Here is a 72,089-nt window from a genome sequence, read left to right as displayed (position 1 = left end):
CCTCACCCAACAGGCAGTGAGTGTCGGGTGTCAAAGAAGCCAAGCCTGCCTGGGCCATCATCGCGTGTCTCAATTGTAGGTAGCGAAAGAAACAGTGCCTAGGAACATCAAACTCCCTCTGTAAGTCTTGAATATATTTCAGTACCCCAGCTCTGAACAATTGTGCTATAAAATATACACCATGGGCCTCCCACATCTCCGCGCCCTCTAGACGAAACAGTTCCGAAAAGTTGCGATTATGCCAAATCGGAGTCTGAGGAAGGTAACCCGTGATCTGCAACATCCCCTTGACACAGCGCCACACCATGCGAATCAAGGCGAGTGTGGGTAACCGAGTCCCCATATTGGAGAACCCCGCTTCAAGGTGTACAAGGACAGGGTGAGGCGAGTCAGTAGGGACCCAATAAGAACGAATGGATCCAAAAGACCCCAGCCCCCCATATGCTGAACCTGGAAGGCTAGAAAATATACTCTGGGTTGGGGACTGCCAAGCCACCACTATCCTTGCCCATCTGAAGGGTAGCCAATTTAATCCTAGCCACTTTTTAGCACCAGATCAGTTCTCGGAGCTGTGAGTCAATCCTATAGAACCATTTCCTGGGTATCCAGATAGGGGAGTTGTGCAAGACATAAAGAAGTTGAGGAGCCCACACCATCTTAATTAGATTGACTCGCCCAGCCACCGACAAGGGAACATTGCAGCAGAGGTACGAGGTTCAGTGTGATATACAGGGTAGGATCAGGAGACACCTGGATCCCCAAATATTTGAAGCAGTCAACCACTCGCACTGTGGATGCACAGTCCGGAAGAGGCTGAGTTATGGGATCAAGGGGCATTAAAACTGATTTATCCCAATTTATGGAAAATCCCAACAGGGACCCAAAATAGTCAATAAGGGACATTACCGCCCGCAAGGATTCCCCTGTATCACCTAGGTAGAGCAGTGTGTCATCCGCATAGAGTGAGATAACGTCTGCATGGGAGCCCCTTCTGAACCCCACTATGTCAGGGGAGGACCGAATCCGCGCCGCTAAGGTCTCCAGTGCCATGGCAAACAGCAATGGAGATAGTGGGCAGCCCTGTCTAGTCCCCCTGTGCAAACAGAAGGGTCCAGAAAGCTCCCCTTTCCCCCTCAGTCTGGCCGTGGGGGCAGCGTACAGTACCCGCACCCAGTTCAGAAAGTTCTCTCCCACACCAATGCGTTTGAGAACTTCCCATAGGTGCACCCATTCAACACTATCGAATGCCTTAGCGGCATCTAGCGAAAAGACTGCCCGGTTCCCAGGGTTGTCTACTGGGATCTGAAGGTTCAGAAATAGTCGGCGGAGATTAAGTGCCGTTGATTTGGTCAGGATAAACCCCGATTGATCCCTATGGACAACCCCCTGGACAACAGAGGACAGCCTAGTGGCCAGTATCTTAGCTAGAATTTTAACATCCGTTGTGAGTAGAGATATGGGCCTTTAGGAATCCGCCAAAAGCGGATCCTTGCCGGGCTTCAGCAGGAAAACAACTATAGCTTCGGACATAGAGGCAGGAAGGTGGCTGTTAGGGATACAAGAGGTAGCCTGATGGCAGAGGAAGGCCCCACGTGTGCCAGAGGGCGGTGCTTAGACGGGAACCCCCAAGGTAAATGACACAGGCTAACCTGAGGTGCGGAATCTAAGTATCCACCGGTTTTCACCAGAGCCTCTAGTGGTGAGGATGGATTTTGCTGCGTGTGGATACCAGGTCGCAGTCCTCAGGGTCACCCCACCAAGGGAGAAGCCGGTCAAGATCCGAAGGCAGATAAGCAGACAAGGGAGATCCGAGAGAATGGTCAAACAAGCCGGGAGTCAGGACGGGCAGCAGGTCAACAAGGTCAGGAACAAGCCAAAGGTCAAAATGGATATCAAACAGGTAACAGGAAGCAGGCTTCAGGAACACAGGAAGAGCTGCAGACAAGTCAGCAAAGACACAGTGCTTCTGAGCTGTTTAAATAAGGCAGCCTCTTTGCCAATTACTGCAATTAGTCTGCTCTAGGTTAACCCTTTAGATTGCAGATTCATGACAGCACATCAGTGTGCTCAGGAAGCATTCCTAACATTACCCCCCCCCCTTAAGGGCAACCTCCGGGTGCCCAACAAACTGCTTTTCTGAGGATGGGCAAGAAAAAACGCCTGGATCAGGTCTGCGGCATGAATGTTACTCTCAGGTTCCCAGTAATTCTCTTCCGGCCCATAACCCTTCTATTTAATAAGGAACTGAAGCTGGTTACCTCTTTTCCGGCAATCAAGTACAGCCTCAACTTGGTTTGGCTCTGTATGCCAAAGGTTTAAAAAAAATGTAGTTTAAATGATTGTATTTTTGTCTATTAGAGTCTTAAAAAGAACGGTTTTTGACAAGATAATTGCATTTGGTAACCAATCGCCTGAAACATTTGTTTGGGTCAAAATGACTCTATTTTGGTCTTCAAGTGTCTAAAAAGCCTTTATTAGTCAAAATAACTGCATTTGGTCACCAAAGGTCTGAAAAACTTTTTTAGCCAAAATGACTGCATTTCTGTCTTTTAGAGTCTTAAAAAGCCGGTTTTAGACAAGATAATTGCATTTCGTAACCAGTGATCTGAAAACATTTTTTTGGTCAAAATGACTCTATTTTGGTCTCCAAGTGTCTAAAAAACCCTTTTTAGTCAAAATAACTATAATTGGTCACCAAAGGTCTGAAATAAAAAATTAGTCAAAATGACTGTATTTTCGTCTATTAGAGTCTTAAAAAGCCGGTTTTTGACAAGATAATTGCATTTGGTAACCAATCGCCTGAAACATTTGTTTGGGTCAAAATGACTATTTTGGTCTCCAAGTGTTTAAAAAGCCTATTTTAGTCAAAATAAATGCATTTGTTCACCAAAGGTCTGAAAACCTTTTTTTAGCCAAAATGACTGTATTTTTGTCTTTTAGAGTCTTAAAAAGCCGGTTTTAGACAAGATAATTGCATTTCGTATGCAGTGATCTGAAAACATTTTTTTGGTCAAAATGATTCTATTTTGGTCTCCAAGTGTCTAAAAAGCATTTTTTTACTCAAAATAACTGCATTTGGTCACCAAAGGTCTGAAAAACTTTTTTAGCCCAAATGACTGTATTTTTGTCTTTTAGAGTCTTAAAACACTGCTTTTAGACAAGATAAACGACATTTGGTAACCAATGGCCTGAAAAAATGTTTTTGGTCAAAATGACTCTATTTAGGTCTCCAAGTGTCTAAAAAGCCATTTTTAGTCAAAATAACTACGTTTGGTCACACAAAGTCTGAAAAACTTTTTTTAAACCAAAATGACTGTATTTTTGTCTTTTAGTCTTAAAAAGCCGGTTTTAGACAAGTTAATTGCATTTCGTTACCAGTGATCTGAAAACATTTTTCTGGTCAAAATGACTCTATTTTGGTCTCCAAGTGTCTAAAAAGACCCTTTTGGTCAAAATATCTGTATTTGGTCACCAAAGGTTTTAAAAAAAATGTAGTTTAAATGATTGTATTTTCGTCTATTAGAGTCTTAAAAAGAACTGTTTTTGACAAGATAATTGCATTTGGTAACCAATCGCCTGAAACATTTGTTTGGGTCAAAATGACTCTATTTTGGTCTTCAAGTGTCTAAAAAGCCTTTATTAGTCAAAATAACTGCATTTGGTCACCAAAGGTCTGAAAAACTTTTTTAGCCAAAATGACTGCATTTCTGTCTTTTAGAGTCTTAAAAAGCCGGTTTTAGACAAGATAATTGCATTTCGTAACCAGTGATCTGAAAACATTTTTTTGGTCAAAATGACTCTATTTTGGTCTCCAAGTGTCTAAAAAGCCCTTTTTAGTCAAAATAACTATAATTGGTCACCAAAGGTCTGAAATAAAAAATTAGTCAAAATGACTGTATTTTCGTCTATTAGAGTCTTAAAAAGCCGGTTTTTGACAAGATAATTGCATTTGGTAACCAATCGCCTGAAACATTTGTTTGGGTCAAAATGTCTATTTTGGTCTCCAAGTGCCAATTTTAGTCAAAATAAATGCATTTGTTCACCAAAGGTCTGAAAACCTTTTTTTAGCCAAAATGACTGTATTTTTGTCTTTTAGAGTCTTAAAAAGCCGGTTTTAGACAAGATAATTGCATTTCGTATGCAGTGATCTGAAAACATTTTTTTTTGTCAAAATGATTCTATTTTGGTCTCCAAGTGTCTAAAAAGCATTTTTTTACTCAAAATAACTGCATTTGGTCACCAAAGGTCTGAAAAACTTTTTTAGCCCAAATGACTGTATTTTTGTCTTTTAGAGTCTTAAAACACTGCTTTTAAACAAGATAAACTACATTTGGTAACCAATGGCCTGAAAAAATGTTTTTGGTCAAAATGACCCTATTTAGGTCTCCAAGTGTCCAAAAAGCCCTTTTTAGGCAAAATAACTACGTTTGGTCGACAAACGGGCTGAAAAACTTTTTTAGCCAAAATGACTGTATTTTTGTCTTTTAGAGTCTTAAAAAGACGGTTTTAGACAAGATAATTGCATTTTGTTACCAGTGATCTGAAAACATTTTTTTGGTCAAAATGACTCTATTTTGGTCTCCATGTGTCTAAAAATCCCTTTTTAGTCAAAATAAGTGCATTTGGTCACCGAAGGTCTGAAAAAAAATTTTAAGTCAAAATGATTGTATTTTCGTCTATTAGAGTCTTAAAAAGCCGGTTTTGGACAAGATAATTGCATTTCGTAACCAGTGATCTGAAAACATCTTTTTGGTCAAAATAACTCTATTTTGGTCTCCAATTGTCTAAAAAGCCTTTTTTAGTCAAAATAACTGCATTTGGTCACCAAAGGTCTGAAAAACTTTTTTAGCCAAAATGACTGTATTTTTGTCTTTTTAGAGTCTTAAAAAGCCAGTTTTAGACAAGATAATTGCATTTCGTAACCAGTGATCTGAAAACATCTTTTTGGTCAAAATAACTCTATTTTTGTCTCCAAGTGTCTAAAAAGCCTTTTTTAGTCAAAATAACTGCATTTGGTCACCAAAGGTCTGAAAAACTTTTTTAGCCCAAATGACTGTATTTTTGTCTTTTAGAGTCTTAAAACACTGCTTTTAGACAAGATAAACGACATTTGGTAACCAATGGCCTGAAAAAATGTTTTTGGTCAAAATGACTCTATTTAGGTCTCCAAGTGTCTAAAAAGCCATTTTAGTCAACATAACTACGTTTGGTCACACAAAGTCTGAAAAACTTTTTTTAAACCAAAATGACTGTATTTTTGTCTTTTAGTCTTAAAAAGCCGGTTTTAGACAAGTTAATTGCATTTCGTTACCAGTGATCTGAAAACATTTTTCTGGTCAAAATGACTCTATTTTGGTCTCCAAGTGTCTAAAAAGACCCTTTTGGTCAAAATATCTGTATTTGGTCACCAAAGGTTTTAAAAAAAATGTAGTTTAAATGATTGTATTTTCGTCTATTAGAGTCTTAAAAAGAACGGTTTTTGACAAGATAATTGCATTTGGTAACCAATCGCCTGAAACATTTGTTTGGGTCAAAATGACTCTATTTTGGTCTTCAAGTGTCTAAAAAGCCTTTATTAGTCAAAATAACTGCATTTGGTCACCAAAGGTCTGAAAAACTTTTTTAGCCAAAATGACTGCATTTCTGTCTTTTAGAGTCTTAAAAAGCCGGTTTTAGACAAGATAATTGCATTTCGTAACCAGTGATCTGAAAACATTTTTTTGGTCAAAATGACTCTATTTTGGTCTCCAAGTGTCTAAAAAGCCCTTTTTAGTCAAAATAACTATAATTGGTCACCAAAGGTCTGAAATAAAAAATTAGTCAAAATGACTGTATTTTCGTCTATTAGAGTCTTAACCACTTGCCGACCGCCGCACGACTATCTACGTGGGCGGTCAGCCCCTCACAGGCAAAGTGACGTAGGTCTACGTCGCTCGCCTGTGAGGGTTTAGGGAGCGAGCGCGCGCCGCCGGAGGCGCGCTCCCGCTCCCGCGTGGTCACGGACCCCCCCGCGCGCGTGACCGGCGGACCCGATCGCCGCCGGCCACTCTGCGATCGGCGGGGGAGAGGGAGATAGTCAGGCAGCTTGTGTAAACAAGCTGCCTGTCATTCTCCTCTCTGTATGAGAGCTGATCACATGGATCTACTATGTAGATCCATTGATCACTCTGCATACAGTTGAAGCCACAGCCAATCACAGTTAGAATCACGCCCCTAGGGACACACACAGCCCCTCCCTCTCAAATAAAGTTAACCCCTTCACTACCAGTGCATTTTTACAGTAACAGTGCATATGTATAGCACTGATTACTGTAGAAATGTCACTGGTAACCCCAAAAGTGTCAAAAATGTCAGTCAAGGGTCCGATCTGTCCGCCGCAATGTCGCAGTACCGCAAAAAAAATCGCAGATCGCCGCCATTACGCGTTAAAAAAAAAACAACAAAAATGACAAAAATCTTTCCCTTTGTTAGTAAACGCAATAACTTTTGCGCAAACCAATCAAAATACGCTTTTTGCGATTTTTTTTACCAAACATAGGTAGCATAAAACAAATTGGCCGAAAATATTAAAAAATTTTGATTTTTACATTTTTTTTTGGGGGAATTTCATATAAAAAAAAGGGAAAAATATTGCTATTTTTGCAAAATTTACGCTCTTTTTTTGTTTATAGCGCGTGATCAAAAAATCGCACAGGTGATCAAATACCACCAAAAGAAAGCTCTGTTTGTGGGAAAAAAAGGACGCCAAATTCGTTTCGGTACAGCGTCGCACGACCGCGCAATTGTCCATTAAAGTCACGCAGTGCCGAATCGCAAAATGCCCTCTGGTCGTTTAGCAGCCAAATCCTCCGGGGCTTAAGTGGTTAAAAAGCCGGTTTTTGACAAGATAATTGCATTTGGTAACCAATCGCCTGAAACATTTGTTTGGGTCAAAATGTCTATTTTGGTCTCCAAGTGTTTAAAAAGCCTATTTTAGTCAAAATAAATGCATTTGTTCACCAAAGGTCTGAAAACCTTTTTTTAGCCAAAATGACTGTATTTTTGTCTTTTAGAGTCTTAAAAAGCCGGTTTTAGACAAGATAATTGCATTTCGTATGCAGTGATCTGAAAACATTTTTTTGGTCAAAATGATTCTATTTTGGTCTCCAAGTGTCTAAAAAGCATTTTTTTACTCAAAATAACTGCATTTGGTCACCAAAGGTCTGAAAAACTTTTTTAGCCCAAATGACTGTATTTTTGTCTTTTAGAGTCTTAAAACACTGCTTTTAGACAAGATAAACTACATTTGGTAACCAATGGCCTGAAAAAATGTTTTTGGTCAAAATGACCCTATTTAGGTCTCCAAGTGTCCAAAAAGCCCTTTTTAGGCAAAATAACTACGTTTGGTCGACAAACGGGCTGAAAAACTTTTTTAGCCAAAATGACTGTATTTTTGTCTTTTAGAGTCTTAAAAAGACGGTTTTAGACAAGATAATTGCATTTTGTTACCAGTGATCTGAAAACATTTTTTTGGTCAAAATGACTCTATTTTGGTCTCCATGTGTCTAAAAATCCCTTTTTAGTCAAAATAAGTGCATTTGGTCACCGAAGGTCTGAAAAAAAAATTTAAGTCAAAATGATTGTATTTTCGTCTATTAGAGTCTTAAAAAGCCGGTTTTGGACAAGATAATTGCATTTCGTAACCAGTGATCTGAAAACATCTTTTTGGTCAAAATAACTCTATTTTGGTCTCCAATTGTCTAAAAAGCCTTTTTTAGTCAAAATAACTGCATTTGGTCACCAAAGGTCTGAAAAACTTTTTTAGCCAAAATGACTGTATTTTTGTCTTTTTAGAGTCTTAAAAAGCCAGTTTTAGACAAGATAATTGCATTTCGTAACCAGTGATCTGAAAACATCTTTTTGGTCAAAATGACTCTATTTTGGTCTCCAAGTGTCTAAAAAGCCTTTTTTAGTCAAAATAACTACGTTTGGTCACCAAAGGTTTGAAAAACTTTTTTTAGCCAAAATGACTGTATTTTTGTCTTTTAGAGTCTTAAAAAGCCGGTTTTAGACAAGATAATTGCATTTCGTTACCAGTGATCTGAAAACATTTTTTTGGTCAAAATGACTCTATTTTGGTCTCCAAGTGTCTAAAAAGCCCATTTTAGTCAAAATAACTGTATTTGGTCACCAAAGGTCTGAAAAAAAATGTAGTCAAAATGATTGTATTTTCGTCTATTAGAGTCTTAAAAAGCCGGTTTTGGACAAGATAATTGCATTTGGTAACCAATCGCCTGAAACATTTGTTTGGGTCAAAATGACTATTTTGGTCTCCAAGTGTCTAAAAAGCCTATTTTAGTCAAAATAAATGTCAAAAAGGCTTTTTAGACAATTGGAGACCAAAATAGAGTTATTTTGACCAAAAAGATGTTTTCAGATCACTGGTTACGAAATGCAATTATCTTGTCCAAAACCGGCTTTTTAAGACTCTAATAGACGAAAATACAATCATTTTGACTTAAAATTTTTTTTCAGACCTTCGGTGACCAAATGCACTTATTTTGACTAAAAAGGGATTTTTAGACACATGGAGACCAAAAAAGAGTCATTTTGACCAAAAAAATGTTTTCAGATCACTGGTAACAAAATGCAATTATCTTGTCTAAAACCGTCTTTTTAAGACTCTAAAAGACAAAAATACAGTCATTTTGGCTAAAAAAGTTTTTCAGCCCGTTTGTCGACCAAACGTAGTTATTTTGCCTAAAAAGGGCTTTTTGGACACTTGGAGACCTAAATAGGGTCATTTTGACCAAAAACATTTTTTCAGGCCATTGGTTACCAAATGTAGTTTATCTTGTTTAAAAGCAGTGTTTTAAGACTCTAAAAGACAAAAATACAGTCATTTGGGCTAAAAAAGTTTTTCAGACCTTTGGTGACCAAATGCAGTTATTTTGAGTAAAAAAATGCTTTTTAGACACTTGGAGACCAAAATAGAATCATTTTGACCAAAAAAATGTTTTCAGATCACTGCATACGAAATGCAATTATCTTGTCTAAAACCGGCTTTTTAAGACTCTAAAAGACAAAAATACAGTCATTTTGGCTAAAAAAAGGTTTTCAGACCTTTGGTGAACAAATGCATTTATTTTGACTAAAATTGGCTTTTTAAACACTTGGAGACCAAAATAGACATTTTGACCCAAACAAATGTTTCAGGCGATTGGTTACCAAATGCAATTATCTTGTCAAAAACCGGCTTTTTAAGACTCTAATAGACGAAAATACAGTCATTTTGACTAATTTTTTATTTCAGACCTTTGGTGACCAATTATAGTTATTTTGACTAAAAAGGGCTTTTTAGACACTTGGAGACCAAAATAGAGTCATTTTGACCAAAAAAATGTTTTCAGATCACTGGTTACGAAATGCAATTATCTTGTCTAAAACCGGCTTTTTAAGACTCTAAAAGACAGAAATGCAGTCATTTTGGCTAAAAAAGTTTTTCAGACCTTTGGTGACCAAATGCAGTTATTTTGACTAATAAAGGCTTTTTAGACACTTGAAGACCAAAATAGAGTCATTTTGACCCAAACAAATGTTTCAGGCGATTGGTTACCAAATGCAATTATCTTGTCAAAAACCGTTCTTTTTAAGACTCTAATAGACGAAAATACAATCATTTAAACTACATTTTTTTTAAAACCTTTGGTGACCAAATACAGATATTTTGACCAAAAGGGTCTTTTTAGACACTTGGAGACCAAAATAGAGTCATTTTGACCAGAAAAATGTTTTCAGATCACTGGTAACGAAATGCAATTAACTTGTCTAAAACCGGCTTTTTAAGACTAAAAGACAAAAATACAGTCATTTTGGTTTAAAAAAAGTTTTTCAGACTTTGTGTGACCAAACGTAGTTATTTTGACTAAAATGGCTTTTTAGACACTTGGAGACCTAAATAGAGTCATTTTGACCAAAAACATTTTTTCAGGCCATTGGTTACCAAATGTCGTTTATCTTGTCTAAAAGCAGTGTTTTAAGACTCTAAAAGACAAAAATACAGTCATTTGGGCTAAAAAAGTTTTTCAGACCTTTGGTGACCAAATGCAGTTATTTTGACTAAAAAAGGCTTTTTAGACACTTGGAGACAAAAATAGAGTTATTTTGACCAAAAAGATGTTTTCAGATCACTGGTTACGAAATGCAATTATCTTGTCCAAAACCGGCTTTTTAAGACTCTAATAGACGAAAATACAATCATTTTGACTTAAATTTTTTTTTCAGACCTTCGGTGACCAAATGCACTTATTTTGACTAAAAAGGGATTTTTAGACACATGGAGACCAAAATAGAGTCATTTTGACCAAAAAAATGTTTTCAGATCACTGGTAACAAAATGCAATTATCTTGTCTAAAACCGTCTTTTTAAGACTCTAAAAGACAAAAATACAGTCATTTTGGCTAAAAAAGTTTTACAGCCCGTTTGTCGACCAAACGTAGTTATTTTGCCTAAAAAGGGCTTTTTGGACACTTGGAGACCTAAATAGGGTCATTTTGACCAAAAACATTTTTTCAGGCCATTGGTTACCAAATGTAGTTTATCTTGTCTAAAAGCAGTGTTTTAAGACTCTAAAAGACAAAAATACAGTCATTTGGGCTAAAAAAGTTTTTCAGACCTTTGGTGACCAAATGCAGTTATTTTGAGTAAAAAAATGCTTTTTAGACACTTGGAGACCAAAATAGAATCATTTTGACCAAAAAAATGTTTTCAGATCACTGCATACGAAATGCAATTATCTTGTCTAAAACCGGCTTTTTAAGACTCTAAAAGACAAAAATACAGTCATTTTGGCTAAAAAAAGGTTTTCAGACCTTTGGTGAACAAATGCATTTATTTTGACTAAAATAGGCTTTTTAAACACTTGGAGACCAAAATAGACATTTTGACCCAAACAAATGTTTCAGGCGATTGGTTACCAAATGCAATTATCTTGTCAAAAACCGGCTTTTTAAGACTCTAATAGACGAAAATACAGTCATTTTGACTAATTTTTTATTTCAGACCTTTGGTGACCAATTATAGTTATTTTGACTAAAAAGGGCTTTTTAGACACTTGGAGACCAAAATAGAGTCATTTTGACCAAAAAAATGTTTTCAGATCACTGGTTACGAAATGCAATTATCTTGTCTAAAACCGGCTTTTTAAGACTCTAAAAGACAGAAATGCAGTCATTTTGGCTAAAAAAGTTTTTCAGACCTTTGGTGACCAAATGCAGTTATTTTGACTAATAAAGGCTTTTTAGACACTTGAAGACCAAAATAGAGTCATTTTGACCCAAACAAATGTTTCAGGCGATTGGTTACCAAATGCAATTATCTTGTCAAAAACAGTTCTTTTTAAGACTCTAATAGACGAAAATACAATCATTTAAACTACATTTTTTTTAAAACCTTTGGTGACCAAATACAGATATTTTGACCAAAAGGGTCTTTTTAGACACTTGGAGACCAAAATAGAGTCATTTTGACCAGAAAAATGTTTTCAGATCACTGGTAACGAAATGCAATTAACTTGTCTAAAACCGGCTTTTTAAGACTAAAAGACAAATATACAGTCATTTTGGTTTAAAAAAAGTTTTTCAGACTTTGTGTGACCAAACGTAGTTATTTTGACTAAAATGGCTTTTTAAACACTTGGAGACCTAAATAGAGTCATTTTGACCAAAAACATTTTTTCAGGCCATTGGTTACCAAATGTCGTTTATCTTGTCTAAAAGCAGTGGTTTAAGACTCTAAAAGACAAAAATACAGTTATTTGGGCTAAAAAAGTTTTTCAGACCTTTGGTGACCAAATGCAGTTATTTTGAGTAAAAAAAATGCTTTTTAGACACTTGGAGACCAAAATAGAATCATTTTGACCAAAAAAATGTTTTCAGATCACATGCACACGAAATGCAATTATCTTGTCTAAAACCGGCTTTTTAAGACTCTAAAAGACAAAAATACAGTCATTTTGGCTAAAAAAAAGGTTTTCCGACCTTTGGTGAACAAATGCATTTATTTTGACTAAAATAGGCTTTTTAAACACTTGGAGACCAAAATAGTCATTTTGACCCAAACAAATGTTTCAGGCGATTGGTTACCAAATGCAATTATCTTGTCAAAAACCGGCTTTTTAAGACTCTAATAGACGAAAATACAGTCATTTTGACTAATTTTTTATTTCAGACCTTTGGTGACCAATTATAGTTATTTTGACTAAAAAGGGCTTTTTAGACACTTGGAGACCAAAATAGAGTCATTTTGACCAAAAAAATGTTTTCAGATCACTGGTTACGAAATGCAATTATCTTGTCTAAAACCGGCTTTTTAAGACTCTAAAAGACAGAAATGCAGTCATTTTGGCTAAAAAAGTTTTTCAGACCTTTGGTGACCAAATGCAGTTATTTTGACTAATAAAGGCTTTTTAGACACTTGAAGACCAAAATAGAGTCATTTTGACCCAAACAAATGTTTCAGGCGATTGGTTACCAAATGCAATTATCTTGTCAAAAACCGTTCTTTTTAAGACTCTAATAGACGAAAATACAATCATTTAAACTACATTTTTTTTAAAACCTTTGGTGACCAAATACAGATATTTTGACCAAAAGGGTCTTTTTAGACACTTGGAGACCAAAATAGAGTCATTTTGACCAGAAAAATGTTTTCAGATCACTGGTAACGAAATGCAATTAACTTGTCTAAAACCGGCTTTTTAAGACTAAAAGACAAAAATACAGTCATTTTGGTTTAAAAAAAGTTTTTCAGACTTTGTGTGACCAAACGTAGTTATTTTGACTAAAAATGGCTTTTTAGACACTTGGAGACCTAAATAGAGTCATTTTGACCAAAAACATTTTTTCAGGCCATTGGTTACCAAATGTCGTTTATCTTGTCTAAAAGCAGTGTTTTAAGACTCTAAAAGACAAAAATACAGTCATTTGGGCTAAAAAAGGTTTTCAGACCTTTGGTGACCAAATGCAGTTATTTTGAGTAAAAAAATGCTTTTTAGACACTTGGAGACCAAAATAGAATCATTTTGACCAAAAAAATGTTTTCAGATCACTGCATACGAAATGCAATTATCTTGTCTAAAACCGGCTTTTTAAGACTCTAAAAGACAAAAATACAGTCATTTTGGCTAAAAAAAGGTTTTCAGACCTTTGGTGAACAAATGCATTTATTTTGACTAAAATAGGCTTTTTAAACACTTGGAGACCAAAATAGTCATTTTGACCCAAACAAATGTTTCAGGCGATTGGTTACCAAATGCAATTATCTTGTCAAAAACCGGCTTTTTAAGACTCTAATAGACGAAAATACAGTCATTTTGACTAATTTTTTATTTCAGACCTTTGGTGACCAATTATAGTTATTTTGACTAAAAAGGGCTTTTTAGACACTTGGAGACCAAAATAGAGTCATTTTGACCAAAAAAATGTTTTCAGATCACTGGTTACGAAATGCAATTATCTTGTCTAAAACCGGCTTTTTAAGACTCTAAAAGACAGAAATGCAGTCATTTTGGCTAAAAAAGTTTTTCAGACCTTTGGTGACCAAATGCAGTTATTTTGACTAATAAAGGCTTTTTAGACACTTGAAGACCAAAATAGAGTCATTTTGACCCAAACAAATGTTTCAGGCGATTGGTTACCAAATGCAATTATCTTGTCAAAAACCGTTCTTTTTAAGACTCTAATAGACAAAAATACAATCATTTAAACTACATTTTTTTTAAACCTTTGGCATACAGAGCCAAACCAAGTTGAGGCTGTACTTGATTGCCGGAAAAGAGGTAACCAGCTTCAGTTCCTTATTAAATAGAAGGGTTATGGGCCGGAAGAGAATTCCTGGGAACCTGAGAGTAACATTCATGCCGCAGACCTGATCCAGGCGTTTTTTCTTGCCCATCCTCAGAAAAGCAGTTTGTTGGGCACCCGGAGGTTGCCCTTAAGGGGGGGGGGGGGTAATGTTAGGAATGCTTCCTGAGCACACTGATGTGCTGTCATGAATCTGCAATCTAAAGGGTTAACCTAGAGCAGACTAATTGCAGTAATTGGCAAAGAGGCTGCCTTATTTAAACAGCTCAGAAGCACTGTGTCTTTGCTGACTTGTCTGCAGCTCTTCCTGTGTTCCTGAAGCCTGCTTCCTGTTACCTGTTTGATATCCATTTTGACCTTTGGCTTGTTCCTGACCTTGTTGACCTGCTGCCCGTCCTGACTCCCGGCTTGTTTGACCATTCTCTCGGATCTCCCTTGTCTGCTTATCTGCCTTCGGATCTTGACCGGCTTCTCCCTTGGTGGGGTGACCCTGAGGACTGCGACCTGGTATCCACACGCAGCAAAATCCATCCTCACCACTAGAGGCTCTGGTGAAAACCGGTGGATACTTAGATTCCGCACCTCAGGTTAGCCTGTGTCATTTACCTTGGGGGTTCCCGTCTAAGCACCGCCCTCTGGCACACGTGGGGCCTTCCTCTGCCATCAGGCTACCTCTTGTATCCCTAACAGCCACCTTCCTGCCTCTATGTCCGAAGCTATAGTTGTTTTCCTGCTGAAGCCCGGCAAGGATCCGCTTTTGGCGGATTCCTAAAGGCCCATATCTCTACTCACAACGGATGTTAAAATTCTAGCTAAGATACTGGCCACTAGGCTGTCCTCTGTTGTCCAGGGGGTTGTCCATAGGGATCAATCGGGGTTTATCCTGACCAAATCAACGGCACTTAATCTCCGCCGACTATTTCTGAACCTTCAGATCCCAGTAGACAACCCTGGGAACCGGGCAGTCTTTTCGCTAGATGCCGCTAAGGCATTCGATAGTGTTGAATGGGTGCACCTATGGGAAGTTCTCAAACGCATTGGTGTGGGAGAGAACTTTCTGAACTGGGTGCGGGTACTGTACGCTGCCCCCACGGCCAGACTGAGGGGGAAAGGGGAGCTTTCTGGACCCTTCTGTTTGCACAGGGGGACTAGACAGGGCTGCCCACTATCTCCATTGCTGTTTGCCATGGCACTGGAGACCTTAGCGGCGCGGATTCGGTCCTCCCCTGACATAGTGGGGTTCAGAAGGGGCTCCCATGCAGACGTTATCTCACTCTATGCGGATGACACACTGCTCTACCTAGGTGATACAGGGGAATCCTTGCGGGCGGTAATGTCCCTTATTGACTATTTTGGGTCCCTGTTGGGATTTTCCATAAATTGGGATAAATCAGTTTTAATGCCCCTTGATCCCATAACTCAGCCTCTTCCGGACTGTGCATCCACAGTGCGAGTGGTTGACTGCTTCAAATATTTGGGGATCCAGGTGTCTCCTGATCCTACCCAGTATATCACACTGAACCTCGTACCTCTGCTGCAATGTTCCCTTGTCGGTGGCTGGGCGAGTCAATCTAATTAAGATGGTGTGGGCTCCTCAACTTCTTTATGTCTTGCACAACTCCCCTATCTGGATACCCAGGAAATGGTTCTATAGGATTGACTCACAGCTCCGAGAACTGATCTGGTGCTAAAAAGTGGCTAGGATTAAATTGGCTACCCTTCAGATGGGCAAGGATAGTGGTGGCTTGGCAGTCCCCAACCCAGAGTATATTTTCTAGCCTTCCAGGTTCAGCATATGGGGGGCTGGGGTCTTTTGGATCCATTCGTTCTTATTGGGTCCCTACTGACTCGCCTCACCCTGTCCTTGTACACCTTGAAGCGGGGTTCTCCAATATGGGGACTCGGTTACCCACACTCGCCTTGATTCGCATGGTGTGGCGCTGTGTCAAGGGGATGTTGCAGATCACGGGTTACCTTCCTCAGACTCCGATTTGGCATAATCGCAACTTTTCGGAACTGTTTCGTCTAGAGGGCGCGGAGATGTGGGAGGCCCATGGTGTATATTTTATAGCACAATTGTTCAGAGCTGGGGTACTGAAATATATTCAAGACTTACAGAGGGAGTTTGATGTTCCTAGGCACTGTTTCTTTCGCTACCTACAATTGAGACACGCGATGATGGCCCAGGCAGGCTTGGCTTCTTTGACACCCGACACTCACTGCCTGTTGGGTGAGGTGTTTCGGTCTCGGACAAGAAGGGTATGATCTCACAGGTTTATGTCCTTCTGTTGGGATCCGTGCAGGACCCCTCTTCCCTCCCTGCTCGTGCGGGGTGGGAGGGGGGATCTTGGACCCATAGATGGGCAGACGTGGGATCTTTGCCTCTCATCAATCATCGATTTTGGATCGCCTCCAGGGTGCCGAGCAGGGGCCAGTGGATAACACAGGTCAATGCCTCTTTAATCAGGGAAAAGCCATACCAGCATCGAAATGCTTTGACTAAAAAGGGATTTTTAGACACATGGAGACCAAAATAGAGTCATTTTGACCAAAAAAATGTTTTCAGATCACTGGTAACGAAATGCAATTATCTTGTCTAAAACCGGCTTTTTAAGACTCTAAAAGACAAAAATACAGTCATTTTGGCTAAAAAAGTTTTTCAGACCTTTGGTTACCAAATGCAGTTATTTTGACTAAAAAAGGCTTTTTAGACACTTGGAGACCAAAATAGAGTCATTTTGACCCAAACAATTGTTTCAGGCGATTGGTTACCAAATGCAATTATCTTGTCCAAAACCGGCTTTTTAAGACTTTAATAGACGAAAATACAATTATTTTGACTACATTTTTTTTTCAGACCTTCGCTTACCAAATGCAGTTATTTTGACTAAAAAGGGATTTTTAGACACATGGAGACCAAAATAGAGTCATTTTGACCAAAAAAATGTTTTCAGATCACTGGTAACGAAATGCAATTATCTTGTCTAAAACCGGCTTTTTAAGACTCTAAAAGACAAAAATACAGTCATTTTGGCTAAAAAAGTTTTTCAGACCTTTGGTGACCAAACACAGTTATTTTGACTAAAAAAGGCTTTTTAGACACTTGGAGACCAAAATAGAGTCATTTTGACCCAAACAAATGTTTCAGGCGATTGGTTACCAAATGCAATTATCTTGTCCAAAACCGGCTTTTTAAGACTCTAATAGACGAAAATACAGTCATTTTGACTAATTTTTTATTTCAGACCTTTGGTGACCAAATATAGTTATTTTGACTAAAAAGGGCTTTTTAGACACTTGGAGACCAAAATAGAGTCATTTTGACCAAAAAAATGTTTTCAGATCACTGGTTACGAAATGCAATTATCTTGTCTAAAACCGGCTTTTTAAGACTCTAAAAGACAAAAATACAGTCATTTTGGCTAAAAAAGTTTTTCAGAACTTTGGTGACCAAATGCAGTTATTTTGACTAAAAAAGGCTTTTTAGACACTTGGAGACCTTTTCCCGGAAACTCTCTCCCGCGGAGAAAAACTATGATGTCGGGGAGCGGGAACTCCTGGCTATCAAAGCCACTCTCGAAGAGTGGAGATATCTACTAGAAGGAGCATCACACCCGATTCTTATATTTACCGATCATAAGAACCTTGAGTACTTAAGATCTGCAAAGCGACTTAGACCCCGCCAGGCCCGATGGGCACTCTTCTTCTCCAGATTCTCGTTCCATATCACCTATCGGCCCGGGTCGAAAAATGTCAAACCGGATTCCCTGTCCCGGATGTTTGATAATACTAAAGAAGAGTTGGTACCTGACACTATCCTGTCAGAGAAAAACTTCCTGCTCACTAGCCTGAAATCCCATCTTGAGCAAGCCTCTGCCAAAATTTCCGGTCCACCTGGGATACCCCTGTCACGCAAGGATGGTTTGTTGTGGGCTAAGGACAAAATATTTGTCCCGGAGGGAGTCAGAGTTTCGGGTCTAGCTGCCTGCCATGACCACCCTCTGGCTGGCCATTTTGGTGTTCATAGGACCCTTGACCTCATGCAATGCACCTTCTGGTGGCCTGAGATGGGAAAAGACTGCAGAAGTTATGTGTCTTCCTGTGTTTCTTGCTCCAGAAGTAAAACTACCAGAAGTAAGGCGTGGGGTCTCCTCAGACCACTCCCAATCCCTGACTGGCCCTGGCAAACTATCGCCATGGACTTTATCCTGGAACTTCCACCTTCGGCCGGGTGCTCTGCCATTTTTGTGGTTGTAGACCGGCTTACTAAGATGGCCCACTTTCTACCCCTCAAAGGTACCCCCTCTGCAAAAGAAACTGCAGAAGTCTTCATTAGGGAGATCGTGCGACTCCACAGGGTACCCACGAACATTATCTCAGACAGAGGGGTACAGTTCACGTCCCGCTTTTGGAGGGCCTTGTGTAAGCTACTAAAAATTGAATTATCTATGTCCTCAGCTTACCACCCGCAGACGAACGGGCAAACAGAGAGGACAAACCAGACCCTGGAACAATATCTCCGGTGCTTTACCACCTTCGTCCAGGACGACTGGGTAGCATTACTACCATTTGCGGAATTTGCCTTTAATAATTCACGACATTCCGTTACCGGGCAATCTCCCTTCTTTGCCAATTATGGTTTTCATCCTTTCTTTCTGCCCGACGTCCCATCCGATTCCAGGTCACCATTGACTTCTTCACGAGTAATAACAAACTTATGGAGGACACCTTGGCCAAGGCTCAGATAGCGTCCAAAAGAATCTTTGATGGGAAAAAGAGGGGAGAACTGTTCTCCAACCAGGTGACCAGGTCTTTTTATCCACAGCTAACCTGCGCTTGGCCTGCCCATCCAAGAAGTTGGCTTCCAGGTTTATCGGCCCATTCCCCGTTAAAATAAGACTCAATGCCGTGTCCTATGAGTTATCCTTACCTGATACCCTATGGATCCATCCTGTGTTCCATGTCACTCTTTTTTAAAACCCACGGTTCCCGACGCCTTCCCCGGCAGAAGCCCTGGACCTCCGGAACCAGTGATGGTGGATGGCGACATGGAGTACGAAATTGAGGCTGTACTTGATTGCCGGAAAAGAGGTAACCAGCTTCAGTTCCTTATTAAATAGAAGGGTTATGGGCCGGAAGAGAATTCCTGGGAACCTGAGAGTAACATTCATGCCGCAGACCTGATCCAGGCGTTTTTTCTTTCCCATCCTCAGAAAAGCAGTTTGTTGGGCACCCGGAGGTTGCTCTTAAGGGGGGGGGGGTAATGTTAGGAATGCTTCCTGAGCACACTGATGTGCTGTCATGAATCTGCAATCTAAAGGGTTAACCTAGAGCAGACTAATTGCAGTAATTGGCAAAGAGGCTGCCTTATTTAAACAGCTCAGAAGCACTGTGTCTTTGCTGACTTGTCTGCAGCTCTTCCTGTGTTCCTGAAGCCTGCTTCCTGTTACCTGTTTGATATCCATTTTGAACTTTGGCTTGTTCCTGACCTTGTTGACCTGCTGCCCATCCTGACCCCCGGCTTGTTTGACCATTCTCTCGGATCTCCCTTGTCTGCTTATCTGCCTTCGGATCTTGACCGGCTTCTCCATTGGTGGGGTGACCCTGAGGACTGCGACCTGGTATCCACACGCAGCAAAATCCATCCTCACCACTAGAGGCTCTGGTGAAAACCGGTGGATACTTAGATTCCGCACCTCAGGTTAGCCTGTGTCACTTACCTTGGGGGTTCCCGTCTAAGCACCGCCCTCTGGCACACGTGGGGCCTTCCTCTGCCATCAGGCTACCTCTTGTATCCCTAACAGCCACCTTCCTGCCTCTATGTCCGAAGCTATAGTTGTTTTCCTGCTGAAGCCCGGCAAGGATCCGCTTTTGGCGGATTCCTAAAGGCCCATATCTCTACTCACAACGGATGTTAAAATTCTAGCTAAGATACTGGCCACTAGGCTGTCCTCTGTTGTCCAGGGGGTTGTCCATAGGGATCAATCGGGGTTTATCCTGACCAAATCGACGGCACTTAATCTCCGCCGACTATTTCTGAACCTTCAGATCCCAGTAGACAACCCTGGGAACCGGGCAGTCTTTTCGCTAGATGCCGCTAAGGCATTCGATAGTGTTGAATGGGTGCACCTATGGGAAGTTCTCAAACGCATTGGTGTGGGAGAGAACTTTCTGAACTGGGTGCGGGTACTGTACGCTGCCCCCACGGCCAGACTGAGGGTGAAAGGGGAGCTTTCTGGACCCTTCTGTTTGCACAGGGGGACTAGACAGGGCTGCCCACTATCTCCATTGCTGTTTGCCATGGCAATGGAGACCTTAGCGGCGCAGATTCGGTCCTCCCCTGACATAGTGGGGTTCAGAAGGGGCTCCCATGCAGACGTTATCTCACTCTATGCGGAGGACACACTGCTCTACCTAGGTGATACAGGGGAATCCTTGCGGGCGGTAATGTCCCTTATTGACTATTTTGGGTCCCTGTCGGGATTTTCCATAAATTGGGATAAATCAGTTTTAATGCCCGTTGATCCCATAACTCAGCCTCTTCCGGACTGTGCATCCACAGTGCGAGTGGTTGACTGCTTCAAATATTTGGGGATCCAGGTGTCTCCTGATCCTACCCAGTATATCACACTGAACCTCGTACCTCTGCTGCAAAGTTCCCTTGTCGGTGGCTGGGCGAGTCAATCTAATTAAGATGGTGTGGGCTCCTCAACTTCTTTATGTCTTGCACAACTCCCCAATCTGGATACCCAGGAAATGGTTCTATAGTAACTGCATTTGGTGACCAAAGGTCTGAAAAACTTTTTTTAGCCAAAAATGACTGTATTTTTGTCTTTTAGAGCCTTAAAAAGCTGGTTTTAGACAAGATTTTAGACATTTGGCTCCAATGGCCTGAAAAATTTTTTTTGGTCTAAATGACTCTATTTTTGTCTCCAAGTGTCTAAAAACCTTTTGTTAGTCAAAATAACGGCATTTGGTCACCAAAGGTCTGAAAAAATTTTTTTGTAAAAATGACTTGTCTTTTAGAGCCTTAAAAAGCCGTTTTTAGACTTGATTTGTCTAAAACAGGCCATTTGGGCTCCAATGGCCTGAAAAAAGTTTTTGGTCAAAATGACTCTATTTTGGTCTCCAAGTGTCTAAAAAGCCTTTTTAAGTCAGAGTCTGCAGAGTCGGAGAAACATGTTGGACCTGGGTGACCCCACTACTCTAGGATATGGTTCATAATTTTATTGATCACATATTTTCTATATTGACTGTCTTTTGATGCCCTTGCATCTGTGTCTTTTTTAACAATTTTGTACACATGTATTAATAAAATCATTATATATTAAATTGGTCTTCTATTTATCTATTCATGCCAAGTAACTCCTGCCTACAAAGTCCCAGGTTGGGTGTTTCCTCAGAATACATAGTTCCCTGTGGGGCTCATTTAGGGTCTGGTGTATTGGAACACCAATACCACTTGATACACTTTTTTCTCATATGTCCTTAGGGATGTGGCAGGACCTTTCTAGGGTCGGCACCTAACATTTTCTACTTACTTCTGCATCCTGTGAATGCCTAATGTACCTTTAGCCACAGAATACTACGTTCTTAGCAGTCAGGTAAACCCATGTGAGCTAATTTTTGGGGCCTATACAGGCCGACACTTACTTCTGTATACTGTGTGAATGCCTGATGTACCTCTAGCCATCCAATAATACGTTCTTTGCTGTCAGTTAAACCCATGTGAGCTACGTTTTGGGGCCTAAACAGGCCGACACTTACTTCTGTATACTGTCAATGCCTGATGTACCTCCAGCCATCAAATACACTACGTTCTTTGGTGTCAGTTAAACCCTTGTGAGCTAATTTTTGGGGCCTATACAGGCCGACACTTACTTCTGTATACTGGAAATGCCTAATGTACCTCCAGCCATCAAATACACTAGGTTCTTTGCTGTCAGTTAAACCCATGTGAGCTAATTTTTGGAGCCTATACAGGCCGACACTTCTGTATACTGTGAATGCCTAATGTACCTCCAGTCATCAAATACAGTACGTTCTTTGCTGTCAGTTAAACCCATGTGAGCTAATTTTTGGGGCCTATACAGGCTGACACTTACTTCTGTATCCTGTGAATGCCTAATGTACCTTCAGCCACAGAATACTACGTTATTAGCTGTCAGATAAACCCATGTGGGCTAATTTTTGGGGACTATACAGGCCGACACTTACTTCTGTATCCTGTGAATGCCTAATGTACCTTGAGCCTCCAAATACTACATACTTAGCTGTCAGGTAAACCCATGTGAGCTAATTTTTGGGGCTTATACATGCCGACACTTACTTCTGTATACTGTGTGAATGCCTAATGTACCTCTAAACAAAACGATTCAGGATGCTCATAATTGTCCGTTATGTTCCGCGGAAAGACCTTCTCTTTGCCACATTCTGGGAAGGTACTGACCTTCATCGGGGAAGTGACGAAGTGGCACATACCCAAAGACCCTATATTGCTCCTGTTCGGTTACTGGGACAAACGCCTCCAAAAGTGTTCTAGCACCCCTGCCTCGCCACATAGTCTGTGGATCCTGACCTGTGTACTGGTGGCCAGAAGGACAATCCTAACTAATTGGATCTCCACGACTCCCCCCTTAGATCAGAGCTTTCCACACTTCTTTCCATTGACCGCCTCAACACGTTTTTTTCAGCCCCATTCTCACGGAAATCATTTCTACAGAAATGGGACAATTACGTCAAGTACTCCTTCCCCAAATCCGACCCCTCTATGGATCAATATACATTTAAGTTCCAGGACTCGCCCAAGAACTCTTCCCCACTCTCACATTCCCCATCAGTTTCCATGCTCTTTTGACCCTGGACCCCCCTCCCCCCACCCTGCCCTTCCCCAGAGTTCAGGTTACCCATACTATGAGTGACCTAATTTGCATAATGTCTGTATTTAATTGTACCTTTTCTGTTGTTGATACTCACGTGTTATATTACAAAATTTTAAATAAAAAAAAAAGGAAAAGCCAAAAGCCTTACAGCACCTGGTATTCCCAGGCGGTCTCCCATCCAGGTACTAACCAGGCCTGACCCTGCTTAGCTTCCGAGATCAGACGAGATAGGGCACATTCAGGGTGATGTGGCCGTAGGCGATCATCCCTGCCACCCTTGACCCATTTGAACTTGGCCATGGCAAGATGGCACCTCAGGAGAAACCAAAAGAAAGCCAACAAATAAAGGAAAAGCCAAAAACCAGCAGCACCTGGTATTCCCAGGCGGTCTCCCATCCAGGTTCTAACCGGGCCCAACCCTGCTTAGCTTCTGAGATCAGACGAGATTGGGCGCATTCAGGGTTATGTGGCCGTAGGCGATCACCACTGTCACCCTCGACCCCTTTGAACTTGGCCATGCCAAGATGGCACCTCAGGAGAAACAAAAAGAAAGCCAATGCATAATGGAAAAGCCTACAGAACCTGGTATTCCAAGGCTGTAGCGGAATGGACACTGAGAGTGTGGCTTGTGTTGAAAGAATGGTCATAATATTACTGAACAGTGTCCCTGAGGAAATATATAAAGAAATATTGCAGATTGCTAGAATATGGCAGCAGTGTTTCTTAGACCCCTGCTAGTGGGGTGCGGTTTGTTATTGTGAATACCTGCATTCCATTGTCCTATTGTTTCTGTCTGTCTTGTAAGCATATTATGGGATGTGTGTTTGTGTGGAATGACTCGAAGAGGGAGGGGGTTTTGGAGAAGTGTAGATCTCTTGTGTTTTCAATAAACAATGCATTCTGAGTTGACTCCCAGCCTATGTGTCGTCTAGTTCTTGGGAGGAAAAGTGTACAGTGAAAAATCCAGGAAAATCAGAGGGGGAAATAAGAAAGTTCTTATCTGCTAACCAGAAAACAACAGAAACCAATAGAACAGCAGAAATGGGTGATACCCCTACAGAATGGGACTCTAGTGGTGTTACAGACTCTAGAACAACATCCCCCCTGCAGATGGGAGACGCGGAAGTCACTCCAAATACATGATTAAGACAGAAAAGTGACTCAGTAGTCTCGCTAGGGCCCCAATGGGATATACAAATGGCTGAGTTTAGAGCCATGATAAGCTCCCTCCCAACAAAACGGGACATGGAACAGTTAGTTGGACGAGTAGATGAGACTCACAGAAAGGAAATACAGCTGATTAAAAAGAGATCAGACGAGATTGGGCGCATTCAGGGTTATTTGGCCATAGGCGATCACTACTGCCACCCTCGACCCCTTTGAACTTGGTCATGGCAAGATGGCACCTCAGGAGAAACCAAAAGAAAGCCAACGAATAAAGGAAAAGCCAAAAGCCTACAGCACCTGGTATTCCCAGGCAGTCTTCCATCCAGCTACTAACCAGGCCTGACCCTGCTTAGCTTCTGAGATCAGATGAGATCGGGTGCTTTCAGGGTGATGTGGCCATAGGCGATCACAAATGCCACCCTCGATAATTGCATTTTATTACCAGTGATCTGAAAACATTTTTTTGGTCAAAATGACTCTATTTTGGTCTCCATGTGTCTAAAAAGCCCTTTTTAGTCAAAATAACTGCATTTGGTCACCAAAGGTCTGAAATAAAAATTTAGTCAAAATGACTGTATTTTCGTCTACTAGAGTCTTAAAAAGCCGGTCTTGGACAAGATAATTGCATTTGGTAACCAACCGCCTGAACCATTTGTTTGGATCAAAATGACTCTATTTTGGTCTCCAAGTGTCTAAAAAGCATTTATTTTTTTGCATTTATTCACCAAAGGTCTGAATTTTTTTAATATTTATTGAGTATAAACAGTACACTGAATAAATAACATGAACGGTAGACATAATCAGTTACAGAACCAGTGTTCGGAAAAATACAAATATATAAAGGATATAAGAGCAACAGTACAGGAAAGCGTCATCCATAAACCATTGCATTCAGGTGAAAATTACAGCCAAGTAAACAAACCTGAGCATGTGCATAAGAGAAGGATAAATAAAAACATACAGTTATTCCCTCCCAATAGTAATAGGACCATGAACATCTAGCAATATAGCACACACCTCCGTAAAGTAGCAAAAACCCACCTGAAGTACTAAGTGCAAAGGAGAAGGGAAGGGAAAAAAGAAAAACAGTGGCAGAAAATTTAAAGGTTGGGGGGAGGGGGAAAGGAAGGGAGGACTCTGCACGCTAGACCTTCTCAAGAAATGCTACCCTATCCAATGAGCAGCCGATCCATAACCAACTGGGGGGAGCCAAGGCCGGGTCATCCAACCAAGGTTGCCATAACGAGGCAAATTTCTTGTGAGCATTTCGATGCTGGTATGGCTTTTCCCTGATTAAAGAGGCATTGACCTGTGTTATCCACTGGCCACTGCTCGGCACCCTGGAGGCGATCCAAAATCGATGATTGATGAGAGGCAAAGATCCCACGTCTGCCCATCTATGGGTCCAAGATCCCCCCTCCCACCCCGCACGAGCAGGGAGGGAAGAGGGGGTCCTGCACGGATCCCAACAGAAGGACATAAACCTGTGAGATCATACCCTTCTTGTCCGAGACCCGAAACACCTCACCCAACAGGCAGTGAGTGTCGGGTGTCAAAGAAGCCAAGCCTGCCTGGGCCATCATCGCGTGTCTCAATTGTAGGTAGCGAAAGAAACAGTGCCTAGGAACATCAAACTCCCTCTGTAAGTCTTGAATATATTTCAGTACCCCAGCTCTGAACAATTGTGCTATAAAATATACACCATGGGCCTCCCACATCTCCGCGCCCTCTAGACGAAACAGTTCTGAAAAGTTGCGATTATGCCAAATCGGAGTCTGAGGAAGGTAACCCGTGATCTGCAACATCCCCTTGACACAGCGCCACACCATGCGAATCAAGGAGAGTGTGGGTAACCGAGTCCCCATATTGGAGAACCCCGCTTCAAGGTGTACAAGGACAGGGTGAGGCGAGTCAGCAGAGACCCAATAGGAACGAATGGATCCAAAAGACCCCAGCCCCCCATATGCTGAACCTGGAAGGCTAGAAAATATACTCTGGGGTTGGGGACTGCCAAGCCACCACTATCCTTGCCCATCTGAAGGGTAGCCAATTTAATCCTAGCCACTTTTTAGCACCAGATCAGTTCTCGGAACTGGGAGTCAATCCTATAGAACCATTTCCTGGGTATCCAGATTGGGGAGTTGTGCAAGACATAAAGAAGTTGAGGAGCCCACACCATCTTAATTAGATTGACTCGCCCAGCCATCGACAAGGGAACTTTGCCGCAGAGGTACAAGGTTCAGTGTGATATACTGGGTAGGATCAGGAGACACCTGGATCCCCAAATATTTGAAGCAGTCAACCACTCGCACTGTGGATGCACAGTCCGGAAGAGGCTGAGTTATGGGATCAAGGGGCATTAAAACTGATTTATCCCAATTTATGGAAAATCCCGACAGGGACCCAAAATAGTCAATAAGGGACATTACCGCCCGCAAGGATTCCCCTGTATCACCTAGGTAGAGCAGTGTGTCATCCGCATAGAGTGAGATAACGTCTGCATTTGAGCCCCTTCTGAACCCCACTATGTCAGGGGAGGACCGAATCCGCGCCGCTAAGGTCTCCAGTGCCATGGCAAACAGCAATGGAGATAGTGGGCAGCCCTGTCTAGTCCCCCTGTGCAAACAGAAGGGTCCAGAAAGCTCCCCTTTCACCCTCAGTCTGGCCGTGGGGGCAGCGTACAGTACCCGCACCCAGTTCAGAAAGTTCTCTCCCACACCAATGCGTTTGAGAACTTCCCATAAGTACACCCATTCAACACTATCGAATGCCTTAGCGGCATTTAGCGAAAAGACTGCCCGGTTCCCAGGGTTGTCTACTGGGATCTGAAGGTTCAGAAATAGTCGGCGGAGATTAAGTGCCGTCGATTTGGTCAGGATAAACCCCGATTGATCCCTATGGACAACCCCCTGGACAACAGAGGACAGCCTAGTGGCCAGTATCTTAGCTAGAATTTTAACATCCGTTGTGAGTAGAGATATGGGCCTTTAGGAATCCGTCAAAAGCGGATCCTTGCCGGGCTTCCGCAGGAAAACAACTATAGCTTCGGACATAGAGGCAGGAAGGTGGCTGTTAGGGATACAAGAGGTAGCCTGATGGCAGAGGAAGGCCCCACGTGTGCCCCTTCCGAAAACATGGAAGTAAAGGATTCTTGCCCAAAAGTAGAGAGCAGCCATTGTTCAATGAAAGCCACAGGATCTTTACCTTCCGCCCGCTCAGGGATCCCAATTGCTCTGATATTACTCCGTCTCATCCTATTCTCCAAGTCATCCAGATGAGCAGCTTGCTGGGCTGAGAGCAGGGCAGTATGTTTCACTTTCCTTTACAAAGGCGCCATGTCATCCTCCAGGGAGCTGACCCTGCCTTCCACTGCCGCTGTCCTCTCCCTCAATTTCTGCATATCATGTCTCATGAACGATATCTCAGCCTTGACCCCCTTTAACTCAGGCTGTCAGGGCCGTAATTGATGTGGTACAGGTGGTAACCGCAGCCATAATGTCCCGCAACGTGGGTTCTGTGTCCGGGGTAGGAGATGATTGCCTCGGGGCCTGGTCTGCATCTGCTGCCTCCCAATCAGCAATCTGGCGGGAGAGATCCCCAAAGGGAACAGTGTCATCCGTGTCTGCATGCGACCCCGGTGAGCCGGATCGATGGTCCTCAGATAGAGTTTGGGGGTCCCGGGCAGCAGGCTTAGCAAAAAGCTTTTGAGCAGCCTCCAGATATGTGGCCTTCTGTGCTGCACGCTGCGAGGCGCCGCCATCTTGGATCGGGCCGGCCTGTGCGGATTTCCCTCTTTACCCTTCTTAGACATCACGGAGAGAAGATGGAGGACTCACCGGGTGATCACCGCACTCCAGGGAACACAGGGCACCGAGTGACGGTAGAAATCGGAGCAGGATAAGGAGTTACACAGGATAACTACCAGGATCAACAGCGGAGCTCACAGCATGCACGTCCGCTCACACCCGCAGCTCGGCCACGCCCCCCTGAAAAAAAATTTAGTCAAAATGACTGTATTTTTGTCTTTTAGAGTCTTAAAAGGCTTGTAGGCTTTTTAGACACTTGAAAACCAAAATAGAGTCATTTTGACCCCAAAAATTTTTTTTCAGGCCATTGGTTTACTAAATGCAGTTATCTTGTCTAAAACAAGCGTTTTAAGACTCTAAAAGACGAAAATAGTCATTTTGACCAAAAACATTTTTTCAGGCTATTGGTTACCACATGCTGTTATCTTGAAAGCCAACGAATAAAGGAAAAGCCAAAAGCCTACAGCACCTGGTATTCCCAGCTGGTCTCCCATCCAGGTAATAACCAGGCCCGACCCTGCTTAGCTTCCGAGATCAGACAGGATCAAGTGTGTTCAGGGTGATGTGGCCGTAGGCAATCACCTCTGCCACCATCGACCCCTTTGAACTTGGCCATGGCAAGATGGCACCTCAGGAGAAACAAAAAAAAGGCCAACGAATAAAGGAAAAGCCAAAAGCCTACAGCACCTGGTATTCCCAGGTGGTCTCCCATCCAGGTACTAACCCGTAGGGATGATCGAACGGTTCGGGTCGACCATCGGTTCGACCCGAACATTGGGTGTTCGAAATTCGGCCGAATTCCGAACTTTTTGCGGTAAAAGTTCGGAATTCGGCCACCAGAACCGCCCAAAATGCACTGGTACAGGAACTGGGCTTTAAAAGAACGTGATTGGCCCAGAAACATCAGCAAAAGCCAATGAGGGGGCAGGAGTCTTCTGGGAACGAGATTGGAGTGACTACGGAGACCAGGTTCCAATCAGAAGTGAATACGCCCCACAGTATATAAGATAGCCCCGCCTAACCCCTAGCACAGTGATACAGAGTCTGTTGAAGAGAGTGGAAGCATTTCTCTTACTCCTGCTTTGCTACACTATGTTTTCTGCATAGGCGATTGCTTCTAAAGCTCCATATAGCAGAATTGCATTCAGCTTACAGCCAGTCAGTGTAGTTAGAAATACAGCGATTGTGCTGGTTTTTTGAGTTAGAAATGAGGAAAGGGATATCTAGTGTAGTTAGGGAACTTTGTACCACAGTAGTTAGATGTAATAATCTAGTTTCTGTAGGGAAAGTGAAAGTGAAAGTGTGAGGGTTCTGTGTAGTGAGCACGTTCCACAGTGCTGATATATCTACAGCAGGTATACGTGCTTGCTAGTCAGCAAAATACATTGCCTCAGTGACAACTTAACGCCTGTTCTTGAAAGCGTTAGGTCCACTGTGCAAAAGGCTTTGCAACTGTGCGTGACACGCATCTGCTGTGCTGTATTCAGCGACAACTGTGGGTCGCATAGCAGTGTACGTTTTTCACCGCACAGAGTTGCCAACGCCTCAGTGACAAATATGCCAGGTAGAACAAGAAAAGGCATACGTGGCCCTGCTGCGGAAAGGGGCACAGCTTCTAGGGTGTCTAGAGGCAGGGGTGGACGTGGTGGTCAGTCCTCAGCCAGGCCACCATTTGCATTGTTCTCCGGCAGTGGCCAAGCTATACGTCCACAGTACGTACAGGAGGTGGTGGACTATATTACCAAACCCTCATCATCGGCATCATCTGCAACTACAGTGACCCAGGCAGAGAAAAGTGGTCAGTCTTCTGCAGTTTGCAGAACAAATAGAGATGAATCCATGTCCACCTCACGTCCTCCCTTAGACCCAACTTCAGACATGGCAGAGGAGTCAGCTGAGCTGTTTGACCACAGTGTCGGCCATCTACTCCAGCCTGATGCTCAGTAATTTATGGAGTCTGATGTTGGGTCTGAGGTTGAGAAGGAGGCAGAGCAAGCAAGAGGGGAGAGCAGACAGCCCGCTCCATCTAAGGCCGCACCTGTTGTCTCCCGGGCCACGCCTGATGCTCAGTCCTTTATAGAGTCTGATGTTGGGTCTGAGGTTGAGGAGGAGGCAGAGCAAGCAAGAGGGGAGAGCAGACGGCCCGCTCCATCTAAGGCCACACCTGTTGTCTCCCGGGCCACTATACACACCTCTTCTTGATGGGCCTTTTTTGAGACATCCCATGCAGACCGAACAGTTGCGATCTGCAAGATTTGTCAGAAGGGTATAAAAAGTGGCAAAAATGTCAACCACCTGGGTACAAGCTGCCTAAACAGGCATTTGACAACCCACCACTTGGCCTGTTGGCAGGAGCATTTGAAGAACCCACAAAAGGGCCAAAGATCGGTCAGTCGGCCTCCTAGTCCTCCTCGCGCTGCTCCTCGTGCTCCACCTGCACATCAGTCTGTTCCTGGCCCTGCTATAGTCACTCGTCACCTGTTGGCAGCCTCCATTGACAGGGATGATGATATAGCAGGCAGTGTCGCATCTACCTCCAGCACACCACCAGCTGTAACATCTAGACGCCAAATTTCGATTCCACGCATGCTGGAACGAAAACAAATGTATACTCCCCGCCACCCACATACCCAGCATCTAAACAGTAATTTGGCAAAACTACTGGCTCTGCAACTGTTACCATTTAACCTGGTAGAGTCTGCTCCCTTCCGTGACTTTGCAAAATGTGCAGTTCCACAGTGGCAGGTGCCAAGTCGGCATTACTTTGCCCGTAAGGCCCTGCCATCCCTATACCAACATGTGGAAGGCAATGTAGTGTCGTCCCTGGCCACGTCAGTCAGCCGTAAGATACACCTGACGGCTGACACTTGGTCAAGCAAACATGGGCAGGGACGGTACATTTCTGTCACTGCTCATTGGGTGACACTGCTTGCCAGCGGAAGGGATTGTAGCCAGAGCTCGGTGCTGCAGCCAGGTTGCCCCCACGTCTGCAAACAGCTGGTGGGGTCGCTGATCCGGGTAGATCGATCACTTCTACCCCCTTCTGCTCCTCCTCCTACTCATCCTCCTCCATGCCCTCCTCTGCAGAACGGTCCTTTGAATATGATGAGGTACTACGTAAGCGTTCAAAGGGCTATTGTATGTCTCAGGCCAAAAGGTGTCACGCAGTGCTGCAGCTTGTGTGTCTAGGGGACAGGCAGCATACTGCCCCTGAGATTCTTGGGGCTCTGCAGGCACAGGCCCAGAGGTGGTTGACACCACGCCAGCTGCAGCCAGGGATGGTGGTTACCGATAATGGGTCAAAACTCCTGGCCGCCCTTCGTCAGGGAAAGTTGACCCATGTGCTATGCCTGGTGCATGTCCTGAATCTCGTGGTACAGCGGTTTTTGAACTCATAACCGGGAATGCAGGATGTGCTAAGGATGGCAAGAAGGGTGTGCAATCACTTCAGGCAGTCGTACAGTGCCACTGCACGTTTGGCCGAAGTGCAGCGCGAGTTTCACCTGCCGGTACACCGCCTCATCTGTGACATGCCCACCCGCTGGAACGCCACCTTGGCTATGCTGCAGCACCTGTACATGCAGCAGAGGGCCCTCAATGAATATCTCTGCCCGTACAGCACCAGCACTGGCTCAGCGCGCCTGGGCTTCTTTTCACCACGGCAGTGGCTTTTGATTAAGGATGCATGTGCTGTCCTCTCGGCATTTGAGGAGTCCACAAGGATGGTCAGCCGGGACAGCGCATGCATCAGTGACACCCTACCGGTACTGTTTTTGTTGGAGCACACTCTGCGTGGCATTATGGACAGGGCACTGGAGGCAGAGCAGCAGGAGGAAGAGGAGGACTTCCTTGCCTCTCAAGGCCCCCTTTATCCTGAGAATCCTGACCCCATTATGCCTAGCTCCCAGAGGCCCGAGCAGGATCCAGGGGTGGAAGAGGAGGAGGACGATTCTTCGGGAACTTTTGCAGGCTTTGAGGTGGAGGAGGAGGAGGAGGAAGAAATGCGGCAATCTGCAAGGCCTACTCCCTTCCTCTCCAAACATCACTGCTGCCCCCTTTAATCTACCTCTGTATTGTGTCTTCCGTGAAGACAGCTATGGAGTTCATCTTTCCGTCTCCTACACTATTCTTTTCTCCTTTCCACTCTTTTCCCCTCCCTCCCTACCCTCCCCCCTTCCCTCACTCATACTATCAGACAAACATCCACTCACAAAAAAAAAACATTTTTTATAAATTTTTTCTCCTCCCCCCCTCCCCCTCTCCTCCCTCAACCAGGGCCTTCAAAACGCTGAACCTTTGTAGTCTAGTCCCCCAAGCTCATATTTTAGGGTGCTAAGTGGAGGAGTTGTTTCCCCTCATCCGAGGTCGTAAATAAGTTCCAGATACCCCATATCGCCTTATATTGTTCGTATTTGTTTTGTGAGGAAAGTACTAAATCCTCCATTTTATTTATATGCTCTAATTTCCGTGCCCATTCAGATACTGAGGGGGGATTTGTCCTCCTCCAGTATTGCGGTATGCATGCTCTTGCAGCATTCATCATATGAGGTAATATCGATCTTTCATATTTCTTCCTTGATAGCCCCGATATCTGCAAGAGGCAAAAGGCTGCATCTCCCTCAATTCTATAATCCGTTATTTTCTGAATTATACCCCCTACTTCGACCAGTATTTCTTTATATCTGGGCAATTCCAGAAAATATGGTACAACGTACCCTCTCCCTCCCCACATCTCCAGCACCTATCAGATTCCTGGGGATACCACTTATGTAATTTATCTGGTGTATTATACCATCTGGTTAAGATCTTATAATTTGTTTCCTGAATTTTAGTGCACTTTGTTGGCCCGAATGTTAACCTAGATATTCTCTGTACCTGTGCTATTGTTATATCCCTATTTAAATCTGATTTCCACTTTACCACCCAATTTAATTTTGGTTGTTCTATTGGGGTATTCATCATTTTTATATAGCATAGAGAGGACACGTCCACTACTCTCCCCCTTCTCACATAGCCTCTCAAAGTTTGTCAACGGTTTCACAAATTTCTCCGGCCTTGGGAGCGACTCCAAGAAATGTCGTATCTGGAGCGCCTCCCAAAGGGGGAGGCCAAATGGTCCGTTCCTATCTGTTAAATTAGGGATCGAGGGCCAGCTCCTCTGATTCGCAAAAGTTTTTACACTTACTTGTCCGGATTCTCGTAGTTTTTTGAAATACTGTCTATCCAGTCCTGGGGTAAAGTTTGGGTTCCCCAATATAGGATATAGAGGGAAATCTATTGTTGTTAACTTTTGCCTCAGGGATTGCTGATTACCTATCTTTATAGTATTTCCTATCAACGGGTGTGTTTTTAATGTCTTAGGGAGACTCTGATAGCACCATAACAGTCTGTGCCTGTTCTATTTGAACCCAAATTTTCATTTCCGAATGGTGCCACCAATCTATTATTCTATTTAGCTGTATGGCATGATAGTATCTACGTAGATCTGGGATCGCAAGTCCTCCCATATGCTTAGGCAAAGTTAAGCTATTACGAGCTATGCGTGGCTTCTTCTTGGCCCAGATATATCTAGTAAACATTCCATGTATGGTTTTAAAGAAGCTATTCGCTATTTTGATAGGCAGAGCTCGCATCAAATATAAATATTTTGGTAAGATGTTCATTTTTATTAGGTTCCCCCTCCCAAACCAAGACTGGAGTCCCCCCTCCCATTGGTCAAGAAGTCTCCTTGTCTCCTTGACCAGAGGGAGCAAATTCAGGTCGACTAACCTTGACAGGTCTGCTGATATATATGTCCCTAAATATTTCACTGCCTCTTTCACCCAGATAAAGCCAAAGTTACTTTTTAGTCTCTTCATTTTTACTTCCGAGACCCCTATTCCCAGCGCTTCCGATTTCCCATAATTTATTTTGACATTCGACATGTCCCCATACTGTTTAAATTCCTTTAGGAGCACAGGTAGTGAGATGTCTGGCTCTGTCAAGGAAAATAACAGATCATCTGCATAGGCTGCGATTTTATATTGCTCTTTGCCCTGGGAAACTCCTCTTATATCCGGATTCATGCGGATTTTACATAAGAAAGGTTCCAGTACTAGAGCGAAGAGCAATGGGGAAAGTGGACATCCTTGTCTTGTGCCGTTCTTTATATAAAAAGGTTCTGAGAGTACCCCATTAGCCTTCACCCTCGCTGTCGGATTTGAATAGACTTTGGTGATTCTTTCCCTCATTACTTCTCCTACTCCTATATATCTGAGCACTGACTGCATAAAGGCCCACTCAACTCTATCGAAAGCCTTTTCTGCGTCGGTGCTCAGTATAACACAGGGGGTCCTTGCTTTATTAACTATGTGGATTAAATTGAGGACTCTCGTAGTATTGTCTTTCGCTTCTCTTGCTATCATGAATCCTACTTGATCTAAATGAATTTCCCTCGAAAGGATCCTCAACATTCTAGTAGCTAATATTTTCGTGAAGATTTTTAAATCTGTATTTAACAGGGAGATAGGCCTATAACTTCCGCAATTTGCTGGGTCCTTACCCTCCTTCAGAATCAGCGTCAAGTAGGCTGCCAAAGTATCTCTGGCAAACATCCCCTCTGGACCTCTCTCATTAAATAGTCTTTCCATGTATGGTCCCAAAATTGGGGACAATACATGGAAGTACTGTGGTGTTAATCCATCCGGTCCTGGTGCTTTGCCTATCTTCATGTTTTTTATAGTCTATTGTATTTCCTCTAACGAGATTTGTTTTTCCAGATCCTCTCGTTCTTCTTCCGATAGTTTAGGGAGACCTGTTTGTATCAAATACTCATCCATCTCTTTCTGTGTTTTCCCTGTCTCCGGTAAATTATACAACAGAGAATAAAAATTCCTAAACTCATCAGAAATTTGTTTCGGTATCAGCTTCTTACTAACCTCTGATGTTACAATCTGTGGGATATAAGATCTTAATTTTTGGTTCTGAATAGATCTTGCTAAGGTCTTTCCACATTTGTTTCCTGATTCATAGGATACCTTTCTCGATATTTGTATTGCAGCCTTAGCTCTATATTGGAGTAGATCTGATATTTGTTTTCTTACGATAACTAGTTCCTCTAGTGTCTTATTTACCTTTTTCTGTTTATGCTCTATTTCTAATATTTTAAGTTTCTCTAATAATGTTGTTAATTGTTTATTTCTTTCTTTCTTTATTCTTGCTCCATGCTTAATCAGAACTCCTCTTATCACTGATTCATGGGCTTCCCACAATATTCCTATAGAGCATCCTGGCTGATCGTTAACATCGAAATAGTCCCTAAGCTTCTTCTGTACCTCCACCCTCACCTCTTCTATCTGCAAAAGACTCTCGTTTAATTTCCAAGATCTCTGTTTTATTGAATTAATTGTTGTGACACTATAAATCTTTGAGATCATTGCGTGATCTGACCATGTTATGTTGTCTATATCAGTGCATTTAACCGCTTGGAGATGAGTGTGGGGGACCAGAAAGAAATCTATTCTCGAATAACTCCCATGTGGACTTGAATAAAATGTAAATTCCCTTTCCATCGGGTGTTGAATACGCCATACATCTATCATTTGTTCCTTGTATAGAGTCCTCAGCATCCGTCTGCAAGCCATTGCAGAAATGGTCGATTTAGACCTAGAGGTATCGACCGTTGGAGACAGAGGCATATTAAAATAGCCTCCTAGCAATAATTGCCCTTGTGTAAATTTTCTAAGCGTGTTTAGTGTTTTAGCTACAAACCTATCCTGATGTTTATTAGGAGCGTATAAAGTGGCCAAGGTTAACTGGGTTTCCCCTATCTTTCCCTTTAAGAACAAGAATCTGCCATTATCATCGCTTAACTTCTCCTCCAACAGCCATGGAGTTTTCCTATCTATTAGTATCGATACCCCTCGAGATTTTGTTTGCATATTAGTCGCGTGGTGTATATATATGGGAATGCATTATTTTTCAAGTACGGGAGTTTATCTGACTTAAAATGAGTCTCCTGGATAAATGCTATATTTGCCTTTACCCGTTTGAGCTCTGACAGAAGTATCCGCCTTTTTTCCGGTACATTCAAGCCCTTCACATTAAGGGAGACAATCTTGATATCCTCCATTAACTACTCTCAGGGACCTAAGAGGCAGGGGGGAAGCGAACAGAGGAGGAAAAGGACGAGAGGGAGAAAAAAAAACACACACACAAAAAACCCCAAAGAAAACAAACAAGAGCAAACTCACTCTTTATTACACACTCACACTTACCAAACCCCTCTTTCACTCGCCTGTGTCCCAATCCCAGTTGGGACGAGTAAAACTCTGTCCCAATAGGGTTCCCAGGTCATATTTAAATCCTTCCAACACACGGCATCTTACTGCCACTAGTGTGTTCTTAATTTTTTGGGGGTAAAATACCCAAAGCGGTCTCCCAAGCTCCTGCTCCTCCCTCCCCTCTCCCTTTCCACCTACATCCATCTTGCCATTATTTCTCCCCTCTCCCCCCTCCCCTCTCCCCCCCTCAATGCCCCATACCCTCCTCCCCCTCCCCGGGGGCTCCTCCTTTCATTCTCCTATTCCAAAACCTCCCCTCTGTCTCCCTTCCAGGCATCTAATTTCAATAGAGTTTTAAACCCCCAGTATTCCAGAGCCTTGCTTTCTTAGCTTAATCTCTAATTATAAGTCAACCGCTCATCTTAAGTCTCTTATTTTAATCCCAACATGAGGGTTTACACAACTTTGACATAAGTCTGGGGAGAAACGAAGAAAGAGGGGGAAAAGAGAGAAAAAAAGAGAAAAAAAATTCTATATCAACCCCCCCCATGTTTGTGCTGTGAGTAAAATATCACCCAGTTTTCTAAAAAAAAAAAAATCGAATTAATTCTAAGTCAACCATCAACCCCCCCCCCCCCTCTTATTTGTGCTATGAGTGAAATACCACCCAATTTTTCCAAACAAACAAAAAAAATATTTCCCCTTTTTTCTCCCCCCCCCCCCCCTCCCCCCCCTTCCCTCCTCCCTCCTCCCTAAGAGACATGTTTATTGGTGAGGGTTTTTCCTACCAAGGGATGCTCCGGCCTTCCCAGCTCAGTGCGAATCCCATGAATTTTATTCCTTCCCATTATTAAACCAGTTCACTAAAGGGGAAGAGGTGGAGAAGAACACAGGGAGAGGAGGAAAAAGAAGGAGAAGAGAGAAACGAAAAAGGGGAGAAACCTTTTTTAAGGCAAATCATCCTATAGACATCATACATTTCTTTACCCTTCCCTTCCCTCCCTCTTCCCCCTTCCTTCCCACTATTTAACCAGAGTCCTCCAGTCTCGTACTCGATACAAGCACCTACATTTTAGGTCCTTATTTTCAATAATCTACTAATAAAACCCCTCCCCCAAAAAAAAAAAAAAAAAACCCAAAGTGCAGAACTCAATTTCTTCTTCAACTCCAATAGTGTCCAAAAAAAATTCCCCCTTTCCCTTTTTCTTCCTTTTTTTTTTCCCCTCCACCCATCCAAGTGTAGACGAGGGTGTTAAATCACCCAGTTCTATAAAACCCAGATATCCCTTGTTTGTGCTATACATAATACGAGGATGTAACCCATCCAATTTTAATATGAAAACCAAAAAAAACAAAAAAACAAATTCACTTTCTTTTTTTTTTTTCCCAAAATGCAGGTGAACCTAAATTCCTACTCAACTATCCGGGGAACGATTTCTCCCCTCCAGCTTCCCTCCTCCCACCCCCTTACCCCTGCTCATATAGGGCCCCTAGGCCCACTACCTGTTACTCTACCCAACCAGTTTGGAACTTCTATGGCCTCCACTTCTAAAAAATCAAACAAAGCTTCTCTTTCTTGATAACTGCGTAGAGTGACGAAACGTCCCTCTCTACAGAAAGTCACTGTAAATGGGAAGCCCCATCTATAGGTGCACCCTTTTTTCTTCGCCAACTCCAGAATAGGTTTCAGGATGGCCCTTCTCTGCAGTGTCTCTCTTAATATATCCAAAAAAATCAAAATGTCCATATCCTCCAACTTCCACTCCCTGGAAACCCGGGCTTTTTGCAAAATCAGATCCTTCTGAGTATAATAATGCAATTTACAGATAACGTCCCTTGGTTTCTCCTGGGGCTTTTTCTGCAGGCTCTGGATCCTATGTATCCTATCAAGCTCTATTTTGCCTGGATAACTTTCCCCCAGAATATTTTTGAATAGGGTATTTACGGAATCTTCCAGTTGTGGGCCATTCAAGGACTCCAATAGTCCCCAAATCCTTAAGTTATTGCGCCTATTCCGGTTTTCCATATCCTCAAGTTGTAGTTGCATTCTAAATTCTCTTTCCTCCTGAAGTTCTTTCCTTTTTTCCAACTTTACTAATCGTTCTTTTATCATGGATATTTCTACCTCTTCATCTCGTACCTTAGTAGCTAGTGTTTGAACTTCTTTTTTAATCAGCTGTATTTCCTTTCTGTGAGTCTCGTCTACTCGTCCAACTAACTGTTCCATGTCCCGTTTTGTTGGGAGGGAGCTTATCATGGCTCTAAACTCAGCCATTTGTATATCCCATTGGGGCCCTAGCGAGACTACTGAGTCACTTTTCTGTCTTAATCATGTATTTGGAGTGACTTCCGCGTCTCCCATCTGCAGGGGGGATGTTGTTCTAGAGTCTGTAACACCACTAGAGTCCCATTCTGTAGTGGTATCACCCATTTCTGCTGTTCTATTGGTTTCTGTTGTTTTCTGGTTAGCAGATAAGAACTTTCTTATTTCCCCCTCTGATTTTCCTGGATTTTTCACTGTACACTTTTCCTCCCAAGAACTAGATGACACATAGGCTGGGAGTCAACTCAGAATGCATTGTTTATTGAAAACACAAGAGATCTACACTTCTCCAAAACCCCCTCCCTCTTCGAGTCATTCCACACAAACACACATCCCATAATATGCTTACAAGGCAGACAGAAACAATAGGACAATGGAATGCAGGTATTCACAATAACAAACCGCACCCCACTAGCAGGGGTCTAAGAAACACTGCTGCCATATTCTAGCAATCTGCAATATTTCTTTATATATTTCCTCAGGGACACTGTTCAGTAATATTATGGCCATTCTTTCAACACAAGCCACACTCTCAGTGTCCATTCTGCTACAGCCTTGGAATACCAGGTGCTGTAGGCTTTTCCATTATTCATTGGCTTTCTTTTTGTTTCTCCTGAGGTGCCATCTTGGCATGGCCAAGTTCAAAGGGGTCGAGGGTGACAGTGGTGATCGCCTACGGCCACATAACCCTGAATGCGCCCAATCTCGTCTGATCTCAGAAGCTAAGCAGGGTTGGGCCCGGTTAGAAAATGGATGGGAGACCGCCTGGGAATACCAGGTGCTGTTGGTTTTTGGCTTTTCCTTTATTTGTTGGCTTTCTTTTTGTTTCTTCTGAGGTGCCATCTTGCCATGGCAAAGTTCAAAGGGGTCGAGGGTGGCAGTGGTGACCGCCTACGGCCATGTCACACTGAAAGCGCCCGATCTCGTCTGATCTCGGAAGCTAAGCAGGGTCGGGCCTGGTTAGTACCTTGATGGGAGACTGCCTGGGAATACCAGGTGCTCTAGGCTTTTGGCTTTTCCTTTATTTGTTGGCTTTCTTTTTGTTTCTCCTGAGGTGCCATCTTGCCATGGCCAAGTTCAAAGGGGTCGAGGGTGGCAGTGGTGATCCCATACGGCCACATTACCCTGAGAGCGCCCGATTTCGTCTGATCTTGGATGCTAAGCAGGGTCGGGCCTGGTTAGTACCTGGATGGGAAACCGCCTGGGAATACCAGGTGCTGTAGGCTTTTGGCTTTTCCTTTATTCGTTGGCTTTCTTTTTGTTTCTCCTGAGGTGCCATCTTGCCATGGCCAAGTTCAAAGGGGTCGAGGGTGGCAGTGGTGATCCCCTACGGCCACATTACCCTGAGCGTGCCCGATTTCGTCTGATCTTGGATGCTAAGCAGGGTCGGGCCTGGTTAGTACCTGGATGGGAGACCGCCTGGGAATACCAGGTGCTGTAGGCTTTTGGCTTTTCCTTTATTCGTTGGCTTTCTTTATGTTTCTCCTGAGGTGCCATGTTGCCATGGCCAAGTTCAAAAGGGTCGAGGGTGGAAGTGGTGATCGTCTACGGCCACATCACCCTGAAAACGCCCAATCTGGTCTGATCTCAGAAGCTAAGCAGGGTCGGGCCTGGTTAGTACCTGGATGGGAGACCGCCTGTGTAGCGGAGCAGTAGTTTAATCTACATTGGCTCTGCTGGTAGATAGGAAAACAGGTAATAATCCAACTAGGCAGGTACAGCATGCAACAATCCATGTAGCCTTATACAATCCTTCCCCCCCAAGAACTAGACGACACATAATCTGGGAGTCAACTCAGAATGCCTTGTTTATTGAAAACACAAGAGATCTACACTCTGCCAAAACCCCCTCCCTCTTCGAGTCATTCCACACAAACGCACATCCCATAATATGCTTACAAGGCAGACAGGAACAATAGGACAATGGAATGCAGGTATTCACAATAACAAACCCCACCCCACTAGCAGGGGTCTATGAAACACTGCTGCCATATTCTAGCAATCTGCAATATTTCTTTATATATTTCCTCAGGGACACTGTTCAGTAATATTATGGCCATTCTTTCAACACAAGCCACACTCTCAGTGTCCATTCCGCTACAGCCTGGGAATACCAGGTGCTGTAGGCTTTTCCATTATTCATTGGCTTTCTTTTTGTTTCTCCTGAGGTGCCATCTTGTCATGGCCAAGTTCAAAGGGGTCGAGGGTGGCAGTGGTGATCGCCTACGGCCACATCACCCTGAACGTGCCCAATCTCGTCTGATCTCGGAAGCTAAGCAGGGTCGGGCCTGGTTAGTATCTGGATTGGAGACCGCCTGGGAATATCAGGTGCTATAGGCATTTGGCTTTTCCTTTATTCGTTGGCTTTCTTTTTGTTTCTCCTGAGGTGCCATCTTGCCATGGCCAAGTTCAAAGGGGTCGAGGGTGGCATTTGTGATGGCCTATGGCCACATCACCCTGAAAGCACCCGATCTCATCTGATCTCAGAAGCTAAGCAGGGTCAGGCCTGGTTAGTAGCTGGATGGAAGACTGCCTGGGAATACCAGGTGCTGTAGGCTTTTGGCTTTTCCTTTATTCGTTGGCTTTCTTTTGGTTTCTCCTGAGGTGCCATCTTGCCATGACCAAGTTCAAAGGGGTCGAGGGTGGCAGTAGTGATCGCCTATGGCCAAATAACCCTGAACGCGCCCAATCTCGTCTGATCTCTTTTTAATCAGCTGTATTTCCTTTCTGTGAGTCTCATCTACTCGTCCAACTAACTGTTCCATGTCCCGTTTTGTTGGGAGGGAGCTTATCATGGCTCTAAACTCAGCCATTTGTATATCCCATTGGGGCCCTAGCGAGACTACTGAGTCACTTTTCTGTCTTAATCATGTATTTGGAGTGACTTCCGCGTCTCCCATCTGCAGGGGGGATGTTGTTCTAGAGTCTGTAACACCACTAGAGTCCCATTCTGTAGGGGTATCACCCATTTCTGCTGTTCTATTGGTTTCTGTTGTTTTCTGGTTAGCAGATAAGAACTTTCTTATTTCCCCCTCTGATTTTCCTGGATTTTTCACTGTACACTTTTCCTCCCAAGAACTAGACGACACATAGGCTGGGAGTCAACTCAGAATGCATTGTTTATTGAAAACACAAGAGATCTACACTTCTCCAAAACCCCCTCCCTCTTCGAGTCATTCCACACAAACACACATCGCATAATATGCTTACAAGACAGACAGAAACAATAGGACAATGGAATGCAGGTATTCACAATAACAAACCGCACCCCACTAGCAGGGGTCTAAAAAACACTGCTGCCATATTCTAGCAATCTGCAATATTTCTTTATATATTTCCTCAGGGACACTGTTCAGTAATATTATGACCATTCTTTCAACACAAGCCACACTCTCAGTGTCCATTCCGCTACAGCCTTGGAATACCAGGTGCTGTAGGCTTTTCCATTATGCATTGGCTTTCTTTTTGTTTCTCCTGAGGTGCCATCTTGGCATGGCCAAGTTCAAAGGGGTCGAGGGTGACAGTGGTGATCGCCTACGGCCACATAACCCTGAATGCGCCCAATCTCGTCTGATCTCAGAAGCTAAGCAGGGTTGGGCCCGGTTAGAACCTGGATGGGAGACCGCCTGGGAATACCAGGTGCTGCTGGTTTTTGGCTTTTCCTTTATTTGTTGGCTTTCTTTTGGTTTCTCCTGAGGTGCCATCTTGCCATGGCCAAGTTCAAATGGGTCAAGGGTGGCAGGGATGATCGCCTACGGCCACATCACCCTGAATGTGCCCTATCTCGTCTGATCTCGGAAGCTAAGCAGGGTCAGGCCTGGTTAGTACCTGGATGGGAGACCGCCTGGGAATACCAGGTGCTGTAAGGCTTTTGGCTTTTCCTTTTTTTTTTATTTAAAATTTTGTAATATAACACGTGAGTATCAACAACAGAAAAGGTACAATTAAATACAGACATTATGCAAATTAGGTCACTCATAGTATGGGTAACCTGAACTGGGGAAGGGCAGGGTGGGGGGAGGGGGGTCCAGGGTCAAAAGAGCATGGAAACTGATGGGGAATGTGAGAGTGGGGAAGAGTTCTTGGGCGAGTCCTGGAACTTAAATGTATATTGATCCATAGAGGGGTCGGATTTGGGGAAGGAGTACTTGACGTAATTGTCCCATTTCTGTAGAAATGATTTCCGTGAGAATGGGGCTGAAAAAAACGTGTTGAGGCGGTCAATGGAAAGAAGTGTGGAAAGCTCTGATCTGACCCGGGAAACTAAGGGGGGAGTCGTGGAGATCCAATTAGTTAGGATTGTCCTTCTGGCCACCAGTACACAGGTCAGGATCCACAGACTATGTGGCGAGGCAGGGGTGCTAGAACGCTTTTGGAGGCGTTTGTCCCAGTAACCGAACAGGAGCAATATAGGGTCTTTGGGTATGTGCCACTTCGTCACTTCCCCGATGAAGGTCAGTACCTTCCCAGAATGTGGCAAAGAGAAGGTCTTTCCGCGGAACATAATGGACAATTATGAGCATCCTGAATCGTTTTGTTTAGAGGTACATTAGGCATTCACACAGTATACAGAAGTAAGTGTCGGCATGTATAAGCCCCAAAAATTAGCTCACATGGGTTTACCTGACAGCTAAGTATGTAGTATTTGGAGGCTCAAGGTACATTAGGCATTCACAGGATACAGAAGTAAGTGTCGGCCTGTATAGTCCCCAAAAATTAGCCCACATGGGTTTATCTGACAGCTAATAACGTAGTATTCTGTGGCTGAAGGTACATTAGGCATTCACAGGATACAGAAGTAAGTGTCAGCCTGTATAGGCCCCAAAAATTAGCTCACATGGGTTTAACTGACAGCAAAGAACGTACTGTATTTGATGACTGGAGGTACATTAGGCATTCACAGTATACAGAAGTGTCGGCCTGTATAGGCTCCAAAAATTAGCTCACATGGGTTTAACTGACAGCAAAGAACCTAGTGTATTTGATGGCTGGAGGTACATTAGGCATTTCCAGTATACAGAAGTAAGTGTCGGCCTGTATAGGCCCCAAAAATTAGCTCACAAGGGTTTAACTGACACCAAAGAACGTAGTGTATTTGATGGCTGGAGGTACATCAGGCATTGACAGTATACAGAAGTAAGTGTCGGCCTGTTTAGGCCCCAAAACGTAGCTCACATTGGTTTAACTGACAGCAAAGAACGTATTATTGGATGGCTAGAGGTACATCAGGCATTCACACAGTATACAGAAGTAAGTGTCGGCCTGTATAGGCCCCAAAAATTAGCTCACATGGGTTTACCTGACTGCTAAGAACGTAGTATTCTGTGGCTAAAGGTACATTAGGCATTCACAGGATGCAGAAGTAAGTAGAAAATGTTAGGTGCCGACCCTAGAAAGGTCCTGCCACATCCCTAAGGACATATGAGAAAAAAGTGTATCAAGTGGTATTGGTGTTCCAATACACCAGACCCTAAATGAGCCCCACAGGGAACTATGTATTCTGAGGAAACACCCAACCTGGGACTTTGTAGGCAGGAGTTACTTGGCATGAATAGATAAATAGAAGACCAATTTAATATATAATGATTTTATTAATACATGTGTGCAAAATTGTTAAAAAAGACACAGATGCAAGGGCATCAAAAGACAGTCAATATAGAAAATATGTGATCAATAAAATTATGAACCATATCCTAGAGTAGTGGGGTCACCCAGGTCCAACATGTTTCTCCGACTCTGCAGACTCTGACTTAAAAAGGCTTTTTAGACACTTGGAGACCAAAATAGAGTCATTTTGACCAAAAACTTTTTTCAGGCCATTGGAGCCCAAATGGCCTGTTTTAGACAAATCAAGTCTAAAAACGGCTTTTTAAGGCTCTAAAAGACAAGTCATTTTTACAAAAAAAATTTTTCAGACCTTTGGTGACCAAATGCCGTTATTTTGACTAACAAAAGGTTTTTAGACACTTGGAGACAAAAATAGAGTCATTTAGACCAAAAAAATTTTTTCAGGCCATTGGAGCCAAATGTCTAAAATCTTGTCTAAAACCAGCTTTTTAAGGCTCTAAAAGACAAAAATACAGTCATTTTGGCTAAAAAAAGTTTTTCAGACCTTTGGTCACCAAATGCAGTTACTATAGAACCATTTCCTGGGTATCCAGATTGGGGAGTTGTGCAAGACATAAAGAAGTTGAGGAGCCCACACCATCTTAATTAGATTGACTCGCCCAGCCACCGACAAGGGAACTTTGCAGCAGAGGTACGAGGTTCAGTGTGATATACTGGGTAGGATCAGGAGACACCTGGATCCCCAAATATTTGAAGCAGTCAACCACTCGCACTGTGGATGCACAGTCCGGAAGAGGCTGAGTTATGGGATCAACAGGCATTAAAACTGATTTATCCCAATTTATGGAAAATCCCGACAGGGACCCAAAATAGTCAATAAGGGACATTACCGCCCGCAAGGATTCCCCTGTATCACCTAGGTAGAGCAGTGTGTCCTCCGCATAGAGTGAGATAACGTCTGCATGGGAGCCCCTTCTGAACCCCACTATGTCAGGGGAGGACCGAATCTGCGCCGCTAAGGTCTCCATTGCCATGGCAAACAGCAATGGAGATAGTGGGCAGCCCTGTCTAGTCCCCCTGTGCAAACAGAAGGGTCCAGAAAGCTCCCCTTTCACCCTCAGTCTGGCCGTGGGGGCAGCGTACAGTACCCACACCCAGTTCAGAAAGTTCTCTCCCACACCAATGCGTTTGAGAACTTCCCATAGGTGCACCCATTCAACACTATCGAATGCCTTAGCGGCATCTAGCGAAAAGACTGCCCGGTTCCCAGGGTTGTCTACTGGGATCTGAAGGTTCAGAAATAGTCGGCGGAGATTAAGTGCCGTCGATTTGGTCAGGATAAACCCCGATTGATCCCTATGGACAACCCCCTGGACAACAGAGGACAGCCTAGTGGCCAGTATCTTAGCTAGAATTTTAACATCCGTTGTGAGTAGAGATATGGGCCTTTAGGAATCCGCCAAAAGCGGATCCTTGCCGGGCTTCAGCAGGAAAACAACTATAGCTTCGGACATAGAGGCAGGAAGGTGGCTGTTAGGGATACAAGAGGTAGCCTGATGGCAGAGGAAGGCCCCACGTGTGCCAGAGGGCGGTGCTTAGACGGGAACCCCCAAGGTAAGTGACACAGGCTAACCTGAGGTGCGGAATCTAAGTATCCACCGGTTTTCACCAGAGCCTCTAGTGGTGAGGATGGATTTTGCTGCGTGTGGATACCAGGTCGCAGTCCTCAGGGTCACCCCACCAAGGGAGAAGCCGGTCAAGATCCGAAGGCAGATAAGCAGACAAGGGAGATCCGAGAGAATGGTCAAACAAGCCGGGGGTCAGGATGGGCAGCAGGTCAACAAGGTCAGGAACAAGCCAAAGGTCAAAATGGATATCAAACAGGTAACAGGAAGCAGGCTTCAGGAACACAGGAAGAGCTGCAGACAAGTCAGCAAAGACACAGTGCTTCTGAGCTGTTTAAATAAGGCAGCCTCTTTGCCAATTACTGCAATTAGTCTGCTCTAGGTTAACCCTTTAGATTGCAGATTCATGACAGCACATCAGTGTGCTCAGGAAGCATTCCTAACATTACCCCCCCCCCCCTTAAGAGCAACATCCGGGTGCCCAACAAACTGCTTTTCTGAGGATGGGAAAGAAAAAACGCCTGGATCAGGTCTGCGGCATGAATGTTACTCTCAGGTTCCCAGGAATTCTCTTCCGGCCCATAACCCTTCTATTTAATAAGAAACTGAAGCTGGTTACCTCTTTTCCGGCAATCAAGTACAGCCTCAATTTCGTACTCCATGTCGCCATCCACCATCACTGGTTCCGGAGGTCCAGGGCTTCTGCCGGGGAAGGCGTCGAGAACTGTGGGTTTTAAAAAAGAGTGACATGGAACACAGGATGGATCCATAGGGTATCAGGTAAGGATAACTCATAGGACACGGCATTGAGTCTTATTTTAACGGGGAATGGGCCGATAAACCTGGAAGCCAACTTCTGGATGGGCAGGCCAAGCGCAGGTTAGCTGTGGATAAAAAAACCTGGTCACCTGGTTGGAGAACAGTTCTCCCCTCTTTTTCCCATCAAAGATTCTTTTGGACGCTATCTGAGCCTTGGCCAAGGTGTCCTCCATAAGTTTGTTATTACTCGTGAAGAAGTCAATGGTGACCTGAACTGCGGGCACTCTGGAATCGGATGGGACGTCGGGCAGAAAGAAAGGATGAAAACCATAATTGGCAAAGAAGGGAGATTGCCCGGTAACGGAATGTCGTGAATTATTAAAGGCAAATTCCGCAAATGGTAGTAATGCTACCCAGTCGTCCTGGACGAAGGTGGTAAAGCACCGGAGATATTGTTCCAGGGTCTGGTTTGTCCTCTCTGTTTGCCCGTTCGTCTGCGGGTGGTAAGCTGAGGACATAGATAATTCAATTTTTAGTAGCTTACACAAGTCCCTCCAAAAGCGGGACGTGAACTGTACCCCTCTGTCTGAGATAATGTTCGTGGGTACCCTGTGGAGTCGCACGATCTCCCTAATGAAGACTTCTGCAGTTTCTTTTGCAGAGGGGGTACCTTTGAGGGGTAGAAAGTGGGCCATCTTAGTAAGCCGGTCTACAACCACAAAAATGGCAGAGCACCCGGCCGAAGGTGGAAGTTCCAGGATAAAGTCCATGGCGATAGTTTGCCAGGGCCAGTCAGGGATTGGGAGTGGTCTGAGGAGACCCCACGCCTTACTTCTGGTAGTTTTACTTCTGGAGCAAGAAACACAGGAAGACACATAACTTATGCAGTCTTTTCCCATCTCAGGCCACCAGAAGGTGCATTGCATGAGGTCAAGGGTCCTATGAACACCAAAATGGCCAGCCAGAGGGTGGTCATGGCAGGCAGCTAGACCCGAAATTCTGACTCCCTCCGGGACAAATATTTTGTCCTTAGCCCACAACAAACCATCCTTGCGTGACAGGGGTATCCCAGGTGGACCGGAAATTTTGGCAGAGGCTTGCTCAAGATGGGATTTCAGGCTAGTGAGCAGGAAGTTTTTCTCTGACAGGATAGTGTCAGGTACCAACTCTTCTTTAGTATTATCAAACATCCGGGACAGGGAATCCGGTTTGACATTTTTCGACCCGGGCCGATAGGTGATATGGAACGAGAATCTGGAGAAGAAGAGTGCCCATCGGGCCTGGCGGGGTCTAAGTCGCTTTGCAGATCTTAAGTACTCAAGGTTCTTATGATCGGTAAATATAAGAATCGGGTGTGATGCTCCTTCTAGTAGATATCTCCACTCTTCGAGAGTGGCTTTGATAGCCAGGAGTTCCCGCTCCCCGACATCATAGTTTTTCTCCGCGGGAGAGAGTTTCCGGGAAAAGGTCTCCAAGTGTCTAAAAAGCCTTTTTTAGTCAAAATAACTGCATTTGGTCACCAAAGTTCTGAAAAACTTTTTTAGCCAAAATGACTGTATTTTTGCCTTTTAGAGTCTTAAAAAGCCGGTTTTAGACAAGATAATTGCATTTCGTAACCAGTGATCTGAAAACATTTTTTTGGTCAAAATGACTCTATTTTGGTCTCCAAGTGTCTAAAAAGCCCTTTTTAGTCAAAATAACTATATTTGGTCACCAAAGGTCTGAAATAAAAAATTAGTCAAAATGACTGTATTTTCGTCTATTAGAGTCTTAAAAAGCCGGTTTTGGACAAGATAATTGCATTTGGTAACCAATCGCCTGAAACATTTGTTTGGGTCAAAATGACTCTATTTTGGTCTCCAAGTGTCTAAAAAGCCTTTTTTAGTCAAAATAACTGCGTTTGGTCACCAAAGGTCTGAAAAACTTTTTTAGCCAAAATGACTGTATTTTTGTCTTTTAGAGTCTTAAAAAGCCGGTTTTAGACAAGATAATTGCATTTCGTTACCAGTGATCTGAAAACATTTTTTTGGTCAAAATGACTCTATTTTGGTCTCCATGTGTCTAAAAATCCCTTTTTAGTCAAAATAACTGCATTTGGTAAGCGAAGGTCTGAAAAAAAAATGTAGTCAAAATAATTGTATTTTCGTCTATTAGAGTCTTAAAAAGCCGGTTTTGGACAAGATAATTGCATTTGGTAACCAATCGCCTGAAACAATTGTTTGGGTCAAAATGACTCTATTTTGGTCTCCAAGTGTCTAAAAAGCCTTTTTTAGTCAAAATAACTGCATTTGGTCACCAAAGGTCTGAAAAACTTTTTTAGCCAAAATGACTGTATTTTTGTCTTTTAGAGTCTTAAAAAGCCGGTTTTAGACAAGATAATTGCATTTCGTTACCAGTGATCTGAAAACATTTTTTTGGTCAAATTGACTCTATTTTGGTCTCCATGTGTCTAAAAATCCCTTTTTAGTCAAAGCATTTCGATTCTGGTATGGCTTTTCCCTGATTAAAGAGGCATTGACCTGTGTTATCCACTGGCCCCTGCTCGGCACCCTGGAGGCGATCCAAAATCGATGATTGATGAGAGGCAAAGATCCCACGTCTGCCCATCTATGGGTCCAAGATCCCCCCTCCCACCCCGCACGAGCAGGGAGGGAAGAGGGGTCCTGCACGGATCCCAACAGAAGGACATAAACCTGTGAGATCATACCCTTCTTGTCCGAGACCGAAACACCTCACCCAACAGGCAGTGAGTGTCGGGTGTCAAAGAAGCCAAGCCTGCCTGGGCCATCATCGCGTGTCTCAATTGTAGGTAGCGAAAGAAACAGTGCCTAGGAACATCAAACTCCCTCTGTAAGTCTTGAATATATTTCAGTACCCCAGCTCTGAACAATTGTGCTATAAAATATACACCATGGGCCTCCCACATCTCCGCGCCCTCTAGACGAAACAGTTCCGAAAAGTTGCGATTATGCCAAATCGGAGTCTGAGGAAGGTAACCCGTGATCTGCAACATCCCCTTGACACAGCGCCACACCATGCGAATCAAGGCGAGTGTGGGTAACCGAGTCCCCATATTGGAGAACCCCGCTTCAAGGTGTACAAGGACGGGGTGAGGCGAGTCAGCAGAGACCCAATAGGAACGAATGGATCCAAAAGACCCCAGCCCCCCATATGCTGAACCTGGAAGGCTAGAAAATATACTCTGGGGTTGGGGACTGCCAAGCCACCACTATCCTTGCCCATCTGAAGGGTAGCCGATTTAATCCTAGCCACTTTTTAGCACCAGATCAGTTCTCGGAACTGGGAGTCAATCCTATAGAACCATTTCCTGGGTATCCAGATTGGGGAGTTGTGCAAGACATAAAGAAGTTGAGGAGCCCACACCATCTTAATTAGATTGACTCGCCCAGCCATCGACAAGGGAACTTTGCCGCAGAGGTAAAAGGTTCAGTGTGATATACTGGGTAGGATCAGGAGACACCTGGATCCCCAAATATTTGAAGCAGTCAACCACTCGCACTGTGGATGCACAGTCCGGAAGAGGCTGAGTTATGGGATCAAGGGGCATTAAAACTGATTTATCCCAATTTATGGAAAATCCCGACAGGGACCCAAAATAGTCAATAAGGGACATTACCGCCCGCAAGGATTCCCCTGTATCACCTAGGTAGAGCAGTGTGTCATCCGCATAGAGTGAGATAACGTCTGCATGGGAGCCCCTTCTGAACCCCACTATGTCAGGGGAGGACCGAATCCGCGCCGCTAAGGTCTCCAGTGCCATGGCAAACAGCAATGGAGATAGTGGGTAGCCCTGTCTAGTCCCCCTGGGCAAACAGAAGGGTCCAGAAAGCTCCCCTTTCACCCTCAGTCTGGCCGTGGGGGCAGCGTACAGTACCCGCACCCAGTTCAGAAAGTTCTCTCCCACACCAATGCGTTTGAGAACTTCCCATAAGTACACCCATTCAACACTATCGAATGCCTTAGCGGCATTTAGCGAAAAGACTGCCCGGTTCCCAGGGTTGTCTACTGGGATCTGAAGGTTCAGAAATAGTCGGCGGAGATTAAGTGCCGTCGATTTGGTCAGGATAAACCCCGATTGATCCCTATGGACAACCCCCTGGACAACAGAGGACAGCCTAGTGGCCAGTATCTTAGCTAGAATTTTAACATCCGTTGTGAGTAGAGATATGGGCCTTTAGGAATCCGTCAAAAGCGGATCCTTGCCGGGCTTCCGCAGGAAAACAACTATAGCTTCGGACATAGAGGCAGGAAGGTGGCTGTTAGGGATACAAGAGGTAGCCTGATGGCAGAGGAAGGCCCCACGTGTGCCAGAGGGCGGTGCTTAGACGGGAACCCCCAAGGTAAGTGACACAGGCTAACCTGAGGTGCGGAATCTAAGTATCCACCGGTCTTCCCCAGAGCCTCTAGTGGTGAGGATGGATTTTGCTGCGTGTGGATACCAGGTCGCAGTCCTCAGGGTCACCCCACCAAGGGAAAAGCCGGTCAAGATCCGAAGGCAGATAAGCAGACAAGGGAGATCCGAGAGAATGGTCAAACAAGCCGGGGGTCAGGACGGGAAGCAGGTCAACAAGGTCAGGAACAAGCCAAAGGTCAAAATGGATATCAAACAGGTAACAGGAAGCAGGCTTCAGGAACACAGGAAGAGCTGCAGACAAGTCAGCAAAGACACAGTGCTTCTGAGCTGTTTAAATAAGGCAGCCTCTTTGCCAATTACTGCAATTAGTCTGCTCCAGGTTAACCCTTTAGATTGCAGATTCATGACAGCACATCAGTGTGCTCAGGAAGCATTCCTAACATTACCCCCCCCCCCTTAAGAGCAACCTCCGGGTGCCCAACAAACTGCTTTTCTGAGGATGGGAAAGAAAAAACGCCTGGATCAGGTCTGCGGCATGAATGTTACTCTCAGGTTCCCAGGAATTCTCTTCCGGCCCATAACCCTTCTATTTAATAAGGAACTGAAGCTGGTTACCTCTTTTCCGGCAATCAAGTACAGCCTCAACTTCGTACTCCATGTCGCCATCCACCATCACTGGTTTCGGAGGTCCAGGGCTTCTGCCGGGGAAGGCGTCGGGAACCGCGGGTTTTAAAAAAGAGTGGCATGGAACACAGGATGGATCCGTAGGGTCCATCAGGTAAGGATAACTCATAGGACACGGCATTGAGTCTTATTTTAACGGGGAATGGGCCGATAAACCTGGAAGCCAACTTCTTGGATGGGCAGGCCAAGCGCAGGTTAGCTATGGATAAAAAGACCTGGTCACCTGGTTGGAGAACAGTTCTCCCCTCTTTTTTCCCATCAAAGATTCTTTTGGACGCTATCTGAGCCTTGGCCAAGGTGTCCTGCAGAAGTTTGTTATTACTCGTGAAGAAGTCAATGGTGACCTGAACTGCGGGCACTCTGGAATCAGATGGGACGTCGGGCAGAAAGGAAGGATGAAAACCATAATTGGCAAAGAAGGGAGATTGCCCGGTAACGGAATGTCGTGAATTATTAAAGGCAAATTCCGCAAATGGTAGTAATGCTACCCAGTCGTCCTGGACGAAGGTGGTAAAGCACCGGAGATATTGTTCCAGGGTCTGGTTTGTCCTCTCTGTTTGCCCGTTCGTCTGCGGGTGGTAAGCTGAGGACATAGATAATTCAATTTTTAGTAGCTTACACAAGGCCCTCCAAAAGCGGGACGTGAACTGTACCCCTCTGTCCGAGATAATGTTCGTGGGTACCCCGTGGAGTCGCACGGTCTCCCTAATGAAGACTTCTGCAGTTTCTTTTGCAGAGGGGGTACCTTTGAGGGGTAGAAAGTGGGCCATCTTAGTAAGCCGGTCTACAACCACAAAAATGGCAGAGCACCCGGCCGAAGGTGGAAGTTCCAGGATAAAGTCCATGGCGATAGTTTGCCAGGGCCAGTCAGGGATTGGGAGTGGTCTGAGGAGACCCCACGCCTTACTTCTGGTGGTTTTACTCCTGGAGCAAGAAACACATGAAGACACATAACTTCTGCAGTCTTTTCCCATCTCAGGCCACCAGAAGGTGCATTGCATGAGGTCAAGGGTCCTATGAACACCAAAATGGCCAGCCAGAGGGTGGTCATGGCAGGCAGCTAGAACCGAAACTCTGACTCCCTCCGGGACAAATATTTTGTCCTTAGCCCACAACAAACCATCCTTGCGTGACAGGGGTATCCCAGGTGGACCGGAAATTTTGGCAGAGGCTTGCTCAAGATGGGATTTCAGGCTAGTGAGCAGGAAGTTTTTCTCTGACAGGATAGTGTCAGGTACCAACTCTTCTTTAGTATTATCAAACATCCGGGACAGGGAATCCGGTTTGACATTTTTCGACCCGGGCCAATAGGTGATATGGAACGAGAATCTGGAGAAGAAGAGTGACCATCGGGCCTGGCGGGGTCTAAGTTGCTTTGCAGATCTTAAGTACTCAAGGTTCTTATGATCGGTAAATATAAGAATCGGGTGTGATGCTCCTTCTAGTAGATATCTCCACTCTTCGGGAGTGGCTTTGATAGCCAGGAGTTCCCGGTCCCCGACATCATAGTTTTTCTCCGCAGGAGAGAGTTTCCGGGAAAAGAAGGCTATTGGGTGAGTTAAGTCTCCAGTTCCCTGTCTTTGGGAGATGACTGCCCCGACCGCAACGTCCAATGCATCTACCTCCAGGAGATAGGGTAAGGCAGGATCCGGGTGACTTAGGATAGGGGCAGAGGTAAAATGTTTTTTAAGAACCGAGAAGGCGGACTGAGCTTCTGGGGTCCACTGGAAGTGGACGTTCTTCTTAGTAAGGTGAGTAATAGGGGCTATGATGTTAGAGAACCCCTTAATGAACCTCCTATAAAAATTAGTAAAGCCAACGAAGCGCTGTACTCCCTTTTTGTCTGATGGAGGTGGCCAGTCCAGAATTGCAGAGACCTTCTGAGGATCCATCTCTATTCCTTCTGTGGAAATTATTAACCCCAGAAACAGGATACTGTTCTGTTCAAAAACGCACTTCTCGGCCTTGGCGTAGAGACCATGCTGGCGAAGGCGACCGAGGACATTTCGAACGTGCTCGCGATGCTGCTCTAGGGATGTTGAGAAGATTAGGATGTCATCCAAGTATACGATGATGAAGATATCCAACCAATCCCTGAAGATGTCGTTCACAAAGTGTTGGAACGTGGCAGGAGCATTACAAAGGCCAAATGGCATTACCAGGTATTCAAAATGTCCGAATCTAGTGCGGAAAGCAGTCTTCCATTCGTCGCCCTCTCAGATGCACACCAAGTTGTACGCCCCACGAAGATCCAGCTTAGTAAACAGAATGGCAGATCTGAGTCTCTGAAAGAGTTCGGGGACTAGAGGAAGGGGATAACGGTTTTTAATAGTAACTTTATTTAAATCCCTATAATCGATGCAGGGTCGGAGGGTGTGATCCTTCTTCTCTACGAAGAAGATACCTGCCCCTGCTGGAGAGGTAGAGGGACAGATGAACCCCTTCTTCAGACTTTCGTCTACATAGTCCTTTAAGACGTCCAGCTCACGTTCAGAAAGTGGGTAAATCCGGCCGAACGGGATTTCGGCTCCTGGGAGCAAGTCGATGGGGCAGTCATATGGACGGTGGGGGGGCAAGGTCTCTGCTCCCCGTTTGCTGAATACGTCCAGGAAATCATGGTATGCTTTGGGCACCACAGAACATACATCAGGTTCGGATTCAAGACAGAACAGAGTCTTGGGGAATTCAGGAGGAGCGGGTAGACAGGAATTCTTGCAGTAAAGAGATGGGAACTGGATGATGCCTGTGATCCAATTGACTTGCGGGTTATGTGCTTGCAACCACGGTAATCCCAGGACAATGGGAAATAAGGAGGATGTGATAACATCCAGGCTAATCAGTTCCTTATGGCCGGAGGAGGAGACCATAGGAAGGGGAAAAGTTTCTTGGGTCACGGGCCCGGATTTGATGTGGGAGCCATCAGCCAGGAAGATGGTGAGGTCCTGAGTCTTGAGCCGGAGAGGTACGCCATGTTGCAGGGCGAACGAGCGATCAATGAAACAACGGGCAGGCTCCCAAGTCAATGATTGCGGTAACTGGGACGAGTCCTTCCGGAAGCTGTAATGACACAGGAAAGGCTAGGTGGGAGGAACTGGCAACAGATGGTGAGGCCGGCATGAACTTATGGTATTTTGCCGGGCAGGAGCGCACATAGTGTCCAGCTTCACCGCAATACAGGCACAGGTTACCCAACTGGCGACGGCGTCTCTCCTCCGGGGACAAAGCAGGCCGTATGATCCCAAGTTGTATAGGTTCAGGCCTATCTGAGGCGACTCCAGCGGGAGCGGGGTTGGTAAGAGCTGACCCAGCAGAAGAAAAGTATGCAGGATGAGCAACTCGTGGTAGCGTCCAGGCTGGTCTGAACGGCTGCGGAGATCGTTCTTCTCTGCGCTCCCGTAGCCACCAGTCGATTTGAATGGCCTGGGAAATCAAATCTTCCAAGGCATTGGGGACACCTACCCGCGCCAGCTCGTCCTTCAGTCCTTCTGACAAGCCGAGACGGAACTGATACCGGAGTGCTGCTTTGTTCCAGGATGTAACGGAACTGAGGCGGCGGAAGTCAGTGAAGTAGTGTTCTACGGGCCTGCGACCCTGCTGAAGAACATGAAGCGCAGCTTCTGAGGTGGAGGATTGCTGCGGGTCATCATAGAGCTGTGCCATGGCCTCAAAAAATTACCGTAAGGAGTTTAATGGGGGCTGCCCTCTTCAAGGAGCCGATGAACCCAGGACTGGGGTTCGCCTAGGAGCAGGGAGATAACAAACCCCACCTTGGTGGTCTCCAAAGAAAAGGTTCGAGGTTGCAGGGAGAAATACAGCTGGCAGGCGTTGCGAACGGCGCGGAATTTACCGCGATCCCCGGAATATTTTTCGGGAGCAGGAACTCGAGGTTCTGGTGGCAGCATCACTACGGTAGGGCCAGAAGCAGGTGCAGAGAGTGCTGCAGCAGGAGAGGAAGCAGATAATACAGGAGGATCCCCCTGAAGTGTCGTAGAGAGCAGCCTTTCCTCTAGCTGTGTGTAGCCGTCTTGAAGCGACTTTACGGTTTGAGATAGGGCTGCGAGGTGTTGGCAGATCTCTTCCAACGGTGAGGCTTCTCTTGCAGGCTCCGTCATGGCTGACTTGTACTGTTAGGGATACAAGTGGTAGCCTGATGGCAGAGGAAGGCCCCACATGTGCCAGAGGGCGGAGCTTAGACGGGAACCCCCAAGGTAAGTGACACAGGCTAACCTGAGGTGCGGAATCTAAGTATCCATCGGTTTTCGCCAGAGCCTCTAGTGGGGAGGATGGATTTTGCTGCGTGTGGATACCAGGTCGCAGTCCTCAGGGTCGCCCCACCAAGGGAGAAGCCGGTCATGATCCGAAGGCAGATAAGCAGACAAGGGAGATCCGAGAGAATGGTCAAACAAGCCGCGGGTCAGGACGGGCAGCAGGTCAACAAGGTCAGGAACAAGCCAAAGGTCAAAACGGATATCAAATAGGTAACAGGAAGCAGGCTTCAGGAACACAGGAAGAGCTGCAGACAAGTCAGCAAAGACACTGTGCTTCTGAGCTGTTTAAATAAGGCAGCCTGTTTGCCAATTACTGCAATTAGTCTGCTCTAGGTTAACCCTTTAGATTGCAGATTCATGACAGCACATCAGTGTGCTCAGGAAGCATTCCTAACAGCGGCCAATACGGAAGGCTTCGTTATATACCCGCAGCAGCACGGGCACCAACTGTTCAGCGTATCGGCTGTAAACCTCCGACGGGATACCATCAGCCCCCGGAGATTTACCAGGCTTAGTAGATTTCAAGGCCGCATAAAGTTCATTTTCCGTAAGGGGGGCCCCAAGCACAGCCACGTCCCAGGCAGACAGAGAAGGCAAATCGCAGGAAGCCAAAAAAATCGGAAATTTCTCGTGAGTCAGCTGAGATCTTAGAGGAGTAAAGATCAGCATAAAACTTCCCAAGTACTCTCCGTATGTCAGCCGTGGCGTGCCAGAGCACCCCCTGAGGATCCCTAATCTGGGGTATAAATGCCGCAGGCTGCTGCGAGCGAACCAGCATGGCCAACATAAGACCCGTGTTTTCTCCCTTCTCAAAATACCTCTGCTGCAAGAATAAGCGCTTGTTTTCAGCCTTTTGAATCGAGACCGACTTGGCCATAGATTGGGCAGCCAGCCACGACCTCTGAGTATCATCTGACGGGTCCCTAACATAAGTTTCCTCCGCTCTAGTCACACAGCGTCCAACACAGTATTCTCCCATTGCCTGGTGTCCGTTTTAATGGCATTAACCGTACGTATAAACTGACCTCCCATGAATGCCTTAGCCGCATCCCACACCACCCCCACCTCTGCGGATTCCAAATTGTCAGCAAAAAAGGATGTTAGTTTGGGTGGCAGGGGATGGTAGAAATATCCATGATAAAAGAACGATTAGTAAAGTTGGAAAAAAGGAAAGAACTTCAGGAGGAAAGAGAATTTAGAATGCAACTACAACTTGAGGATATGGAAAACCGGAATAGGCGCAATAACTTAAGGATTTGGGGACTATTGGAGTCCTTGAATGGCCCACAACTGGAAGATTCCGTAAATACCCTATTCAAAAATATTCTGGGGGAAAATTATCCAGGCAAAATAGAGCTTGATAGGATACATAGGATCCAGAGCCCGCAGAAAAAGCCCCAGGAGAAACCAAGGGACGTTATCTGTAAATTGCATTATTATACTCAGAAGGATCTGATTTTGCAAAAAGCCCGGGTTTCCAGGGAGTGGAAGTTGGAGGATATGGACATTTTGATTTTTTTGGATATATTAAGAGAGACACTGCAGAGAAGGGCCATCCTGAAACCTATTCTGGAGTTGGCGAAGAAAAAAGGGTGCACCTATAGATGGGGCTTCCCATTTACAGTGACTTTCTGTAGAGAGGGACGTTTCGTCACTCTACGCATTTATCAAGAAAGAGAAGCTTTGTTTGATTTTTTAGAAGTGGAGGCCATAGAAGTTCCAAACTGGTTGGGTAGAGTAACAGGTAGTGGGCCTAGGGGCCCTATATGAGCAGGGGTAAGGGGGTGGGAGGAGGGAAGCTGGAGGGGAGAAATCGTTCCCCGGATAGTTGAGTAGGAATTTAGGTTCACCTGCATTTCGGGAAAAAAAAAAAAGAAAGTGAATTTGTTTTTTTGTTTTTTTTTGGTTTTCATATTAAAATTGGATGGGTTACATCCTCGTATTATGTATAGCACAAACAAGGGATATCTGGGTTTTATAGAACTGGGTGATTTAACACCCTCGTCTACACTTGGATGGGTGGAGGGGAAAAAAAAAAGGAAGAAAAAGGGAAAGGGGGAATTATTTTTTTGGACACTATTGGAGTTGGAGAAGAAATTGAGTTCTGCACTTTGGGGTTTTTTTTTTTTGGGGGGAGGGGTTTTATTAGTAGATTATTGAAAATAAGGACCTAAAATGTAGGTGCTTGTATCGAGTATGAGACTGGAGGACTCTGGTTAAATAGTGGGAAGGAAGGGGGAAGAGGGAGGGAAGGGTAAAGAAATGTATGATGTCTATAGGATGATTTGCCTTAAAAAAGGTTTCTCCCCTTTTTCGTTTCTCTCTTCTCCTTCTTTTTCCTCCTCTCCATGTGTTCTTCTCCACCTCTTCCCCTTTAGTGAACTGGTTTAATAATGGGAAGGAATAAAATTCATGGGATTCGCACTGAGCTGGGAAGGCCGGAGCATCCCTTGGTAGGAAAAACCCTCACCAATAAACATGTCTCTTAGGGAGGAGGGAAAGGGGGGGAGGGGGGAGAAAAAAGGGGAAATTTTTTTTTGTTTGTTTGGAAAAATTGGGTGGTATTTCACTCATAGCACAAATAAGAGGGGGGGTCGATGGTTGACTTAGAATTAATTGGATTTTTTTTTTTAGAAAACTGGGTGATATTTTACTCACAGCACAAACATGGGGGGGGGGGTTGATATAGAATTTTTTTTCTCTTTTTTTCTCTCTTTTCCCCCTCTTTCTTCGTTTCTCCCCAGACTTATGTCAAAGTTGTGTAAACCCTCATGTTGGGATTAAAATAAGAGACTTAAGATGAGCGGTTGACTTATAATTAGAGATTAAGCTAAGAAAGCAAGGCTCTGGAATACTGGGGGTTTAAAACTCTATTGAAATTAGATGCTTGGAAGGGAGACAGAGGGGAGGTTTTGGAATAGGAGAATGAAAGAAGGGGCCCCCGGGGAGGGGGAGGAGGGTATGGGGCATTGAGGGGGGGAGAGGGGAGGGGGAGAGGGGAGAAATAATGGCAAGATGGATGTAGGTGGAAAGGGAGAGGGGAGGGAGGAGCAGGAGCTTGGGAGACCGCTTTGGGTATTTTACCCCCAAAAAATTAAGACCACACTAGTGGCAGTAAGATGCCGTGTGTTGGAAGGATTTAAATCCGACCTGGGAACCCTATTGGGACAGAGTTTTACTCGTCCCAACTGGGATTGGGACACAGGCGAGTGAAAGAGGGGTTTGGTAAGTGTGAGTGTGTAATAAAGAGTGAGTTTGCTCTTGTTTGTTTTCTTTGGGGTTTTTTGTGTGTGTTTTTTTTTTCTCCCTCTCGTCCTTTTCCTCCTCTGTTCGCTTCCCCCCTGCCTCTTAGGTCCCTGAGAGTAGTTAATGGAGGATATCAAGATTGTCTCCCTTAATGTGAAGGGCTTGAATGTACCGGAAAAAAGGCGGATACTTCTGTCAGAGCTCAAACGGGTAAAGGCAAATATAGCATTTATCCAGGAGACTCATTTTAAGTCAGATAAACTCCCGTACTTGAAAAATAATGCATTCCCATATATATACACCACACGACTAATATGCAAACATAATCTCGAGGGGTATCGATACTAATAGATAGGAAAACTCCATGGCTGTTGGAGGAGAAGCTAAGCGATGATAATGGCAGATTCTTGTTCTTAAAGGGAAAGATAGGGGAAACCCAGTTAACCTTGGCCACTTTATACGCTCCTAATAAACATTAGGATAGGTTTGTAGCTAAAACACTAAACACGCTTAGAAAATTTACACAAGGGCAATTATTGCTAGGAGGCTATTTTAATATGCCTCTGTCTCCAACGGTCGATACCTCTAGGTCTAAATCGACCATTTCTGCAATGGCTTGCAGACGGATGCTAAGGACTCTATACAAGGAACAAATGATAGATGTATGGCGTATTCAACACCCGACGGAAAGGGAATTTACATTTTATTCAAGTCCACATGGGAGTTATTCGAGAATAGATTTCTTTCTGGTCCCCCACACTCATCTCCAAGCGGTTAAATGCACTGATATAGACAATATAACATGGTCAGATCACGCAATGATCTCAAAGATTTATAGTGTCACAACAATTAATTCAATAAAACAGAGATCTTGGAAATTAAACGAGAGTCTTTTGCAGATAGAAGAGGTGAGGGTGGAGGTACAGAAGAAGCTTAGGGACTATTTCGATGTTAACGATCAGCCAGGATGCTCTATAGGAATATTGTGGGAAGCCCATGAATCAGTGATAAGAGGAGTTCTGATTAAGCATGGAGCAAGAATAAAGAAAGAAAGAAATAAACAATTAACAACATTATTAGAGAAACTTAAAATATTAGAAATAGAGCATAAACAGAAAAAGGTAAATAAGACACTAGAGGAACTAGTTATCGTAAGAAAACAAATATCAGATCTACTCCAATATAGAGCTAAGGCTGCAATACAAATATCGAGAAAGGTATCCTATGAATCAGGAAACAAATGTGGAAAGACCTTAGCAAGATCTATTCAGAACCAAAAATTAAGATCTTATATCCCACAGATTGTAACATCAGAGGGTAGTAAGAAGCTGATACCGAAACAAATTTCTGATGAGTTTAGGAATTTTTATTCTCTGTTGTATAATTTACCGGAGACAGGGAAAACACAGAAAGAGAAGGATGAGTATTTGATACAAACAGGTCTCCCTAAACTATCGGAAGAAGAACGAGAAGATCTGGAAAAACAAATCTCGTTAGAGGAAATACAATAGACTATAAAAAACATGAAGATAGGCAAAGCACCAGGACCGGATGGATTAACACCACAGTACTTCCATGTATTGTCCCCAATTTTGGGACCATACATGGAAAGACTATTTAATGAGAGAGGTCCAGAGGGGATGTTTGCCAGAGATACTTTGGCAGACTACTTGACGCTGATTCTGAAGGAGGGTAAGGACCCAGCAAATTGCGGAAGTTATAGGCCTATCTCCCTGTTAAATACAGATTTAAAAATCTTCACAAAAATATTAGCTACTAGAATGTCGAGGATCCTTTCGAGGGTAATTCATTTAGATCAAGTAGGATTCATGATGGCAAGAGAAGCGAAAGACAATACTACGAGAGTCCTCAATTTAATCCACATAGTTAATAAAGCAAGGACCCCCTGTGTTATACTGAGCACCGACGCAGAAAAGGCTTTCGATAGAGTTGAGTGGGCCTTTATGCAGTCAGTGCTCAGATATATAGGAGTAGGAGAAGTAATGAGGGAAAGAATCACCAAAGTCTATTCAAATCCGACAGCGAGGGTGAAGGCTAATGGGGTACTCTCAGAACCTTTTTATATAAAGAACGGCACAAGACAAGGATGTCCACTTTCCCCATTGCTCTTCGCTCTAGTACTGGAACCTTTCTTATGTAAAATCCGCATGAATCCGGATATAAGAGGAGTTTCCCAGGGCAAAGAGCAATATAAAATCGCAGCCTATGCGGATGATCTGTTATTTTCCTTGACAGAGCCAGACATCTCACTACCTGTGCTCCTAAAGGAATTTAAACAGTATGGGGACATGTCGAATCTCAAAATAAATTATGGGAAATCGGAAGCGCTGGGAATAGGGGTCTCGGAAGTAAAAATGAAGAGACTAAAAAGTAACTTTGGCTTTATCTGGGTGAAAGAGGCAGTGAAATATTTAGGGACATATATATCAGCAGACCTGTCAAGGTTAGTCGACCTGAATTTGCTCCCTCTGGTCAAGGAGACAAGGAGACTTCTTGACCAATGGGAGGGGGGACTCCAGTCTTGGTTTGGGAGGGGGAACCTAATAAAAACGAACATCTTACCAAAATATTTATATTTGATGCGAGCTCTGCATATCAAAATATCGAATAGCTTCTTTAAAACCATACATGGAATGTTTACTAGATATATCTGGGCCAAGAAGAAGCCACGCATAGCTCGTAATAGCTTAACTTTGCCTAAGCATATGGGAGGACTTGCGATCCCAGATCTACGTAGATACTATCATGCCATACAGCTAAATAGAATAATAGATTGGTGTCACCATTCGGAAATGAAAATTTGGGTTCAAATAGAACAGGCACAGACTGTTATGGTGCTATCAGAGTCTCCCTAAGACATTAAAAACACACCCGTTGATAGGAAATACTATAAAGATAGGTAATCAGCAATCCCTGAGGCAAAAGTTAACAACAATAGATTTCCCTCTATATCCTATATTGGGGAACCCAAACTTTACCCCAGGACTGGATAGACAGTATTTCAAAAAACTACGAGAATCCGGACAAGTAAGTGTAAAAACTTTTGCGAATCAGAGGAGCTGGCCCTCGATCCCTAATTTAACAGATAGGAACGGACCATTTGGCCTCCCCCTTTGGGAGGCGCTCCAGATACGACATTTCTTGGATTCGCTCCCAAGGCCGGAGAAATTTGTAAAACCGTTGACAAACTTTGAGAGGTTATGTGAGAAGGGGGAGAGTAGTGGACGTGTCCTCTCTATGCTATATAAAAATGATGAATACCCCAATAGAACAACCAAAATTAAATTGGGTGGTAAATTGGAAATCAGATTTAAATAGGGATATAACAATAGCACAGGTACAGAGAATATCTAGGTTAACATTCGGGCCAACAAAGTGCACTAAAATTCAGGAAACAAATTATAAGATCTTAACCAGATGGTATAATACACCAGATAAATTACATAAGTGGTATCCCCAGGAATCTGATAGGTGCTGGAGATGTGGGGAGGGAGAGGGTACGTTGTACCATATTTTCTGGAATTGCCCAGATATAAAGAAATACTGGTCGAAGTAGGGGGTATAATTCAGAAAATAACGGATTATAGAATTGAGGGAGATGCAGCCTTTTGCCTCTTGCAGATATCGGGGCTATCAAGGAAGAAATATGAAAGATCGATATTACCTCATATGATGAATGCTGCAAGAGCATGCATACCGCAATACTGGAGGAGGACAAATCCCCCCTCAGTATCTGAATGGGCACGGAAATTAGAGCATATAAATAAAATGGAGGATTTAGTACTTTCCTCACAAAACAAATACGAACAATATAAGGCGATATGGGGTATCTGGAACTTATTTACGACCTCGGATGAGGGGAAACAACTCCTCCACTTAGCACTCTAAAATATGAGCTTGGGGGACTAGACTACAAAGGTTCAGCGTTTTGAAGGCCCTGGTTGAGGGAGGAGAGGGGGAGGGGGGGAGGAGAAAAAATTTATAAAAAATGTTTTTTTTTTTGTGAGTGGATGTTTGTCTGATAGTATGAGTGAGGGAAGGGGGGAGGGTAGGGATGGAGGGGAAAAGAGTGGAAAGGAGAAAAGAATAGTGTAGGAGACGGAAAGATGAACTCCATAGCTGCCTTCTCGGAAGACACAATACAGAGGTAGATTAAAGGGGGCAGCAGTGATGTTTGGAGAGGAAGGGAGAGGGAAGAGTGAAAAGGAAGATTGGGTAAGAGCCTTGAGATCTGGACAAACTGTTTCCTCGTCAAGGAATTTTTTTCTCTTTCTTATTGCGGGCACTATTGGTACCCTGGAAAATGATGAATATTTCTTTGAATGTGAACACATTCTGTACTGGGAAGAGGATGGGGGCTTGTATTTTGGTTCTCGTTCTCTTTTTGTTTATGCCTTGGAGGTATATATATTATACTTTGTGTTGTAATTATCCTTGAAATTGAAATAAAGAACAATAAATACAAAAAAAGAAAGCTAAGAACGTAGTATTCTGTGGCTGAAGGTACATTAGGCATTCACTGGATAAAGAAGTAAGTGTCGGCCATAAAAGGCCCCAAAAAATAGCCCATATCAGTTTACCTGACAACTAAGAACGTAGTATTTGGTGGCTGGAGGTACATTAGGCATTCACACAGTATACAGAAGTAAGTGTCGGCCTGCATAGGCCCCAAAAATTAGCTCACATGGGTTTAACTGACAGCAAAGAACGTAGTATTTAATGGCTGGAGGTACATTAGGCATTCACATGATACAGAAGTAAGTGTCGGCCTGTATAGGCCCCAAAAATTAGCTCACAATTAACTGACAGCAAAGAACGTAGTATTCTGTGGCTGAAGGTACATTAGGCATTCACAGGATACAGAAGTAAGTGTCGGCCATAAAAGGCCCCAGAAATTAGCCCACATGGGTTTACCTGACACTCACCTTCAGCCACAGAATACTACGTTCTTAGCTGTCAGTTCAACCCATGGCTAATTTATGGGGCCGATACAGGCCGACACTTACTTCTGTACCCTGTGAATGCCTAATGTACCTTCAGCAACCAAATACTACGTTCTTAGCTGTCAGGCTAATTTTTGGGGACTTTTATGGCCGACACTTACTTCTGTATCCTGTGAATGCCTAATGTACCTTCAGCCACAGAATACTAAATACATTCATTTTGACAAAAAAAAATTCAGACCATTGGAGACCAAATGCAGTTATCTTGTCTAAAACCGGCTTTTAAAGACTCTAAAAGACAAAAATACAGTCATTTTGACTAAAAAATGTTGTCAGACCTTTGGGGACTAAATGCAGTTATTTTGACTAATGAAGGCTTTTTAGACACTTGGAGACCAAAATAGAGTCATTTTGACCAAAAACAATTTTTCAGGCCATTGGAGCCCATTGGAGCCCTGACAGCTAAGAATGTAGTATTCTGGTGGTACATTAGGCATTCACAGTAGACAGAAGTAAGTGTCGGCCTTTATAGGCCCCAAACATTAGCTCACATGGGTTTAACTGACAGCACAGAACGTAGTATTTGATGGCTGGAGGTAAATTAGGCTTTCACAGGATACAGAAGTAAGTGTCAGCCTGTATAGGCCCCAAAAATTAGCTCACATGGGTTTAACTGACAGCAAAGAACATAGTGTATTTGATGGCTAGAGGTAAATTAGGCATTCACACAGGAGAAACAAAAAGAAAGCCAACGAATAACTTGAGGTGCCATCTTGCCATGGCCAAGTTTAAAGGGGTCGAGGGTGGCATTTGTGATCGCCTACGGCGACATCACCCTGAAAGCGCCCGATCTCATTTGATCTCAGAAGATAAGCAGGGTCGGGCCTGGTTAGTAGCTGGATGGGAAACTGCCTGGGAATACCAGGTGCTGTAGGCTTTTGGCTTTTCCTTTATTCGTTGGCTTTCTTTTTGTTTCTCCTGAGGTGCCATCTTGCCATGGCCAAGTTCAAAGGGGTCGAGGGTGGCAGTGGTGATCGCCTATGGCCACATAACTCTGAACGCGCCCAATCTCGTCTGATCTCAGAAGCTAAGCAGGGTCGTGCCTGGTTAGAACCTGGATGGGAAACCGCCTGGGAATACCAGGTGCTGTAGGCTTTTGGCTTTTCCTTTATTCGTTGGCTTTCTTTTTGTTTCTCCTGAGGTGCCATCTTGCCATGGCCAAGTTCAAAGGGGTCGAGGGTGGCAGAGGTGATCGCCTACGGCCACATCACCCTGAACGTGACCTATCTCGTCTGATCTCGGAAGCTAAGCAGGGTCGGGCCTGGTTAGTACCTGGATTGGAGACCGCCTGGGAATACCAGGTGCTGTAAGGCTTTTGGCTTTTCCTTTTTTTTTTTATTTAAAATTTTGTAATATAACACTTGAATATCAACAACAGAAAAGGTACAAATAAATACAGACATTATGCAAATTAGGTCACTCATAGTATGGGTAACCTGAACTGGGGAAGGGCAGGGCGGGAGGTTCAGGGTCAAAAGAGCATGGAAACTAATGGGGAATGTGAGAGTGGGGAAGAGTTCTTGGGCGAGTCCTGGAACGTAAATGTATATTGATCCATAGAGGGGTCGGATTTGGGGAAGGAGTACTTGACGTAATTGTCCCATTTCTGTAGAAATGATTTCCGTGAGGATGGGGCTGAAAAAAACCTGTTGAGGCGGTCAATGGAAAGAAGTGTGGAAAGCTCTGATCTGACCCGGGAAACTAAGGGGGGAGTCGTGGAGATCCAATTAGTTAGGATTGTCCTTCTGGCCACCAGTAAACAGGTCAGGATCCACAGACGATGTGGCGAGGCAGGGGTGCTAGACCACTTTTGGAGGCGTTTGTCCCAGTAACCGAACAGGAGCAATATAGGGTCTTTGGGTATGTGCCACTTCGTCACTTGAAGGTCAGTACCTGGTCCCAGAATGTCGTGATATAGGGACAGGACCAGAACTTGTGGGAAAGAGAAGGTCTTTCCGCGGAACATAACGGACAATTATGAGCATCCCGAATCGTTTTGTTTAGAGGTACATTAGGCATTCACACAGTATACAGAAGTAAGTGTCGGCATGTATAGGCCCCAAAAATTAGCTCACATGGGTTTACCTGACAGCTAAGTATGTAGTATTTGGAGGCTGAAGGTACATTAGGCATTCACAGGATTCAGAAATAAGTGTCGGCCTGTATAGTCCCCAAAAATTAGCCCACATGGGTTTAACTGACACCTACTAACGTAGTATTCTGTGGCTGAAGGTACATTAGGCATTCACAGGATACAGAAGTAAGTGTCAGCCTGTATAGGCCCCAAAAATTAGCTCACATGGGTTTAACTGACAGCAAAGAACGTACTGTATTTGATGGCTGGAGGTACATTAGGCATTCACAGTATACAGAAGTGTCGGCCTGTATAGGCCCAAAAATTAGCTCACATGGGTTTAACTGACAGCAAAGAACGTAGTGTATTTGATGGCTGGAGGTACATTAGGCATTTCCAGTATACAGAAGTAAGTGTCGGCCTTTATTGACCCCAAAAATTAGCTCACATAGGTTTAACTGACAGCAAGGAACGGAAGTACATTAGGCATTCACAGGATACAGAAGTAAGTGTCGGCCTGTATAGGCCCCAAAAATTACCTCACATGGGTTTAACTGACACCAAAGAACGTAGTGTATTTGATGGCTGGAGGTACATCAGGCATTGACAGTATACAGAAGTAAGTGTTGGCCTGTTTAGGCCCCAAAACGTAGCTCACATGGGTTTAACTGACAGCACAGAATGTATTATTGGATGGCTAGAGGTACATCAGGCATTCACACAGTATACAGAAGTAAGTGTCGGCATGTATAGGCCCCAAAAATTAGCTCCCATGGGTTTACCTGACTGCTAAGAACGTAGTATTCTGTGGCTAAAGGTACATTAGGCATTCACAGGATGCAGAAGTAAGTAGAAAATGTTATGTGCCGACCCTAAATGCCAGTAAGCCAAGAAAGGTCCTGCCACATCCCTAAGGACATATGAGAAAAAAGTGTATCAAGTGGTATTGGTGTTCCAATACACCAGACCCTAAATGAGCCCCGCAGGGAACTGTGTATTCTGAGGAAACACCCAACCTGGGACATTGTAGGCAGGAGTTACTTGGCATGAATAGATAAATAGAAGACCAATTTAAAATATAATGATTTTATTAATACATGTGTACAAAATTGTTAAAAAAGACACTGATGCAAAGGCATCAAAAGACAGTCAATATAGAAAATATGTGATACATAAAATTATGAACCATATCCTAGAGTAGTGGGGTCACCCAGGTCCAACATGTTTCGCCGACTCTGCAGACTCTGATTTAAAAAGGCTTTTTAGACACTTGGAGACCAAAATAGAGTAATTTTGACCAAAAAATTTTCAGGTCATTGGAGCCCAAATGGCCGGTTTTAGACAAATAAAGTCTAAAACCGGCTTTTTAAGGCTCTAAAAGACAAAAATATAGTCATTTTGACTAAAAAAAAATTCAGACCTTTGGTGACCAAATGCCGTTATTTTGACTAACAAAAGGTTTTTAGACACTTGGAGACCAAAATAGAGTCATTTTGACCAAAACATTTTTTTCAGGCCATTGGAGCCAAATGTCTAAAATCTTGTCTAAAACCGGCTTTTTAAGGCTCTAAAAGACAAAAATATAGTAATTTTGACTAAATTTTTTTTCTGACATTTGGTGACCAAATGCAGTTATTTTGACTAAAAAGGGATTTTAAGACACTTGGAGACCAAAAATAGAGTCATTTTGACCAAAAATTTCTTTTCAGGCCATTGGAGCCCAAATGGCCAGTTTTAGACAAATCTTGTCTAAAACCGGCTTTTTAAGGCTCTAAAAGACAAAAATACAGTCATTTTGACTAAAAAAATGTTCAGACCTTTGGTGACCAAATGCCGTTATTTTGACTAAAAAAGGATTTTTAGACACTTGGAGACCAAAATAGTCATTTTGACCAAAATAAATTTCAGGCCATTGGAGAGCAAAATGCAGTTATCTTGTCTAAAACTGGCTTTTTAAGACTCTAAAAGACAAAAATACAGTCATTTTGACTAAAAAAAATTTCAGACCTTTGGTGACCAAATGCAGTTATTTTGACTAAAAAAGGCTTTTTAGACACTTGGAGACCAAAATAGAGTCATTTTGACCAAAAAAATGTTTTCAGATCACTGGTAACGAAATGCAATTATCTTGTCTAAAACCGGCTTTTTAAGACTCTAAAAGACAAAAATACAGTCATTTTGGCTAAAAAAAGTTTTTCAAACCTTTGGTGACCAAACGTAGTTATTTTGACTAAAAAAGGCTTTTTAGACACTTGGAGACCAAAATAGAGTCATTTTGACCAAAAAGATGTTTTCAGATCACTGGTTACGAAATGCAATTATCTTGTCTAAAACCGTCTTTTTAAGACTCTAAAAGACAAAAATACAGTCATTTTGGCTAAAAAGGTTTTTCAGACCTTTGGTGACCAAATGCAGTTATTTTGACTAAAAAAGGCTTTTTAGACACTTGGAGACCAAAATAGAATCATTTTGACCAAAAAAATGCTTTCAGATCACTGCATACGAAATGCAATTATCTTGTCTAAAACCGGCTTTTTAAGACTCTAATAGACGAAAATACAATCATTTTGACTAAATTTTTATTTCAGACCTTTGGTGACCAAATGCAGTTATTTTGACTAAAAAAGGCTTTTTAGACACTTGGAGACAAAAATAGAGTTATTTTGACCAAAAAGATGTTTTCAGATCACTGGTTACGAAATGCAATTATCTTGTCTAAAACTGGCTTTTTAAGACTCTAAAAAGACAAAAATACAGTCATTTTGGCTAAAAAAGTTTTTCAGACCTTTGGTGACCAAATGCAGTTATTTTGACTAAAAAAGGCTTTTTAGACAATTGGAGACCAAAATAGAGTTATTTTGACCAAAAAGATGTTTTCAGATCACTGGTTACGAAATGCAATTATCTTGTCCAAAACCGGCTTTTTAAGACTCTAATAGACGAAAATACAATCATTTTGACTTAAATTTTTTTTTCAGACCTTCGGTGACCAAATGCACTTATTTTGACTAAAAAGGGATTTTTAGACACATGGAGACCAAAATAGAGTCATTTTGACCAAAAAAATGTTTTCAGATCACTGGTAACAAAATGCAATTATCTTGTCTAAAACCGTCTTTTTAAGACTCTAAAAGACAAAAATACAGTCATTTTGGCTAAAAAAGTTTTTCAGCCCGTTTGTCGACCAAACGTAGTTATTTTGCCTAAAAAGGGCTTTTTGGACACTTGGAGACCTAAATAGGGTCATTTTGACCAAAAACATTTTTTCAGGCCATTGGTTACCAAATGTAGTTTATCTTGTCTAAAAGCAGTGTTTTAAGACTCTAAAAGACAAAAATACAGTCATTTGGGCTAAAAAAGTTTTTCAGACCTTTGGTGACCAAATGCAGTTATTTTGAGTAAAAAAATGCTTTTTAGACACTTGGAGACCAAAATAGAATCATTTTGACCAAAAAAATGTTTTCAGATCACTGCATACGAAATGCAATTATCTTGTCTAAAACCGGCTTTTTAAGACTCTAAAAGACAAAAATACAGTCATTTTGGCTAAAAAAAGGTTTTCAGACCTTTGGTGAACAAATGCATTTATTTTGACTAAAATAGGCTTTTTAAACACTTGGAGACCAAAATAGACATTTTGACCCAAACAAATGTTTCAGGCGATTGGTTACCAAATGCAATTATCTTGTCAAAAACCGGCTTTTTAAGACTCTAATAGACGAAAATACAGTCATTTTGACTAATTTTTTATTTCAGACCTTTGGTGACCAATTATAGTTATTTTGACTAAAAAGGGCTTTTTAGACACTTGGAGACCAAAATAGAGTCATTTTGACCAAAAAAATGTTTTGAGATCACTGGTTACGAAATGCAATTATCTTGTCTAAAACCGGCTTTTTAAGACTCTAAAAGACAGAAATGCAGTCATTTTGGCTAAAAAAGTTTTTCAGACCTTTGGTGACCAAATGCAGTTATTTTGACTAATAAAGGCTTTTTAGACACTTGAAGACCAAAATAGAGTCATTTTGACCCAAACAAATGTTTCAGGCGATTGGTTACCAAATGCAATTATCTTGTCAAAAACCGTTCTTTTTAAGACTCTAATAGACGAAAATACAATCATTTAAACTACATTTTTTTTAAAACCTTTGGTGACCAAATACAGATATTTTGACCAAAAGGGTCTTTTTTGACACTTGGAGACCAAAATAGAGTCATTTTGACCAGAAAAATGTTTTCAGATCACTGGTAACGAAATGCAATTAACTTGTCTAAAACCGGCTTTTTAAGACTAAAAGACAAAAATACAGTCATTTTGGTTTAAAAAAAGTTTTTCAGACTTTGTGTGACCAAACGTAGTTATTTTGACTAAAATGGCTTTTTAGACACTTGGAGACCTAAATAGAGTCATTTTGACCAAAAACATTTTTTCAGGCCATTGGTTACCAAATGTCGTTTATCTTGTCTAAAAGCAGTGTTTTAAGACTCTAAAAGACAAAAATACAGTCATTTGGGCTAAAAAAGTTTTTCAGACCTTTGGTGACCAAATGCAGTTATTTTGACTAAAAAAGGCTTTTTAGACACTTGGAGACAAAAATAGAGTTATTTTGACCAAAAAGATGTTTTCAGATCACTGGTTACGAAATGCAATTATCTTGTCTAAAACTGGCTTTTTAAGATTCTAAAAAGACAAAAATACAGTCATTTTGGCTAAAAAAGTTTTTCAGACCTTTGGTGACCAAATGCAGTTATTTTGACTAAAAAAGGCTTTTTAGACAATTGGAGACCAAAATAGAGTTATTTTGACCAAAAAGATGTTTTCAGATCACTGGTTACGAAATGCAATTATCTTGTCCAAAACCGGCTTTTTAAGACTCTAATAGACGAAAATACAATCATTTTGACTTAAATTTTTTTTTCAGACCTTCGGTGACCAAATGCACTTATTTTGACTAAAAAGGGATTTTTAGACACATGGAGACCAAAATAGAGTCATTTTGACCAAAAAAATGTTTTCAGATCACTGGTAACAAAATGCAATTATCTTGTCTAAAACCGTCTTTTTAAGACTCTAAAAGACAAAAATACAGTCATTTTGGCTAAAAAAGTTTTTCAGCCCGTTTGTCGACCAAACGTAGTTATTTTGCCTAAAAAGGGCTTTTTGGACACTTGGAGACCTAAATAGGGTCATTTTGACCAAAAACATTTTTTCAGGCCATTGGTTACCAAATGTAGTTTATCTTGTCTAAAAGCAGTGTTTTAAGACTCTAAAAGACAAAAATACAGTCATTTGGGCTAAAAAAGTTTTTCAGACCTTTGGTGACCAAATGCAGTTATTTTGAGTAAAAAAATGCTTTTTAGACACTTGGAGACCAAAATAGAATCATTTTGACCAAAAAAATTTTTCAGATCACTGCATACGAAATGCAATTATCTTGTCTAAAACCGGCTTTTTAAGACTCTAAAAGACAAAAATACAGTCATTTTGGCTAAAAAAAGGTTTTCAGACCTTTGGTGAACAAATGCATTTATTTTGACTAAAATAGGCTTTTTAAACACTTGGAGACCAAAATAGACATTTTGACCCAAACAAATGTTTCAGGCGATTGGTTACCAAATGCAATTATCTTGTCAAAAACCGGCTTTTTAAGACTCTAATAGACGAAAATACAGTCATTTTGACTAATTTTTTATTTCAGACCTTTGGTGACCAATTATAGTTATTTTGACTAAAAAGGGCTTTTTAGACACTTGGAGACCAAAATAGAGTCATTTTGACCAAAAAGATGTTTTCAGATCACTGGTTACGAAATGCAATTATCTTGTCTAAAACTGGCTTTTTAAGACTCTAAAAAGACAAAAATACAGTCATTTTGGCTAAAAAAGTTTTTCAGACCTTTGGTGACCAAATGCAGTTATTTTGACTAAAAAAGGCTTTTTAGACAATTGGAGACCAAAATAGAGTTATTTTGACCAAAAAGATGTTTTCAGATCACTGGTTACGAAATGCAATTATCTTGTCCAAAACCGGCTTTTTAAGACTCTAATAGACGAAAATACAATCATTTTGACTTAAATTTTTTTTTCAGACCTTCGGTGACCAAATGCACTTATTTTGACTAAAAAGGGATTTTTAGACACATGGAGACCAAAATAGAGTCATTTTGACCAAAAAAATGTTTTCA

This window comes from Pelophylax lessonae, assembly GCF_965119305.1.
Source record: "Pelophylax lessonae genome assembly, chromosome: 6".
NCBI lineage: Eukaryota > Metazoa > Chordata > Amphibia > Anura > Ranidae > Pelophylax > Pelophylax lessonae.
Note: the sequence above shows the minus strand (reverse complement) of the source record.